Source organism: Manacus vitellinus, unplaced genomic scaffold (assembly GCF_001715985.3).
Source record: "Manacus vitellinus isolate BGI_N305 unplaced genomic scaffold, ASM171598v3 scaffold_55_pilon, whole genome shotgun sequence".
In the NCBI taxonomy this organism is placed as follows: Eukaryota; Metazoa; Chordata; class Aves; order Passeriformes; family Pipridae; genus Manacus; species Manacus vitellinus.
The window spans coordinates 2,267,588-2,336,774 of NW_021940651.1; the positions used below are offsets into that span (position 1 = coordinate 2,267,588).

Below are 69,187 nucleotides of genomic sequence, written 5' to 3' on the forward strand. Positions count from 1 at the left end.
TACTACTGCCATAAAATCTGATAATGGGATGCTAAAGTGCTCATCCAAGAAGTTTGGAGCTGTCAGAAGCTGATCCGCTCACCTTGGAATGGCCAGACTTTGAGGCAAAACGGCCACTAGCTATGAAATGAGGAGTGACTTAAATTTGCTTTAACTGTATTAGATAGTTTACACTTAATTTCTGTTTAATTATTAATTTTTCTTTATAAGCCCCCTATAAGTACAGTTACTTATCAATGCTCTAAAATCAATGCTCTAAAAACGATGTGCAGAAATACGTCAATAATTCAAATACTATATATGAATAGAAATAAACTAATTCAACGGAGTCTCCGCCTCCTTCACAAAACAATAATAAAAAAAGTCTTTCTCCTCTCCTTAGCCCTCTTTTCAGCCCGAGCCCTCCCTGCGGGCACGCCCCTGCCGCTCCATGGGCCAGGGGGGAAGGAAAGCTGCGGGGTGCCTGTGGCCCCGGCACCACAGAACCGGGACGAGGAGGCGGGCCTGGCCCCATCTGCCCGCCACGCTCTCCCACCGGGCGGGCCGGGCCGAGCCGTGCCGGGCGGCCAGGACAGGGCGGGACAGCGCGCTCGCCGCTCTCCCGCTGAGGAATGTCCGCGGCCGCCGGGCGGAGCGCAGGGGGCGGGGCCTGCCGGGGCGCCGCAGCCAATGGGGCGAGGGCCAATACGGGGTCGCCGCAGCCAAATGGGCGCGGGCGGGCGGTGGCAGGGGGCTGGCGCGAGGGAGGGGGCGCTGCCGGCGGCACGATCCTGCGCGTCTGTCCGTCCGTCCGTCCGTCCGTGCGGCGGGCGGGGGTCGCGGGCGGGGCTGCCGCGGGCTTCGAGACCCGGCCATGGCGCCGGCCGGCCGTTCGCGTTGGCCCTGAGGCCCTGCTCTGCCTGGCGGCGGCTCCGCTGCTCAGCCCCGCGGCGGCCGCGTGAGTAGCGACCCCGCAGGGGGAGCGGAGCGGGGGGAGGCGTCCCCGCGGTCCCTTTCCCACAACATGCGCAGGGCGGCGGCGCCCGCGGGATTTGCACGCCGCGGACGGTCCTGTCTTGGCCCAGCCGCGGGCCGCGGTGGCTCGCGGGGCCGCGGGACAGAGGGCACGGCGCCCCGCACCGCCGCTCCCCCCGCACCTGGCCCCGCGCCGCAGGCGGAGGGGGCAACGGCGCCGATCCGGTGCCGGTCCCGCCTGGTGCCTGCCACGGCTCCCCGTGCGAGGAGCACCCGCCTGGTATCCCTTGGTGCGAGGGACCGAGCAGCGGCGGAGAGGGATTTCCCATGGCTAAGGGCGCGAGGGGTAGGAGGCAGGGGCACGGCCGGCTCTCCCCGCCGTGGGGATAGACCTCCTCTTCTGTCCCAGCGGGTTCCATGGCTCGGGGCCGAGGTGTGTGCCTTCGGCTGTCACACAGGCTGTGGGTAAATTCCCGAGACTGTGACTTGAAACGGTCCAAAGGGGTAAAACTTGATACCTGGATTGCCATATGTAGGTGTCGGAACAGGCTGTGTATCCCAGGGCTCGTATTCCTTATGGTATTGCTAACGTTTTCAGTAAGAGGGATAAGATTGATCGAGGTATTGAGTATTTTAAAAAGTAAAGGCAAGACGTTTAATATTGAGAAGGGTAGTGGTAAAATAGTTCCCTGCACTAAAGTTGTGATGGCACGTGTCTTGGCAATGTTCGCTCACAGCCCAGAAAGCCAGCTGCATCAAAACCAGCGTACCCAGCAGGTCGAGGGAGGTGATGCTGCCCCTCTGCTCTCGTAAGACCCCACCTGGAGTGCCCTGCGTCCAGTTCTGGGGTCCCTGGCACAGGAAAGACATTGACCTGTTAGAGCAAGTCCAGAGGAGGACTGCTAAGTTGACCAGAGGGATGGAGCACCTCCAGTGAGGAAAGACTGAAAGAGCTCAGGCTGTTCAGCCTGGAAAAGAGAAGGGAGGAGGTTATAGCAACCTTTCAGTTCCTGAAGGGAGCCTTCAAGAGACATGGAGATGGACTTCTTACAAGAGTGTGTAGTTACAGGACAAAGGGTAATGGCTTTAAACTGAAAGAGGTTAGGGTTGGGTTTAATATTAGGAAAAAATTCTTTACTGTGAGAGTGGTGGGGCACTGACACAGGTTGCCCAGAAAGCAGTGGATGCCCCATCCCTGGCAGTGTTCCAGGCCAGGTTGGATGGTGCTCTGAGCAACCTCATCTCGTGGAAAGTGCCTATGGTGGAGGTATTGGAACAAGATTATCTTTAAGGTCCCTTCCAACCGAAACCATTCTGTGATCCCATGAGTCTTGACAGGACCAAGAAAAGAAGAGTGGAAAAAGAAGGCAGCACAAGCACAGATATTGGAAAATTGCTTTTAATAAATAGATCACATTGTTGTCACAGGAATAGAAAATACAAAACATTTAATACTTTAAAGAAGAAGACTTACAGTCATTGAGGCATTTATGGGTATTTCATTGTTTTTCAATAGTTCTGGATCCTAGTGAGGCATGGTTTTGGGAAGAAAGCAGTAAAAAGCTAGTGGAATGAAATATGACATACTCTGGCCCAGATTTCTGTTGATAAACCTACTCATACTGCAAGGACTTCACGCCCAAGATCCTTCTCAGTGGTTCAGTCAAAGCCTATCTAGTAAGGTATTGTGAAATAAGACTTTATATGTGTGGTATCGTTGTACGGTATTGCTTTTTTGTTGTATCAGTGTGATATGTAGTTCAGATACAGTTGAGCAGAAATCTGTAATTGTTAAATGATCCTGGATGTGAAGATGTGCATGGTAGTAAAAGCTTTGGAGGAAACCTCTGTCTGTTTCCTGATACACTGGTCCAAATACTGGGAAGTGAGGATGACAGTGAATATCAAGGTATCATGCAATTCATTTTATATTGGCCAAGCTTAACCATGAATGAACAAACTATTGGTATGGTAAGGGTAACAAAGCTCACTAGAATATAATGCTCAGAATGCTGCTTTACGCTTTGGTGTTTTGTGACTTCTCAGTGCTTTACTTCTCTTTTTTTTTTCTCTTGATGTGTTCATATCTCTGTTTGCTCTGTGACTTCCATTTAGTCAGGCAAATCCACTCTTAATCATCCATCACTACTGAAACAATTTACAGTTTTGTTCCAAGTTTTTAAGAATCCAGGGTTCAATGAGCAGCTATATGACGAGAAGTTCCTGCTCTGATTTCCTTTTCCACCTGTTCCTGACTGATTCTTGCACTTTTCAGATTCTGTGACATTATTCAATTTACAAAGACATGTAGTCTCTATGGAGATTTTTGGTGGGGGTTTTGTTTACTTTTTAAATTTACCCAGGGTTAATATTTGTTCACTTTTTTTTTTTAATTTACCCTGGGTTAATAAATTGCACTGTCTTATGAAGGAATTTACCAGGTCCCAAGCTAGTGCAAGTTAAGCAACAGAACTGTGATTGAAAGCAGAAGGGGAACGAGATCTCATTTTGGTGGCAGTGAGTGTTCAGTGGTAACTGTGACACTTGTTGAACAGATCTGCATCAGTTTCAGAACAAAAATTTTTTGTGTTCTTTTTCTGCCTCTGGGAAGGAAAATTTCTTGCCGTCATCTGTGGACAAGGCAGATTGTCCTGATAGGACATCAACTGTGTACTTCTGTTCGGAAGTGATGGTTAAGTGTTTCAGGTCTTCTAAATACTTTTTTCCTTCCCCCTGCTTTTCCACAGGTTTGTCGTGTTGTTATCATGCAAAGGACAATTTAATGTGCCGTGATGTCTGTGAACAGGTAAGCTCGTTTTAAATTTGGTTTTAACTCCATCAGAGTTAAAATCGTGCCTTTAGACAATGATGTAGCAACATCAAGGTTATAAGCTAATGATCTGTCTGAATACTATGTGTGAATTGTGAGATGTAATGCTACTGAAATGAGAACTTAAAGGTTTAAAACTGTAGTCCTTTTTCCTTTCATAGTGGAAAATGGGTTCTGCTGAAGGTGAGGAGAAATAGAGATGCCAACCTGTTAGGAAATAAGAGGGGTGAAGGTATTTTACAAAATTTCTGGATCTTTTGTGTTTCCAAGTATTTGGGAATTTAAAATAAAGAACAGGATGCTGGTACTATTCTCTTGTTCTGCCAGTTCTTGTTTGTTAACTAAGCATCTGAGGTACTCATTATGATGTATGGCTTTGTGAATGCAGCCAAAATCTGCTCACCTAGTCTGTTAATAGGGTAACAACAAAGAGCTGTTTGTGCTAAATTCAAGCTTGGAAAGTATTTTTCCACAGCTTATGTTTAGACTTGTACCTTTGGGTAGAACGTTATACAGCTTTCTGCATAGTTACCTAAATTTCTCTACGTAAAAATTTTACATCTGTAAGACTTAAATAACATGTATACACAATTTTTGTATTGAAATTGTGTCCTTACATCATACCTGTGTCCTTTTCTTGTCTTCATTACACACTTTGGGTTGTTCAAGCACTAAACCTGATTATGATTAAATTTATATTTATCTCTGATTGTACTAACAAAGTTTTTACTTTAAATTGCACTTCTCCCTCCCTGATATATCTAGAGAATACAACCAAATCTTCTTTCAGTTTTCAAATTGTTGGGCCAAACATGGAAAAGTGTTGCGGTCTCCTTGCATAAAATATTCTTCCAATCCCTATAATAATTCTTGCAGCCCTTCCAGCAGAAGTTTATCTCTTTGAATACAGGTAAGCAAAACTCTACATGGCATTATACATGAAAGTATAGCACTCAGTCTTAAAAATTGTATTTAAACTTAGATGTAAGTAAGAGAAAGAGATCCATTCCTATATATAAAAAAATTAAATGGTAGATTTAGTATCTGCATTGATATGGTATTTGGAATAATCTGTCCAATTCTTTCTGCTGGTTCATTGGTTTGAAGTTCCTAGCTTATCATGTGAATTCCGGTTAGCTCTTCAGCTTTTTACTGTCAAATTCCATCCCAATTCTGTTATACTGGTTCTAATTTTTGCATAGTTTTCTATGGGTTTTGTAAGATACTCTGATCTTGCCTCATCTGGATGACCCCTCTCTAGTCAGATAATCAGTATTTTCAGAGTCTTTGTGGTGAGAGGTTTGTAACAAGTCTAAAGCAAGACTGGTGCCTCTCAGAGTGTTCTATAAGAGCTGGCTTAGTTAACTCACATTAGACTGGTAGCATAATTTTCTGAGTGATCCTTTGATACAGGCAAACAGCTGGCTGAAGGAGCTGTCTGCTGTTTTTTGCTGATTTTCATGTTCTGTTACTTAACCATTTTGTGCAGCTCGATTCAAATGCTTTGTCTGTGTTGAATCCATTTAGGAATGTATTTGATACTTACCCCCTTGCCTTAAATGTAAAATTTGTAGGATGAAGGTGTACAAACACAAGGGGTGACTAAGGAAACAGAGTTGGTTGAATTGCCTTTTTCCATCTTTCCAAATACCTTTTCTGAAATATTTGCCATGCACTTGTTGCCTTGTCAGTACCACCACACTGTACTATCCTGACCTGATAATTTACTAATAATTTTTAAAAGTGTTTTCCTCCAAGATTTGGTAGTTTAAGACATAAAACACTGCAGTTGCTTGCCAGGATCGGCAGGGAAAGGGAATAAGCTTGTCCCCATATTTCTGTTTAAGTAGTGCTTAGGCAGTGCCTGTGACCAGGGTGCACAGGCAGAAATTTGGGCATTGACACAGCCAATTGTTGTGAAGAGTGTCATTAGCAAGTGCAGAAGTACTGAGGTACTTCTGAGGTGCCTGAGACTGGGTGCACCTGTTGTGCCCAGGAGGATAGTCCCTGGTGCTGTCTGGACAAACACTCATGACATGGTGGAGGGCTTGACCCAGAGGGAGCTCTTGAGGAAAAGGTGACCAACCACATCTTGGGCTGTGGGGAAAAGCTGGTGTCTCTCCTTGAGACGGTGGCACTTCAACTGTGGGAGTCATGCTCTGGTCAGCTTCCTGAATTGTCGTATAAGCTGAGGATGGAAGCATTGCCTCAGTGTAAATGGGGAGCTAGACAAGCTCTGTGGAGAACCTGCAAGGGCAGTAATCTGGACTATGCATTGCATAGAAAGAAGGATGGCCAGAGGCTGTGCTTAGTGGAGAATAAAAGTTTTTGTGGCTCCTGACAGCAGGAAGAAATTTCTCAGCCTGTCTTGGATATGCCCTTACAGAATAGGTTTGGGGCCTTAGAACAGGTGAGGAGGAACAAGCTTCACTGGGGAGCCATCTTGGCCTAATCAACAGGTTGTAAACAATAGCACCAGGCAGAAGACTCCCTTCTGCAGGGGATGGAGGCATTCATCTGCAGATTAGACTTCCTGTCTAAGGTGTCTTGGTTTTTAGGGGCTCAGATCTAGGATGTTGCAGGAATTGCAAGGCTTTTAGGGGCTCAGATCTAGGATGTTGCAGGAATTGCAAGGCTTTTTGGACCCTCAGACTGTTATCCATTGTCTGCTCATCTACATGGACACCAGTGATAAAGTATTGAGGAAGGCCTTGCATGAGTAAAAGGTAACTACAGGCCAGGGACTAGGGTGAAAGGCACAGGAGACCCAGTGATGTCCTCCTTGATCCTGCCAATTAAGGAAAAAGGCTTGATTAAGAGTAAGGATTTCTGCTAACTAGTAATTCAGATATTGTGAGCCCTTTGAAAAAGAAAACTTGGATTACAGGTTTGTTTTTCAACTAACATGATTCAAACATCTAATTATTCTCCATTCTTAGTAAGTATTATTCCACTCTTAGCTTTAGTATCATCTCCTGTTCATGCTTATTTGATTAAGTATGTCAGATATCGCAGCAAGAAATATGTGGTTCTCTCTTTCTTTAACTGACGGGTTTTTTGTAAGTTTATTTCTGGGAAGTTTGATAATGATAAATTTCCTGGCAGCGTTCATCTCTGTACCGCTCCAGAGGTCTCTATCCACATCCTTCTCCAAGCATAAGGACAGTCCATCCCAGTCCTCAGGAAAGCACGTTAATGTTTCAAGAATCTGATGTGACTAAACAGAGAAGGAAGTCATGAACAAGCTTAAGTGAAGAAAGGCTACAGTATAGAGAAGATAGAAGCAGGGAAGGTTATACAAGAAGAATTTAGAAAGTTTGCTGAAGCAAGTAAGGTTATGTTGGGAAAGACAAAGCTCAGCTGGAATTGAGACTTGTAGAGGATGTCAAGGGCAACAAGACTTTAACCACTATGGTAGTAGGTAAAGGCTGAAGAAGGAAAAATGTGTGACTGTTGCTGAAGGCAGCATATGATTTAGTGTCAGCAAACACAGATAGGGCAGAGGTACTGAATGCCTTCTTGCTTTGTCGACAAGATCTCTCAGTCCTCTGTGCATAGGGATGAGGTACAAGGAGATGTACTACAAGTAATAGGTGGTGGATGAATTGGGAATTACTTGACCCATACATGTCCGTGGGACTAGATGGCCTGCCTCTGAGGATGCTGAGAGAGCTGGCTGGTGTCACTGCAAGGTTACTTGTTCTTCATCTTTGAAACATTGTGGAATTTGAGGGAAGTCCTCAGTGACTGGAGAAGGACAGTGTACACATCTTCAAAACCAACCAATCAAACAAACAAAATACCCCAAAGGCTGGTGCCCAATCCAGTAAACTACAGACTATTCATCTTCTCTTAAATGCCTGTGAAGATCATGGACAGAGTCCTCTCAGAACACATCTCTGAGTGTGCAAGGGGTAAATCGTGCCTGACAAACCTGATTGCCTTTGATAATAAGGCTGAATTTCTGGATGAGGGAAAAGGAGTGGATGTCATTTGTGTTGACTTTAGCAAGGCTTTCAACACTGCTTCACTCAATATTTTTATATCCATTTGAGGATCATATGGTTTTGATGAATGGACAAATAGATGAGTAAAAAACTGGTTGTATAATCAGGCTCAGAGATAGAGGTTAATGGGTCCTACTTTGACTGCAGGCTAATAAGTGGAATACAAAAGGTGTCTGTCCTGTTCAACATCTTTATTAACAACCTGGAGGAGGTGGCAGATTTGACTGTTATTGAGTTTTTAGGCGATATGAAGCTGAAAGGAAGCACTGATAATCTTAATGGCGGGACTGTCATCCAGGGGGACTTGGATAGATGAAAGGAATTGGCCAACAGGAACTTTATGAAATCCAGCAAGAACAAATGCAAAATCCTGCACCTGGGAAGAAAGAATCATTTGCAACAAAATGAGTTGGAGATTGATTCTCTAGGGAGCTGATTTGCTGAAAAATGACCCAGGGGTTCTGATACACAGACAGCAAGCTGACCATGAGCCAGCAGTGTCCTCCAACAGTAAAGAAAGCATCCTGGGCTATAATCCCCATTTAGGCAGCACTTCCTGGCCACACTTAGAATGCTGTGTCCAGTTTTGTCCCCCCTCTTACAAGAAAGACATCCATTACCTGGGAAGAGTTAGCAGAGTCACCCAGGGGAACAGGAGCCTAGAGCACATGCCCTCTCTGGAGAAGCTGAGGAAGAAGGAGCACGTCAGAGCAGCCTTCTGATACCTGTAGAAAGATTGCTCAGAAGACAGAAACAGGCTCTTCACTATGGTACACAATGTGAGGACAAGAGAGAGCAGTCATAAATTGAAACCAGAGAGTTCCAGCTGGTTATGAGGAATAACTTTTCCACTGTGAAAACAGAGAGGCTGTGCATTCTTTATCCTCAAACCTGACTGGATAGAACCCTGAGCAACATGGTCTGGCCTCATAATTGACCCTTCTTTGAGCAAGAGGGATCTTCTAAGATCCCTTCTAATCTGAATTATTTTATTGTTCTATGACCTCAGAAGACTCTAAATACTACTGCATTTCTTTTTTTATTCTCATTTTGAATCATGTGCTTTTGCTCTCTTGGCTTTCTTTCGATAAGTTTATCATGTTGCAAATTTAGAATAGAATTGTAATGTATTTCTCCTTCTGAAATGCATCTGTTTCAGGTTTTCATGTAATTTCCAGTTTCATATCCCACATTAATAGATCTCTTTCCATCCCTCTTGTTGTCTAGTTTCTTGTTTTAATTTGTGTTTTTTTTAATTAGACTGCTAAAGGAACAACATCTTCAGTTGCATACCATCCAGTCTAATGAGCTTCTGGCTGTTCAGTTTACTTAGATGGTACTTAAATTGTTCTTGCTCTGCTGTGGGTAGTATTCATTCCCCTGTTAGTTTTGGTAGTCTCTTTAACTAGTCTAGGTTTTGTTTATCTTTGTTCCACAAAAATTACTTGTTTCAGGTTTTTTTTTGGAAGGAGTTTAGTTGCTTGAGGTCACGTAATGTGTAGCAGAAGGTTAATTAAGTAAATAGAGCTGTATAGTATTTTGGTGTGTGGGGCAAAAATCCTCAATTTCATACTGGCCCTTTACATTCAGTAGAAACTTTTTGATCAAAGTGCTTGAGGAGGAAATTCTCATTCACTCTAAATATAAAAATTGCCTCTTTATAAAAAGCACAACATATCTGAAAGACTACAGATCTACAAAAGAAAATCTCAACTTTGTATCATATGGATACTAAGGGTTAGCCAAAGTTCTCAGAGTTGATAGTAGAGAAACTAAAACTGGTGAAATCAGTTGAAAACAGTTTTTGATGTGCAGTTATATTCTCTATGTTTTAAGGTGTGTTTTGTTTCTAACAGATTTTGTCTTCTAAGAGTGATTCCCGTTTGAAGCACTTACTGCAGCGAGCACCTGAGTATTGCCCAGAATCAATGGTAAGGCTTGCTAGAAAAAATCTTATAATGAGATTTGATCCTCAAAGTAGGATTATTTTTTTTGTAAAGCCATCATATATTATGCTACTTGCAATAAGGTGGCTTGTATAAGCTATAAAATGCAATGAAAATCTTATCTGTGTTGTAAAAAATTGTGCTGAGTGATTGTTACTTGGATGTCAATGGTAGCAACTTGAATTAGATCATATGTTACAGCTTGTGTATGGGACAAAGCCATGAGGTCTTGGTTGGGCTAAGGCAAGGAGGCCCACATAGCTGCACTGAATTGTTTATGGCTTTATCTGAGAAACTGGGGTAATGCTTTTGTTGGATAAGTAAGATTATGGTTTCCTAAAAGTTCTTTAGTATTTCACTAAAAAGATGAAGAATGTAATCTGCTCCTTGTCTAAGGGGTGATCTAATTTAGGAATAGGTAAGTACTATCATTCAGACTGTAAATTTTAGAGTCTTATCTCTTGGCAACATAGAATATCTGAATACATTTGCTGTCTGAAAAGTCTACTTTCTTCTTGCAGTTTTTGTTACTTCTGAACAGTATCAATTCTGTTTCCAGCTAGCCTAGAGCATATGCTCAGCTCAAATGGGCACTGTGTACGAGTACTACATCTAGGAATAACATTTTATAATTTACTTTGCAAGACTGTGTATGCTTATAGATCCTTTTCTTCTGTGTGTCAAAGTTCCTTCAGCTTTTTGTTTCTGTAGATCATCAAATCTAAGGTCCTGGAAAGTTATAGACAGCTGATGTTATGAGTAAAATCTGGCATGAAAACATACTGGTGAATAGCATTTGTTTTGGTGCTGGTTTTCTTTATCTTTCATTCCTTGATAAGAAGAGTAGAATCTTGCTTATGTAGTGGAGAAGTGCATTTTATGACAGGATTGGAGAGTATCTGAAAGGGGGAAAAATGATTGGCACGATGATTTTTTTAACTCTCAATTACTGTCTTTGTAAATGGTAAGTTTGCTGTCCAGGGTGGATCTTAAATGAATATCACTGAATTGAACTGATATTTATAAACTTTTGCAAAAGACATCTAGATATAGAATAGTTAAGAGTTCAACTTAATACCATATTTACTGTTCTCAGGTATCATTTGTCTTTGTTGGAGAGATGTTCTGGTGCCATTACTCAGATTAGCAGATAGGTTTAAATTTAATCAGATGGTCTATATTATGGAGCACTGGTTACATTGTGTTGTGTATATTCCTTCAAGTAAGATGATGGAAAGGATATTGCCTGGTATTAAGTAATAAAGTAACTGCCAACACAAGAAGTCATTTTTATCTGAGAATCATTTAGGTTAGAAAAAACCCTGAAGATCATTGAGTCCAGTCATTAACCTGCTCATGGAATAAAGAAAGTCAACTGAATCAATGGGATGGAACTAGTAGCGCTAGAAGCTCTTTACCATGTTCTTTTGATCTCACTTTGGCTCTTGTATAAGTGGGAAACTCTCACAGATACAGAGGAGGACAGTTTTAGATCACTAAATACATATTCATTGCAACTTTAGATGAAGTGATTAATTCCTCTGATGGCAGAATCCTTGTGTGACAATATGGGTTCCTCTGTCAGTGTGATTTAACTGAATTTTTCATTTTGTTTTAAAGAACATGTTCAACACTCTTTCATTTAGGGTCCTATGTGTTGGGTTGACCCTGGCTGGACACCAGTTGCCCACCAAAGCTTCTCTCATTCTTCTGCTCAGTTGGACAGGGAGGAGAAAATATAACGAAAAACTCATGGGTTGAAATAAGGAGAGGGAAGGGTCACTCACCAGGTGCCATCAAGGGCAAAACAGACTCGATGTGGAGAAATTAATTTCATTTGTTGCCAATCAAAATTCAGAATAGGATAATGAGAAATAAAGTGAAATCTAAAACCACCTTGCCCTCACACCTTCCCTTCTTGGGGAGGAGTGTTGATCAGTTGGAAGGCAGGAGAACTCTGCAGAGAGACCTGGACAAACTGAAGAGATGGTCTGATTCCAACAGGATGAGGTTCAACAAGGCCAAGTGCCAGGTCCTACATTTTGGCCACAACAACCCCATGCAGGGCTACAGGCTGGGCACAGAGTGGCTGGAGAGCAGCCAGGCAGAAAGGGACCTGGGAGTTTGGATTGACAGTTAGCTGAACGTGAGCCAACTGTGTGCCCAGGTGGCCAAGAAGGCCAATGGCATCCTGGCCTGGATCAGGAACAGTGTGGCCAACAGGACCAGGGAAGTGATTCTTCCCCTGTACTCAGCGTTGGTGAGGCCACACCTGGAGTGCTGTGTCCAATTCTGGGCCCCTCAGTTCAGGAAGGACATTGAGGTGCTGGAGCAGGTCCAGAGAAGAGCAACAAGGCTGGTGAAGGGACTCAAGCACAGAGAGGGTAATGAGGCATTGGAATGGGCTGCCCAGGGAGGTGGTGGATTCTCCGTCCCTGGAGGTTTTTAAGATGAGACTGGATGTGGCACTTAGTGCCATGGTCTAGCAACCACAGCAATGTTGGATCACAGGTTGGACTTGATGATCTCAGAGGTCTTTTCCAACCCGGTTGATTCTATGATTCTTCCTGGGCTCAACTTCACTCCTGACTTCTCTACATCCTCCCCCTGAGCAGTGCGGAGCAGAGCATGGGGAATGGGGGTTATGGTCACTTCATTGGGTATTGTCTCTATTGATCCTTCCTCCTTGTGCTCTTACCCTGCTCCAGGGTGGGGTCCCACCCACAGGAGGTGGTTCTTCAGGAACTGCTCCAGCCTAAGTCCCTTCCACAGGGTGCAGCCCTTCAAGAACAGACTGTTCCAGTGTGGGACTCCCACAAGGCCACAGGACCTGTCAGAAAACTTGCTCCAATGTGGGCTGTTCTCCACAGGACCACAGGTCCGGCCAGGAGCCTGCTCCAGTGTGGGCTCTCTGCAGACTGCAGTTTCCTTCAGGGCATATCCACCTGCTCCAGCATGGGGCTGCAGGTGGATTTCTGCTCCACCATGGACATCCCTGGTTTGCTGGGTAACAGTCTCCCTCACCGTGGTCTTCACCACAGGCTGCAGGGAGATCTGTGTTCTGATGCCTGGAGCAGCTCCTCCCCCTCCTTCTTCACTGACCTTGTTGTCTGGAGGGCTGTCTCACATATTCTCACTCCTCTCTCCAGCTGCAGTTGCGCAGTAGTTTGTACCCTTTCTTAAATATGCCATCCCAGAGGCGCTGGTAACATCGCTGATGGGCTCAGCCCAGCTGGAGCCAGCTGGAACTGGCTCTGTCTGGCATGGGAGAAGCATGGGACATATGTGACAGGTCGATGTCTGACATGTAATTTCTTTTATACTAGCCCCAGTGTAAAGAGTCCTCTGTAGTCAGCCTGGCTAGTAGTCTTGGTAATAACATTAATGAGAGAGATAAGGACAACAACTCTTTGATAAGCTTTTCACCTTTCTTTTTTCCCTAAAAAAAAAAAAGGAACCATTTACAGAATTCTTCTGCCTAATATCATCAGCCTTTTAGCATGACCTGTGTTTAGAACCAGAAGTGCTTTGCAGTTGGGGTGAACCCAACAGCTCCCTGTTAGCTTCTTATGTTAGTAAACTTTACATATGCAACTCTTTCTTCCATGTATCTGTCTTTCTCTGAAACTAATTTCTCTGGTCTCTGGGATACTTTAAAACCTTTTTTTTGTTCATTTTCTATGTGATTATTTGTTTGTTTGGGGTATTTTTAAGGTGATGGAAAGGAATACTAGGGCAATAAGTTTCTTCAGAGACTTGATCCTAGATAAATATTATTCATTGTCTAAGTTGCTATTTAGTTCTCTAAACACTGGTGGAGAAAGTTGACTAGCTAGTGTTTTCCAGGTAATCACGGTATGTTCTGCATCTGCAAAAATGTTGCTAATGATTCCGCAGTCTGTGGAGAGCAGAAGGAAGTGGTACTCAACTTCTGTCTCATAGCACTTCTTCAAAAGATGTTTAAATGTAAGAATTCTTCCAGTCAATTATTTTAAACCCAGTGAAAAAATGCTGAAAATGGCAGTTTGAGTCTGCTAGAAACCCTCTTATTCTATTTACTTACATTTGTTTAATTGCATTTTTACTTTTCAGAGAGAAGTCTGGGGTTGTATAAATTCTTCTTTGCCAGGTAAGATATACCAGTTTACTATTGAATCATGTTGCTTTTTCACTATATACGTATTTTGATTTTGTGTCCCCCAACTGCACCTATAGGTTTCATGATAATTTAACTTCCATTATGCTTCTATTATAAACTGTATTTGGTGTCTAGTTTCCTTTAGTATACACTGAGTTTCCTGTGCATTTTATTAACACTTCTTTCCTTTTACTAGTTAGAAAATATTTAATATTTTGGCCAAACTGCTGGGCTCAAAGGTTTGTGATCAGTGTCTCAAAGTGCAGCTGGAGGCGAGTATCCTAAGGGTTGATGCTGGGTCTAATCCTGTTTAACATCTTCATTAATGATGGAGGCGGAGTGCACCCTCAATGTATTTGGAGGTGATGCAAAATTGAAAGGAGAAGTTGCTAGACCAGATAATTGTGCTGCCATTCAGAGGGATGTTTATTAGCCAGGGGAACAGACAGACAGGAACCTCTTGAAGTTCCAGAAGAGGAAGTGCTAAGTCCTGCACCTGGTGAAGGCCCCATGCTCCACAGCACACAGAAGGCTGACCCAGCTGGAAAGCAGCTTTGTAGAAACATACCTGGAAGTCCTGGTGGACTGCAAGTGGAATATGATCCAGCAATGTGCCCGTGTAGCACATTGGCCAACAGCACTCAGACTGCATTAGGAAAATGCTGCCAGCAGATCAAGGGAGCTCATCCTTCCCCTCTAGTTAGCATTGGTCAGACCACATCAGGGATTTTGTGTCCAGGTCTGAGCTTCTTAGTACAAGAAAGCTATGAAGACATTAATGCAAGTTCAGCAAGGAGACATTTTAGGGTGATTAAGGTGCTGGACCGTATACGAGGGCAGGCTGAGAGAGCTGAGAGACTGTGTTATGCAACTAGATGATCTTTTATAGTTCGGGAATCTGTGTTGTACAGATGAATTTGATGAATTATCAGAACTATGGACTCCAGTCAATTAATTGTGCACTGAAGGTGTATTTTCATCTAGAAATGCACACACCTTAATTACCTTGATGACAAAATATATTTTTAAGTGGCTGTATTAAGATTGGAGTTGTGTTTCTCAAAAATGCGACCACTTGCCAAGAAAATGCTAACTACAGCTGAAACTTATCAACCTTCTTCATTTGGCATGTATTGTAGTTTGCTTCATTCTTTTATCACAATTTAGTTTAGTTCCAGTATGTCTGAAAAACACAGGATCTGTATTGCACAAAATATGGGTGCCTGATTACTCAGTGGTGATTCACTGGTGACTGTTCAGTGGTGACATTGCCCCTAAAGCTGTACAGCTGTACTAATCATGTGTTTCTCCTGGATACAGCTAGTTATTGCAGCAGAGATTTCTGGAAATCTTGGTTTCATACTGCACATGATATTTGCCTAATGTTTTTTAGATTGCTTATGCCTTACAATGTCAATCCTAGTAATAAATATTCTACCAAACATTATTGTTCTGATTGAAAGGAGTCTCCAGCTAGAAATTTATGCGGAAACAACCAATACGTTCTTTTATGCCTAAACCAGAACCTAGTGAGTAGTTGATTTGGCAATTAACTGTACATATGTAGTTAACCCCATGTGCCTGATTTCCATGTAGACAAGCATTTACTTTTGGAACTAGTGTGAAACAATGCGTCAAATTCCAAATTTTTGAACAGTGATTACAAGCTGCTCATGTGTGCACAACAGCCATCTCTTTGACACTTTAAAAAAGATGCTCAACCTCTGAAAAACTAATCCTGCCCCCCAGCTGTAGAAGTGAAAGATGAGCTGAATTTGCAGTTTCCATGACCTTCACAGCTGTTTTGAACTAGTGTTAATTGGAAAGCTGAGCCAATACTCTGAATAGATGTAAAGAGGATTTCAACAGACCAATAGATTGCTGGCCTACAGTGTCTGCAGAAGGTCTGTACCGTTCAGATGGTACAAGGCCACTTCAAACTGACAGAATACAGGCTACAACCAAAAGCTGTTCTGCACCTTTGCTCCTCTGCTCCCTCCACCTGCTATGCAATGCTGTTACCTTACTTATGCCAAGCATTAAGGTTTTAATTTTTATTTTAATAACTCTGTTATGTATTTTAATTTCCTAGGGAAATATGTTCATTTAGTAAAGATTTTGCTTCTCCTTTATAAATTTGCCATTTGTGCATTTTCTTAATTTGCCCATCAGAATGTCATGAAAGACGGATACTGTTAAGACTTTCTGTGTCACCCATGTTTGTAAAGATGACCAACTGTATTTTAAGGGCAATTTTCTTCATGATAAAAACCAACTTCCATTGATTGCAACTATTGTTTTCCATTGATTGCAACTATTTTTAATTACTTTTTTTCCCCACTGTTTTCTTATCATTTGAATTTAAGATCATTGGTCTTGCTCCTAGCACTTTCAGTTCCCTTTTTTAAAGCTAAACATCCCTTGTGACTTTTCTGAATAGGCATTTCTGCTAGGCTTAAGAGCATTTTTTAAATATAAGTTGTTCATTCTTTTACTTTCTACTTTGTATTTCTACATAAAGAATATAATTTGTGCACGTAATAAAATACTGCTTAGATTTTAAAATATTCATAGCAAAAATGAGTGATTCATTTTAGTTAAATAATTCCACTTCCAGCCCTAAGAAAAAGAGTGTAACAAGTTTGTCACAGCTGCTGGGCAGCTGCATAGGTCAAACCTTCCCTTCAATTATTTCTGTCTTTAAAGTTACATGAGAAATAGATTCAGGAATGCATTTTTGTTTTATTTATGATGTCTTGAAAGTCTTAGAAAATCTGTGTCTATGAATAGATTAAGACAATGAAACAACTTACGGCAGCAATTTGCTTTTCTGTGTAACTTTATCGTAAGAAATGAGGATAATGGCAATAGTGAAATGAATGGATTAAGAGAGACAGGAAGATGTGAAACTTTTATTGGAGAAATTTCTGGATATGAAATCTTGTTCTTCGGGAGATAAATGACAGAAGCAGCATTGTGGGTTAACGCCAGTAGGCAGCTAAATACCACACAGCTGTTTGCTCCTTCCCCCACCAGTGGCACAGTGGAGAGAGCCAGAAGGGCAAAAGTGAGAAAACCCATGGTTTGAGGTAAAGACAGTTTATAATTTTAAAATGGAACAGAACAAAAGCAACAAAAAAGAAAAGGAAAAAAAAAACCAAACCCAAGAAAAGCAAGTGATGCAAAAGAAAACAATTGCTCTCCACCAACTGACTGATGCCCAGACAGTTCCCAAGGAGCGGCAGCCACCCCCAGCTTTTGTGGCTGAGCATGATGCCATGTGGTATGGAATATCTCTTTGGCCAGTTGGGGTCAGCTGTCTCGGCTGGGTCCCCTGTCAACCTCCTGTGTACCACCAGCCTACTTATGGGTCCGTATGAAAACCAGAAAAGGCACTGATGCTGTCTGTGTTAGCAACAACTAAAACATCCCTGTGTTATTGACAGTGTTTTAGTCAGAAATCCAAAACATAACCCCATACAAGCTCTGCTGGAGAAATTTAACTCCATCCTGACCAAAACCACTACAGGAAGCTTGAAGAAAAATTAAGGATCATATTCTGCATTCACAAAGTTGGTTGAAAAATGTGGTATTGCAACCAACAACAGGATGCATCTCTATGAGATAATGTTGCTGATTTTAATTATTTTTCCTGGGATTTTTTTTTCTGCTTATATTTCAGATTAGATAAAATATCCCAATCTAATACTTCCATTGAAAAAAATAGAAATTGAACTATTGAAAATAGTTTGCACATAAAGCATCTTTAAACTCGGTGTATGGAAGGTACTTCATTAATTGCCAGGTTCAGCACTTCAGAAAGCACATACTTGTTCTCTTCTTGCTTAAAGTTGGTTTGGAGTTCCAATAAAAATCAAATCTGTAAATAGGCTTCTTGAATGAGAACAAGGTTATCAAATTTGAAAAGGAACTGACACATAGAGGGAAGGGAAAACAGTGGCATAGTTTCTCTTTCTACTCTAATATGTCTGTCATCTTATTTTCCAAGGAGTTTTGAAGAAGTCTGATGGGTGGGTTGGTTTAGGTTGCTGTGAGCTCGCTATTGCTGTGGAATGTCGGCAAGCATGTAAACAGGTAAGGCTTTCTAACTTATTGATGGAATCCGTAAAGGTTCTGAAGCTCTCTTTGGTAATGCTAAACTTAATTCCTTGAATTTTTTGTCATGGTATGTACATAAAAGTTGTTACTTTAAAATAATGCTGAGTGGAAGGCAATGTATGGCTGTTTCTAGGCTCTCTTTTTTTGCAGGATCATGTTTAGTGATGCCACGTTGTAGTTACTGCCCCAAATAGATTTTTGTGTCTCTTCAAAGAGGTTTTTGTTCATTAGATGGAAGAAAGGGGTTTTTTGGTGTTAGTAGTAACAGTATTTTTGTCAAGTAAAAGTTTTAAGCATAATACATACATTTAGAAATTACCTTTTTATTAAAAATGTGTGAATAATTTTGGGATTATTTTTTCCCCCCAAATATATAAGAACATCTTCAGAATTGAAGAGCATATTCTTATCTATCATCATCCTTGTATCTCAGTTGTGGAGCACATATGTACTTAAAATTCAAAGTTGTGTCTTAATCTTGACCCAGCAGCCTACTGTAAATTGTTGTCATAAAAAAACCCAATGCTACTTTCACCTGAAATCATAGCATTAAAACTATATGATAAGAGATGAGCCATGAGTACCCAGAGCAGTGTGATAAAGAGATGAGGAGTGAGTAAACAAACTGGGTACTTTTGATCTTCTGAATATAAGATACATGTATTTGTTGTCAAATTCATTTTCTATCAAAGTTTTCGAATTTGTCTTAATGTTTAAGTGTTTTCCAGACCTGATTAAAACACTTCTGTTTATTGCAGTGTCCTATGAAATTCTGCTTTTAATTTGATCTTATGATTGTTACATCATTTCTTATTATTCTCCGAATCAGATGCTGTATCATTTGATTGCAGACTCTGCTGTCTCAGAATCTTGGCTGTATTTTGTACTTTAGCAGACTCTGGTTAAAACATTTTCTATTATTTTCATTTATACTCATATACCAATACTTCCCAAATATTAGGGATAATGGGAAATATTTGGATTTTAATTTTGATTCTTGAAACTTGAGGGGGTTTTGAAGGCATTTTGAAGAAGGTGATATAGGTCCAAGGTTGGACTTTACCCAGGTATTTTAAATTATTGAAGTAACATGTTAGTAGTAATAATAGTTTTGAATATCTGCCATATGAAAAAGGAGCATGAAATACTCTATAGAACAAACTGATCTGCAGTTTGAAGGGAGAATTTCTGCAATTCAGTTTGACAGTAGGAACCATAGTACTGTACATACAAGAGAAAGGAGATGGGAAAGGGACATTAGCATGCAAAATAGGGAGATGGTTATGCTCAAGTTCTTTCATTTCCTAAATACTTCCTGTGTTCTACTCTATCTGATAAACCTTTCACAAAAAACAAACTTGCTTTGTATCAACTAACTTGGTGCAGAAATAGGAAGTTTTGGTTTTTAATTAAATGTATTGTCAGTCATGGTTTCTGCTTTTTTTTTTTTTAAAGCTTTAGATGCGTTCTTTAGGTTCTTAAAGGAACATTTAAATCGACCATGGACCCATGCTTGTCACAGTTAGTGTAAAGGTAGAATTGTCTTTATTTTGCAATGTGATTTTATTATTTTCTGCTACAAATGGAGAAATCTATCTGTCTTTCAGGCTTCTGCAAAAAATGATGTTTTAAAGGTCTGCAGGAAGGAATATGAGGTATGTGTTTGTGTCTGAACATATCTGACTAAAAATCAATGGTTTTATAAATCCTATAAAAAGTATACTGTAGAAGAGGGAAAGTCCTGTCTTGTTATAATCATATTTCTGGATATGCTCATTTTCATCCAAATGTAAATCACCTCTCCCTACATTTTTTGTAAAAGTGTAAGTGCCTTCTGTAAAAAGATCTTGGTTTTTATATCTTAATTTCAATGAAAAAGTTGCAACTTTCAAACTGGAGACATGGCTTCCAAGAAAGTTTATTTCATAGGAGTTTTGATCAAAGTCAGCATTCATTGTGATCATTCATTCTGTCAGAAACTTTTCAGCTTCAACAGTGAGAGAGTCAGCTTAAAAGTGACCTAAAGAAATAAATTTAGGAAAGAATAGCCTTTTAAGTATCTTAATGTAAAACATTTCAAATATATAACTCTTTTGTAACATCAGTGAAACTGTTAATGCTTGCAGTTATTTTTACTGTCTGCTCATAGAATTAATTATCAGGGTATCTTCAGAAATCTGCCTTTACCTGTGTTCTTTTTAAGACAGTGTGTAGAATTGCTATTCTACTAGGACTGCTTTTCTTTTGATCTGTTTCTTAATTAAGAATCAGATTCCTCCTGCCCCATTTCCTTCTGCCCTGAATTAGGTAGTCCTGCATCAGTTCTGCTCATAATCAACAATTCAGGATATCAGACAATTTTCTGTTCTCTTGATTTGAGCAGAATTGGAGCAGCTTTCCTGTTTTTTTTCCAGGAAGTGGTAAATTGCTTTTTTATTTTATTTTATTTTTCCTTTGGTCCTTTTATCTAAACAATCTACAGAGTATTTTCCTAGACTCTTCATTGTTGAACTTAGGTATAGGTTGTTCTCTTAAAAATGAATTTTCATTTTAAGTAGTTCTGTCTCCTGTCATGCTGTGATATGCTATACTCTCAACATCTGCAAGCTTCTCCTCTGTTATGCTGGTCTGTTTCCTTCTTTTTTTCTGGTTTTCTGCATTGCTGTAGGAGGTTGGCCAATATGGGTTGAAGGAGAACGTGAGAGGAAAGGTAAGAGAAAAAATGGTGATAGTCATCTTATTTACGTTACCAGTTTTTATCTGGAAGTTTGAAAAGTGGGTTCCTTGCAATTAATCAAGAGTGATCTTGCTGTTGTTGTACAGAAAACCTTAATGCTTTCTATCTCTGCAACAGTAAAAGAGAAAGAGAGGGAGAAAAATTATAGTAGAAGGAATCAGTCTTCAGGCTGGTGGAGAAGGAAAGAACTTTTATAATGAGGACTAGGTGTAGTAGGTACAAATAGTGTGTCAGGGACAGAAATTAAGTATCTGATGTGGTAGTTCATTAGTTGTTACAGAGTTTTCTATGACAATGGGTATGGTATTACTATGTGTCCGAGCTTACAGGACAAAAAGTTGTCAAGAGTCTCCTTGGTTTTATAAAGTTCAAGGATGTTTTGCCCAAGATAGGAGATTCCACAAAATACTTCTGGAGGGAACCTGCAGTTTCCCACACCCTAGACATTCTTTCTCCTTTCTTTAAAAAAAAAAAAGAAAGAAAAAGTTCCTGGTGCTTTGGTGTGTGTGTCCTGCTCCTTCTGTAGTCTGTGAATAGCTTCTGTGTCTGTGACCAGTACCGTACTTCGCATTCTGTGGGGTCGGCTGGGGAAGACACTGAACTGGGGAAGAAGCAGCTACTTCAAACTGAAAGAGGTGACATGAGATCAGAAACAGCTCGTGAATCACATAAATACAATGTCATATATACTGTGTTTGCCTTTGTGTTTAAGAATTCATAGTTTGCTAAAAATGAGGATCCAACTTGAGAATTAGTTTACAGTATAGATCGTTGTGCTTGTTCATCAGCTCTCAAGTCTGTTGCTGAGGTATTTAATATATAAGTACATGACATAAAAGTAAAAACTAGATTAATTAAGGGTGTAAAAGTGTAATTCCTTTTTTAGTAAACACTTTTGTAACTTACCAGCTTTCTTAACTTTCTTATATACTCACATAATGATTTCCCGGAGGATTTTCACAAGCTGCCTAGAGTAGTTGACTGAACTCTGCGTAGTACTTATCTGTCATCTTTTGGGATTAGGGAAGCAACTTCATGAGTTACCCTTCATCTTCCACTGTTAGTGAGTGTGAAGAATGAGGTAAGTCTTCAAGGGTAGGACATAGGGTTCAGAGCAGTGAAGAAAAACAAACTCCAAGCAGGAGGCGCCACCAAGTTTTGAAGTTGCTAAGCAGAGTCTCAGGTTGTATAGTAGCAGAATCACTTTAGCACTGATAGCTTTTCACAAGATTAATTGAAGATGCTTCTGCTGATCATATGTTTCTGGGTTACTTTTACTGTAAATATGTATGTTTCTTTTAATTTGGAGATTTTACGCATTTTAGAAAAGAATCGTGTTGGAATAAGCTATTAATTTTTGATCAGTGCATTGAAGATTGCGTGTCCTGTTAAACAGCTTTTATTTTCAAGTAGCACTGCATACAGAAATGGATAAATTTAACACAACTTGCTGAGTATTTTTAAGTGTTACCAAAAGATATTTTATTTGCCTTCTTTTGAAGAATTTTTTCTGATAGTCCTTTTTCCCATCTTCTGCCTCTCAGGTACTCATTTTGTCATCTTCATTTTTCCTCTAGTTCTATGTATCTCAGCTCTCTTATCTTTCACTACTTCTTCCAGCTTTCTGCTATCCTGTTCATCTTCCTCTGTAAAGAAGGTAGGTAATAGTCAAAGAAAGAAGAAAAAAAAGAAGTGGAGACGGTATGGATTGTATGTAGGATTTTCTGATTTTCGTATTTTAAAAGTTTCATGTAAAGTGGAGGGTCAGTTTTTTTAAAAGACTGCATGGAATACAGGTAGCACTAAAATTTCCATTAGATTGCAGCTCTTGAGTCTGTACACTGCATACTGTGAATTCACCTCTCTGCACACTAAGAACTCCAGTTTTTACGTCATGTGTTCCGAATAAGACATTCAGACTTCTCTGGGTAATTTGGCACTGTGAGAGCTTCACTGCAGTTGAGCACTATTAACGTCGGCCAAGCAGTCAAAATACAACTGGGAATGTCACCAGTTATTGGGCTTCTACTCTTAAAACTAGTTTTGATGCACGGTAGTGAATGCTTTTCATATCTCTGTACTGTTTGAAGGTATTTTTGCTCTCACAGATTTGAGCACTCTTTAGCCTAATCTGACTTTTTTACAGTTTTTTAAACACAGAAACTTCAAATGCAATGTCTGCAGCTTCAAGTGCTGTAATTCAGAGAAGTACTTACTGTGCTACAGTATTGGCTTGTCTTATCGTCTAGGGTCATATGATCCTGCTTTATGCTGACTACTAAGTACTAATTACTAATTACTGCTGCTGAAAAATGCAGTCAGCAGTTTTTAGCCTGTATCTAATTGCTCAGAGACAATAGATAATAAGGAACTGTTTAGGACATTGTTTAGCTGAAGGTTCCTAAACAGTTTTAATGAACTACTAAGGCATTTGGAGTGTGTGTGGCCTCTGGAAGTACTGTTTTAGGAATTCAGGATGGACTCTGACACATTGTAGATAATGTTGTTGTCATCTGCTGGTTCCTTTTGTCTCTCTTCTCTGCTGTTCAAAGAAGGTTGATAGAGCACTCAATGATCTTGCCGAAATTCAAGTTGCACTGATTTTGTTCTACCTTAGTGTGCAAGTGTTCTCACTTCTTCACTGGCTTACATAATTGAAAATCTTGGCCTTGTTAATTACCGCAAGCTTTTAAAGTTCTTAGAATGTTCACTAGCATTTGACACTTCAGCTGACTCCACTAAACCTTAGTATGTCATCAGTTATTTTCTATCAATAAATTTGAAGATTAAATGAAGTCAAGGAGAGATTAGTGTGGTTTTCATTGCATAGAGTGTATTTTATTAAATTTAATAAATTACTAGTGTATTTGTTAACTGTAGATAATACTTACAAATTAAGATGGCCTTAATTGGATAGGATCTAGATTCAAATATTTACCGTGGTTAGGTTGCCCAAGCTGACAGTACTAAACTTATTTTTCTGCCAAAGTTAGTAGCATACAGATACCATGATACTTTTTAGGGAAGAAAATAATCTTTTTTGGGTTTTTAGCAGAATACTCTTTAATTTCTGGTGTGAAAGATCACTTTGCTGTTGTTTTTCATTCAAAACAGAAGAGGCAGCCATTTAGAATAAATGTGCTTGTAATATGAAAGCATGTCTTACAATGCAGAGGACTTCTTCCTTCAGCAAAATGTTCTGTGCTGTTTGTGTTTGGGTGTGTGCATTTTGGTTTTTGAGCCGTTACCTGCAGCTGATGAGCTCCAAAAAGAGCGAAACCAGTTAGGTCCTGCAGTACTGGCTAAAATCTTTCTTCAAGAGGGTTCTGGTGAGGAAGGCTGAACGATGTTCTCTGGTGGATAAACCTCAGTAGCCTTTTTCAATTTTCATAACACCAAAAAGAAATCTTTGAGACTTTTTTCTTTAAGGTGTACATGGTTCTGTTGCCCATGTCTGCCTACCACTTTCCACTTCTTCTGCTTATAGTGTCACTGACTTTAATAACCAGTTTCAGAAACATCTGTCTTTAAAAAAAAGAGAAGTCTGGAAGATGGGATTAATGCACCAGTAAAACAAATCATTATGTTTTTGTTTCAGAAATTTCAATATTGACATCTTTGTTCACTTAGTAATTTAATATTCAATATTTCAGTTTCAAGTTGAAAATGGAGTATGTGCACAATATTGACTTTTTACCCTCATTTTCCTAAATCTTGATGACTTGGTTGTTCTTTTAAAAAGAACATCCTTTTCTCCTCTTTTAGTGTTTGTGTTTGGTTGGTTGATTTAGGTTTGATTTTCCTTGCCTATATCTCTCTTTTGCTTTGTTTTCTCTCTCTTTCTGTTCTGACAGTTCAATAGCAGAAGGATGCTTGAGTGGGAAAAAAAGCTTGTGATTTCTTAAATATGAGAACTACTTTATTAGAGATAGGCATCAACCTTGTGTTCTAAAATGAAATTATGGTTAGTAATTCAAATCAGACTGCCTGTCTAATGCTGTTACCAACTTTATTCACAAACAGATGATTAGACATTAATTCTTGTTTTATATTCCCTCATGTCTCTATAGCTACACTCACATGTGTACCTGTACTTTTTGGGTAACTGAACAGTTATCTAGACCTACACAAAAAGCAAAGTCAGCACCCTCACTGGCACTGTATTCTGTGGTGGCTACAGGCACTTACAGTTTTGTGAAATATGGTGAGTTGCTGTAATAACTCAGTGCAGCTGAAGTTCTTCCTGTGCCTTTCTGCGACTGCAGTTTTTCCACACATGTTCCCTCCCAATGCTAGCCCTACAAATATACTTCTTTCCTCTGGCATCTGGCAGGTCCTTCTAAAAGATGGTATCTAAAAAAAGATTGTTCTATTCTATTCTAGCTTAGTGTTGCCTGTTGAAATTGGTAAATTAAAACACTAGGAGATGAGAAACATGAGTTTTCAACAGGGCTACTGAGAAAGATCAGGTCATGAGAAGATGACGTAAAGGTGATGTAAAGGCATACGTAAGACTGTACAACTGGGAACAGGGACAGAAGAGTTGTAAACAAGGTAGAAAAGAGAAGTAAGACCACCTCCTCCTAGCAGAAATACAAGGACAATTACAGCAATTCAGCAGTCTGTGGAACTACAGTTTTAAAATACTTCTAAAATAAAAAGAATACTTACTATCTGGTTAGGGCATCCTGCCTATATGAAATTGGTGTGTAAAATTGCTGTGAGAAGATAATTTTGTCTCAACTCAAACCCTTCCTTAGAGTAGGAACATTAGTAGACACCTTAATCTCCTCAACATTCTCCTCTCTTCTGTGTCCCTTGAGCTAACAGGGCCACTGACACTGGCCTGAACTGCTTTTTAATCACTTTTTTGTATCATTCAACTTTTAAATATCATGACAGTTTTTATCTGAGTTTATTGCAGCATTACAGCATAAATCTAAGTATTGTTTGTGCTAACAGTGTGATCAACTACTTGGGTGTAACCATGACAGACGGACTTCAGACTTTCCAGCAGCCTCTACAGTCCCAGTGCATTAAGTAGTAAAGTTACGGTGTTGCTTTCTATCTGGCTGGTTTGTATGCCACCTTCTAGTGCTTGATACAGGGTGGGTGTGGAGAAGTCTAATTCCAGCAGCTTCTGAGGACAGTCAGTTTTGGGTCAGAGAGATGTGCATGGCAACTCCTATCTGACAGTTGTTTCTCTTTTCATATATGAAAGGTCCCAAAGAAACCGGGTGGCCACATCAAAACAGTGCCTTTCTGATGACCGGTGCCTGGCATCCATAGAGCAGGATGTGTGGTGCTGTAAAAATTACATGAGCCTTTAGGCAACAGTATGAATCTATTCTTTACAGATGTAGGATGGTGACTCTGTCTACATGTTCTTTTTCCCTTAATTCTCTTGTCCCTCATTTGTGTTAAGCAGATGGATGAATTACACAATTTGCTTTGTGTGTTGTAAAGAGGGAAAATCTAAAGTTAATCGGATGAAAAGTTGCTACTGGGATGAGGAATGTTGCTGCAAATTCATTCTTAGTCTCATAGAAATTATGCAGTATCCATGCTTTTGGGAGAAAAGATCTAAAATTTGGTAGGGGATATTCTTGGAATGAAAACAAAATGTCTGAATTGTTACTTTGTGAAGTTTGGGGTTTGGGTTTTTTTTATGTAAGGCAGATTTTTCAATTTTTGTGTGAAGTGTACTCAATAGACCTGTTCCTTTTTCATGATCACTAAAATTATAAGTAGTTGCTGTTCATGGAAAAATAACTTAAATTTTCAAGTTAGATTTGTGTTTATTCTCTTAGGGTCATTATTTCAGTGCCACATCTACCATGACTTATCCAAGGTTTAAATTAATTTCTGACTGTTAATAGAAGAAATTTTATGCTGATCATTACAGTATTGGGACTGTCCTCTTCAAAATCTTATGTTTAACTGTTATTTCACTATCTAAAAAGATATTATCCAAAAGGTGATGTAATAGAGACTATAGAAAACAGGATGGTAGCAATGTGATTTACATGGCATAAAAAGTAATTGGCAAGTTGGAACTTGGGATTTAAATTACAGCATAAAATAACATCATTAATGACATGATACAAACTGAAACATCAAGGCTTGAAGTTTTTCAAATTTAAGTGAGTCTTCAATCTTTTGGTACAGTAAATAATTCTTTTAGCTCTTCAGATTTTCATCAGAACTATATATGCAGGAAAGTTAATTCATTTGAATGCTAATTCATGCATAGAGAACCAGTCTGTGTTCTGAAGTGTTTACTCTTAAATGAACAACAGAAAAGAGAATGAAGATAGCTGTGAAAATAAAGAACATTTTAAAAAGAATCATGTTTTTCCTGAGGTAGTCAGAAAACTTTCATGAGCAAAATTAAAAAAGGGAAAGCGAGATTGTCAAATTCTCTGGTTCTCTAGTGGAATATGCTTGCTTACTGAGCAGCGCTTCAATGGAATAAGAAGTTCAGACTTTACGATATTTACTGATTCTGGTGTCAGGCTGTAAGATGCCTCTGAAGGTAAGGGAAAGGGAAAGTGTGAATTGTGTACTGAAGCCGCCTTGTAGACATGAGACTGACTGTTTGTGCTGCTGCTGAGAAGAGAGATACATTCCGTATTTGCCCTTCTATACTCAGCATGACTTTGATATTCAGTTTTCTCTGTAACCCTACCTAGTCTGCAGTGGGGAAAATAAGGATGCTCAATGTCCCATCCAGCCTGGTCTTGACCCCTGCCCATCCCTGGCAGATTCTCACAAAAATACCCCAAAGATTATTTGGGATAGCCACTTCTCTGCAATGTGGTAAATACTAGTAACTAACATACATGCATAATCTAATGAACCACAGAACTTAAACTAGGTCTGCATTTTGAGCTCTCTTCCTTGTCTTAGGTAGAGGTAGTAGCATATCTGGTACTTTCCTGTACTGAAGCAAGACTTTAATGCCACATTATGTTTGTGGATTAATCTGACGGTGTTTCTGTTTTCTTCTCTAGATTCTCTCTTCTATGTAAAACACAATTTTGTTTAATGATAGGGATAGGGGAAATGGAGATCAGAAACTTTATGAAGATGGGGATTGCGTTTTGTCACTTAATGTACCTTTATGTATTTGATCACTTTTTATAATCTGGTGTTCTGACAAGTGTAGAGATCAGGTGTGGAGGTAGTTCAAATATCTCTTCTATTTCACAATCATGTAATTTTAAAGTCTTTGATAACTGGCAACTACATTTTGGAATTTCAAGCTCGTGACTTCATCTTTTCATACAGGTACAGAAAGTTTATATGCAGTATCTAATTTTTTTAAGAAATGTACCTTTTCAGTGAGGCAAAGACTGGTTGTTTTGGGCAAGGGTTCAGCAGTCTTGAGGGAGGTGATTTTACCCCTCTGCTCTGCTCTGGTGAAGACCCCACCTGGAGTACTGCATCCAGGTCTGGAGGTCTTAGCACAGGAAGGTTGTGGACCTGTTGGAACAGGTCCAGAGGAGGGCCACAAAGATAAGAGAGGTGGAACACCTCTCCTATGAGGACAGGCTGAGAGAGCTGGGGTTATTTAGCCTGGAGAAGAGAAGGCTTCAGGGAGACCTTATGACAACTTCCAGTGCCTAAAGGGGCCTATAAGAAAGCTGGGGACAAACTTCTTGTCAGGGCTTGTTGTGACAAGGGTTAATGATTATAAATTAAGAGAGGGTAGATTCAGACTAGGCATAAAGAAGACATTTTTTTATGATGAAGGTGATGAGGCACTGGAACAGGTTTCCCAGAGAGGTTGTGGGTGCCCCATCCCTGTAAGTGTTCAAGGCCCCATTGGATGGGTGTTTGAGCAACCTGGTCTAGTGGAAAGCGTCCCTGCCCATGTCAGGGGGTTGGACTAGATGACCTTTAAAGGTCCCTTCCAACCCAAACCATTCTATGATTGCTCTGTGGATTAGAGACCTATGAAACAAACCAGCAGGGTGTGTGCATTTCCCTTCTTCTGTCATTTAATATGTATGTTCCCCCAGCTGTGCCTTTTGGCTGCAATTTGAGGGAGCTGACTGCATGCTTTAGCATTTAAGGTGTATTGTTGTGGAGTTGTTGTGTTGAGATTTTCTATTTGCATGTATGTATCTGTGCAGAGTTCTTTCTTTTTTTCCCATAGAATCTTTAAAATTATTGTCCTTAAAAAAACCCCAAACCAACCAACCAAACATATTGGGACACCCTAATATAGCATTCTGTTTCTAAGTTAGTCCAGGAAAGTCTTCCAATTTCTTTGCTTGCTTGACTATTTATCTTGAGTATTTATTTATTATGAGTACACACAGAACTCAAGTGACCCCTGATCTTTTGATTTCCTGGTTTCACTGTTTGTATAGTGTTTTTGTTTTAATCCAATCCAATTGGAGCAAATAATACAAAAGATTTATTCGCTCATTATCAAAAATGACTGGACACAAATATTTATTCAAAGTTTTCTGGCTTGTAACACTGTTTTTGTTTTGATTTCAGAATGCTCTCTTTAGTTGTATTAACAGAAATGAAAGTAAGTATATAATAGTTTGTTTTGTTTATCTTTTATATCATTCTATCCTTTTTTCTCTAAAATGTAAGAAATTGTGGAGGTGTACATTTACACAAACACATGGATTCAGTTCCATAGAAGGACAAACCACATGCATAAATGGTCTTAGTCAAGTGATTAAGGGAGGAGTTGGGCTCAATGATCCTTGTGGGTCCCTTCCAACTCTGCATATTCTGTGATATCATTTACATCAGTTTTTAATTTCTGTATTTGTATTTGTCTTGTCTGTCATTTTTTCTTTCTGCTTTGTTCATTTGATGAGTGCAAAATTAAATGCAGAGTTGAAATTGTGAAGAACCATGCAAGTGTTTTATTGCCTGATATCTGTCTATATAAAATGAAATCAGTGTCTCAGAATTCAATCTAGTAGAAATAGTTCTCAAGAACTATTATATATATTTAGCAACATACCAAAAATGGGTGAATCATATTACCATCTCTCTGGCTTTTTTGAATGATACTACTTTCATATTTATTTGTTTATTAGTAGTATTTCTCTAATAATTCAATTGTAGGACAAGTCTGGTTACTTTAAATAAGAACAGAATAGCTGAAGATAAGATTCAGCTGGCTCGCTGGTCTCTTGAACTTGAGTTCAAGGCAGCTTTAGTGACTTTTTTCTTCTGCCAAACAAGGAAATGTAATTTGGCTAGTTACAGATATTTCCAGTCATTTTGTAGACAAAGGTATTTTAATAGAGCATAGCATTTTTTTTTTATTATTTTCCCCACAGTACTAGCTTGAGCATCATTGTGTGTTGTACAGTCATGCTCACTTCTTCATTTCTCTGTATAGGAACCCATACATTTTCTATGTTTGTTTGCTTCCCCAGTGGGGTCAGTCTGTTGCAGTTACGCAGGTCATCACACAAACTGCCGGGAATATTGTCAAGCAATTTTTCGGACAGACTCTTCTCCTGGTCCTTCACAAATTAAAGCAGTTGAAAATTACTGTGCATCTATTAGCCCTCAGCTTATACACTGTGTGAACAACTATACACAGTCATATCCAATGAGAAATCCTACAGATAGTAAGTACAAAAAAATCCTTCTTTACTGAAACTTATAAAAGATACTAAAAATGAGGACTGTATGTACGTTTTATATAAAATGTGTTATTGTATAAGACTATTGCATAAATTGTATTAATGCATTTCTGTGTTATAACTGTAATTATATGAATTTCTATACTGATAACTTTTGGGTTTAGGTGCATTGTTGATTTCTATTTATTTTTAAGTTTTACATATTGATTTTGTGTTCTTTTTTTTTCCATAGTTGGTCTGTATGCATTTTAGAGAAACAGTGTTATTTGAGATTCTTTGGAAGGGAAGAAGCCCCCTTCAAGCACTTTTTCTCTGAGGACTGTTATGCCATGCATCTTGAATGTTGTATGCTTGACCATTATTTATTAAATTTTTAACAGGTTTGTATTGCTGTGATAGAGCAGAAGACTATGCGTGTCAAACTGCTTGTAAAAGAATTTTAATGTCAATGAAAACAGAGCTTGAAATTGTTGATGGACTTATAGAAGGCTGTAAAACAATGCCCCTCCCTCAGGATCCACTTTGGCAATGTTTTCTTGAGAGTTCAAGATCTGTTCACCCAGGAGTCACTGTGCACCCTCCACCTTCAACAGGCCTCGATGGAGCCAAGCTCCATTGCTGTTCTAAAGCAAATTCTTCCACATGTAGGTCAGTGTCTCCCTACCCTCATTTCCAATTGTGAAAGTCCTTCAGAATTTGTCTCATTTCAGACCTTTGCCTGAATCTTGCTATGTATGTTAGATAGAAATTTCTAGAATTCTGAGAAAAAATACAGGTTTAGATAGTTATTCTGTCCAATACTTTGTATCTCAAAACATACTTTCTGTAAGAGGGTTCAACTCTTTCTCACATTTAGCACTGGCTTATTACAGCAGACGCAGTAAGTTAACAAAACCTATACTATATTTGTGGTCATAATAACCAATATTGCAACCTCTGGTCAAGAGGTCTTAACCAGAACTCAACAGAGCCAAGAGGACAAACTCTCAGGTGTCTGGTTACTTCATGTTAAAACCTTAGCAGTTTTCCTTACTAGATGCTCTTCTCATTTTTGTCAATGAAAAATAACCTAGGTTATTTAGTAATTAAATAAGGGAACTAGCTATCCCAACATTGAAAAAACCCCAAAGGTTTTCAGCAAAGAGTTGCATGCTTGCAAAAAACTGTTATAGAAGCATTTTTAGTTTAGTGTGATTTTCTGTCCACGTTAAAAACAGATGATGATTGCATTTTAAATGCATCAGTATATCTAAATAAGTTGCAAACTTTGATTTCTGAGCTGTTGCTTCCTTTGATAAAAAAGTTTCCAGTAACAAAACAACAGATCCTGAATTAGCAGGATCAATAATGAGTTTAGTAGTAGAGCCCTGGAGTTGTTATTTCTTAGAACGTTGTAGCATAGGCAGTTGATACAATATCTTCTACTCGCTTGCTTTGACAATGAGTTCTAAAAATGGATCCTTCCTTCAAGTTTTCAACACAAAGGAGATCTAATAGCACAATGAAGTTTCATACCTTCAGCTGGGATGGGAACAGTGGCAGCTTGTAGGATATTGCTGTGAATAAAGTGAGTTGATTGTTGCTGACACCAGGAAACATCTCAAACAAAAGCAACAAACAGTACCCCTGTTTCAAACATCTGTGCAAAAGAAGGAATGTATTTTGTTTGACAGTCATTTCTGTAGGAGAAGAAAGTGTTATTTGAAGCTGAAGGATGGGTTTACAAGTTGCTCATTATGATGTCAACCTAGATTTATTACAAGTAAAATTAGCTGGGCTAGTTCTCACCTCAAAGTTATAAGTTCGGTTTCCAACTATTACAGTTTTATTGGATATTATGGGTTTATATTCTGAAGTCTTTCAGTCTTACTAGCTCAAAGATTGGTTCACATTCTTAGGCAAAATGGAAACTTAGAAAACACAAAGAGGGGTTATTTTCTTTGAACACAATGTTTGGATGCCCTTGCAGACTTTCTGGGCTCTAAAACAGTCTTCTATGGCAAGTATAGACTGTTGTGACCAGCAAAGAAATGATGGGCTCTGCTATATCTGAGTGCCTGCTGTTCTTTAATTTTATTTTCTTCATCTCTATGTTTTTTTCAGAGAGCTCTGCACTAAACTTTATAGCACGAGCTGGGGCAATTCACAGAGCTGGCAAGAATTTGATCGCTTTTGTGAGTATAATGCAGTTGAAGTTTCCATGTTGACCTGTTTAGCAGATGTACGAGAACCTTGTCAGCTGGGCTGTAGAAATCTTACTTACTGCACTAATTTTAATAACAGGTAGGAGAGAGACACTGAATATTTTATAAAGGAATTCCTGTGCTTTGATTTAAAAAATAAATGTTTTTCGGACTTATTTTGAGATTGTATGTAGCTGTCTTTCTGCAAATATGTTTTTAGTTAATTTAAAAATAAATAATTTTTTCTAGAATGAACATTTAGAAATGTATTTAACAACAGATATAACAAAACTTACAAGAATAAAAGCTAACCCATAAAGTTGTAAAATGTCACAATGTATTAGCAGCATATTCCTCTGTCTTTCTGTATAGACAAGTAAGCCATGATTACTGAAATGTTGTGTATTATAAATAAGGTTAAACTGCTTGTTAAATTTACATGTTACTCATTCTCAAAATTCCTTTTATTGGAGACATATTTTTGTAGGTTTATACTCTATAGGACAAAATGCATGACTTAAAAGTGGTGTCTGAATTAGTAATTGCAAGGTTACAAATTAAATAGCTAGACTTGAAAAAAAAAAAGATTTTATTAGCTATTAGAGATCATGGGGGTTTTTTTTAATAATATGCAGTGGCATGAGCATTATATAAGTAGTAGAATCACAAGCCTGAGTAAATATAAATGATAAATCAACTTGCATTAGTGATTCACCAGGAAACATACACATAGATATTTGGGGTATCTGGGATATTTGCTCTTAAGTCGACTTCCTGTAAGAAATATTTAAGATCCAAGAGATAGTGGTGAGAAGGGAGTTTCAGCCTTGAGTCCTAAAGAGCTTGTTTTCCTTAAAGACAGATTTCAGATTGATTTTAATCTTGCTTAATTATGGAAGGGATTAGTTTCTTGTCTATCATAAAAAGCAAGCCACATCAAGGTTTAGAATTCATATGGTGAAAGGTAAAATGTGTGGTATTTTCTCTTTTTTTTTGTGTACATGCCATATCTTATCTTCTTTTTTTTTAAGGCCAACAGAACTTTTTAGGAGCTGCAATACTCAGTCAGACCAGGGAGCCATGAATGACATGAAGCTATGGGAAAAAGGAAGTATTAAGATGCCATTTATAAGTATTCCTGTGCTTGATATTAAAAAATGCCAACCAGAAATGTGGAAGGCAATTGCCTGCTCGCTGCAGATTAAACCTTGCCACAGCAAATCTAGAGGAAGTATTATCTGCAAGTAAGTACTGGGTGGGGAGGGAACAGTTTATAGGTTCTACTAACTATTTTAATGAGAACTGAAAAGCTGCTGTAGAACTTTGTTTGATCTCTGTTGAGAAAACATGGCAAGGCAAACATGGAAGGAATATTAAGTTTCATAGTTGCCACTGCTTAAATCTCCATCACTGTAAGTGCCTGTTAATGAGGGGCGTTCATTGGAAAGTGGATTTATTGTTTGGGTTTTTTTGTTTTTCCATGGTGTCTGAAACCTTTACTCCTTTTTCTGTTTTGAGACCTACTGGTGGTTTTCAGCTGACAGAAAGGTCTGAAAAAAGATTATTTTTTAAAAAAAAAAATTTGAAAGTAGGTGATTGGGTAGAAAAGAGAGCAATTAATAGTACAGGTAGTAAGGCAGAGTTCAACTCATATTAGACATTAGTAAATTAAGGAAATCCTTGGTCTTGGAAGGTACAAACCTATGATAGCATAGAAAATGAAGATCACCCAGCCCAAAGTACTATAAGCAGTAGTTTCTGTCTTTGTGTCACAGATTTGTTCCTTCCCACTGTGTAAAATGTAGCATACATATATCTAAACACTCTGTTGTGAGGCAGAAGGAGAAAGTTGTGGATTCAGGGAAAGAAATAATGTAGAAAGAAGTCTTTTTCACATAAGATCTTTTTTCTTCAAATAGTGTTGATGAAATTCTGTTTCTTTATTTATCTGAAGATCAGATTGTGTGGAAATACTGAAGAAGTGTGGAGATCATAATAAATTCCCTGAAGGTCACTCAGCTGAGAGTATTTGTGAGCTCTTATCTCCAACAGACGACTTGGAGAACTGTATACCATTGGATACTTACCTGAGTAAGTACCAACATGCCTACACAGCAAAATTAGAAACCAAGATACTTTGAATGCTTATCATTACTTTTACTAGTTTTCATTATTTCTTTAAAATAAAATTCCAGGTGTGCTGGAAACCTCTAATTTGTTAATCACTGACTATGGAACTGCCAGTCCTTGTCAGTTTGTATTTGTCATATAGAGAAAATGAGTGGAGAAACAAGATAGAGGAAATATATTTTGCATGTGAAGAATCATCTGGGTCATTATTTCCAGGGCTGAGGACTAAGCTACTGAAATAAGTTAACTATCTTGACGTGCCAAGCTCCTACAACTATAATTTAAAAAAAAAATAAGACTTCACAGAATTGTAAGAAGTATGATTTCACTGGATGTAAGAAATTCCATGCCTTACTGAAGGAAAATAAACCTCATTTAAATCAATAGAGATGCTGTATATTCTGTTTTCAGGCCCAAGTTCTTTAGGTAACATTGTAGAAGATGTTACACATCCATGTAATCCAAATCCATGTGCAGCTAATCAGTTATGTGAAGTAAATAGAAAAGGATGTCAATCTGGAGAGCTGTGTCTTCCATATTTGTGCGTGCCAGGTAAGCGTTTTTGGAATTCTATTTACCTGAATTTTACTGATAAACATATGTTACTGAAATTCTCTTGAAGGTTTTAGAGTGAATTGCTGTGCCATGGTTTAACCACAGTCAGCACCTAAGTACCTTGCAGCTATTTTACTTTCCCCTCCAGCGACCCCCAGCCTGGAGAGGAGAATCAGGAAAAAGGTAAAACCCATGGGTTGAGAAAAGAACAGTTTAATACTTGAAATAAAGTTAATAATAATTGTGATGATGAAAACACTGGTGGTGTCTTAACTTCTGCACCATGTGTAATTGTGAGCTGACTGGGGAGAAAACCTCATGTAAAATGAGTTTCAGCTGCCTAACTTTGGAATGTCAGACTTGGATAGTGTTCATAACAAGGGTCACATTTACAAAAGGAAGTGTGAGACTCTGCGATGTCCAACTTCCACAGCCTTTTCATTGTTCCACCTTAAATCTGGTAGTACTTCCCACAGTTTTTCCCCTTTCTTTAAAGCAAAAGGTATCATTCAGTGACATGAGAGATCACCTGTACTTCTTGAAGCAGAAAGTTTGTATTTGGTGACCACTTGAACACGTGTATTGGGAGAGACTGAACGAGTGAGAGCGACACTGATTGTTAAACTGAATTGCATGAAGCAGCCTCCTTTCTAGAGGAAGTGCTAGAGAACATTGCCATAACTGTCTCACTGTCTCACTGTTCCAGCAGTTCTGTTGCTGATCAGCAGTTTCTCCAGTGGTTTTTAATTACAGGTGAAAGCTGGATTTTGCTTCACTTGTACATCTTCAATACTTGTGCTCTTTTAAAAGTGAGGATAGACTTAAGTTCATTCTTCATGTGAACCCAGGGACATTGGTTTGGTTTGGTTTCTATAACCCTTACAAAATAATTTTACTTTCCTGAAAAACTGAGCATTATTACTGTAGAGGTTGTATTGTTTTCACTTGCTGCAAATGTCATTCAAAGTCATCTGAAAAAAAGCTCACACAGAGGTGTTGAAGAGACAATTTGCTTCTTCTAAAGGTTGGACAGTGACTTTTATGTTTGAATTCAGTCTTTTTATTGGCTGAAAGTTGCAGGGGATTTGTTGCAGTTCATCACTTACAGTATTATTTTAACCTACTATTTATGTTATTATTTTTCTTTGCAATTTTTAAAACCACTTTTCCATTCTTTCTCTTTAAAATCCACTTTTCCTGCTTTTTCTCCGTTTCTTCCCACTTCACATCTACTTGTAAGCCCTTCAGTGTTCACTTAAGAGGTACAAGTAGGGAGGAAAGGCACAATAAAATATGTGAGAGAGGAGAAATGATTGGGCTTTGCTTGCGAGACCCTTTAATTCAGATTCTGTATTGGAGAGAGTGAAGCATATGTGGCATTTATCATATAACCTATGTTTCATACTACTACGGAACTGTGGAAAAAAGTCTAAAATACTTGAGAATTGTTGGAATAACAAGTCTGTTTCTCTGAAGTACCATTTTCACAGGTACTTCAGAGCACTGTCTCAGGCAAGTATCCTCTACTTCTGCTACTTATTGCCTCTGTGAAATGAATTTGTTTAAAGAGCAAGAGCAAGGCTGCTCTAGGAACACCTTATGTTTTTCACAAGTCATAGAATAGTAGCAGTAGTGGCACTTGTCGAAGTATTTACTAAATATGAGCTAAAATTCCTCCTTGTATACAGGCTGCAAACTGGGAGAAGCCTCTGATTTTATTGTCCGCCAAGGTACACTTATCCAGGTGCCATCCTCAGCTGGTGATGTTGGTTGTTACAAGATTTGTACCTGTGGACACAGCGGATTGCTAGAAAACTGCATGGAAATGCGTTGTGTTGATCTACAAAAATCATGCATTGTTGGAGGACAAAGAAAAAGTAAGTATTGGAGAAGTAATGTATATAGCACACACTCCTTGAGTTATGAATTTTGAGCTATATGAGAAGACAGGATCTGAATGCAGAGTTTATCATAAAATATAAAATTTGATGTTTGCTTCCCTATATATAATACTTGGTTAATTCCTGCATATGCTGGAGGGTTCCATTGTTGAAATCAAAACTGAACTGTTTCTGTCTCAACCAATCCAAGTCCTGTGTGAAGAGTGTTCTTAATACACCATTTCCTTTTAGCATGGGGTGGTTTCTTTACTAGCTCCAAATGGTTTGGAGGTTTTGGGTTTGGTTTGGGTTTGTAGGGGTTTTTTTCTTCCACGTGGTTTAAATACATGCATGAGCTCCAAAGGTTTGTGTTCCCACTCCAGTGGCTGACGCACAGACCTCTTATCCTACTTATTGTTTCATCCAGCTTAAGGTTTGTTAGTGCTTATGCACATATTCAGAGTAGGAAGCACACACATTAAATGGGTAAAAATAGGATTGGATTAAAAATACAGGATAGATTGTGGTGATCAAGTGCAGGGTACAGTGAGAGAGGCAAACTGTCCAGCTACCTGTCTACACTCAACCATTCCATTTTTCCCCTTTTTCCTCCGCTTTCTCACATATTTTCCCGCTTGATTCATCTTAATTCCTCCTTTTCCTCATCTTTGGTCCTTCCACTAAACATCCTATAATAAATTTTGCACAGTCTTAAAATTCGCCTCCCTTGGCATCACATGATAAATCTGACATCCATTTAGGGAATGATGCTGGTTTAGGTTTTGTGTGGTATTCTGGGCATGACATTGGTAGGTTTCACATTAAAGACATTGGTTTAAAAATAGTATTTAAAATGCTGTTCTGCTAATGTTTACAAACATGTTAGAAATACATACCTGTCATAGTCTGTCCTCTGCACTTGGATTTCTTTGAAACCTTCATAGCCTGTAGTTAAGTATCACAAGGCAGCCTATGCCTTTCAGAAGAATAAACTTAACTGCTTTTTTTGAAATTAAATTAATATTAAATAAGAATTATAGTTTAATATATTAATTATCATATGCCAAAAAATTGAAGATGTAAGCAAATACCTTATGATGATAAAGGTATATTGAACACTGTGGTTCTTTAAAGGCTTCCTCAGCATGGTGGCTCTAGACCTCCTGCCAGGTAACTGTAAGATGAACAGCTTTTTATTTTAACAATAAAAGCATACTATCTCTTTCTTGACTTAGATTTAAGTTATTAATTTTCAAGATAACTTTACTCTTACTGCTTAGAGATTAAATTGGTACAGCTAACAAGGATGAGTGGGATTCTACCTAGCCTGACAGTCAAAGGAGTTAAAAGAGGTGTGACAAGTGATGCATCTTAAAAGACTGTAATGATTTATTCTCAGATTTATTCTTTACTTGAGAGCTTTAAATGTGTATTTTTGTCATGTAATCTTGGAAAAAGAAAACAAAATAAAAAAGCTTCTACTACAATAGGGGAAATATTAAAAATGTCTTGAACATAAAATGGAGTCTGTGCCGAACTGTGACTTGTATGAAGTTGATGTCTTTGTATCAGTCAGCAAGCAAAAGATTCTCTGCTAGTGAACAGTTACATATTTCAGCACTGGACACTGCTTAGTGTCTGTAAATCAGCCCTTTTAAAATACTGTCAGACTGACACCCAAGCATAATTAAAACAAGTTAAAGATACCTAATCAGTCCAAAATAACGGAATTACTTTTTTTTTACCATGTGATAAGAAAGAGTTATTTTCACATTAAGTAATTAAGCAGAGCTAAATAATCAATTCTACAACTATTTTCATCACACAGAAAAGCACTTTCTATGTTCCATGGAATGGAACAGGGTTTTTTTTTAATCTGGAGGGTTTTTGTTGGTCATCCAAAGAAGATAAAAGTCAGCCAAACATACTTAAAACTTATTTTTTGTTGTAAGATCTGTACTATTTGTTCATGGAAACAACACTGAAAACATCTTAACCTTAATGATATATTTAATGGGCAGTTATAGAAAGTGTCTGATGAAAGTAGATACTTTTAAAATACAGCAGTTAGCAAATACAGTATTTAAATAGTGACTGTAACCTTTTTATGGACCCTTCTGTCCAAAGAAACTTGCAGTTTTTCAGATGATTGGTGAAAATAATCACAAAAAATGTCTGAAGCTATATTTGTATTTTAGCACAATATACAGCTCGCATTTGTTCTGGTAACTGTAACAACAATATGTGTAGCTGGTAGGTATTCAGTAAGTGCTGAAGTCCATTTAAAAAACAAACCAACAAACTACCACAAACCCAAAGCCAGGCAGCTTCCTTTCTTTTGCCATAGTGACTCCTTAAGTGTATGTGGTGATCAAGACTAGGTATTATGTAATAAAAGATAAAAATTACTAGATTCCAAAGTCGTTAGATGATGTATTGAAAACAAAGAATTAAAAGTTTATGGCCACCACATGAACTTTTTTTGGTGACTATATATTTAATTGGGTTTTATTGGTAAAAAGCCAGGGTTTAGTCATAAAATTTGAACTGTGGTTTTTAAAACCACTCTCTATAAAGCAGACAACACTGGAATCCTTTAACTGACACGGAAGTTTTTTGTGCTGTCCATTGACTCCAGGTAATGAAATGACTGCTGCTGATGAAAAAACAGATTGCTGTGTGCACTCTTTGATAGTGAAAGCCAATAATCTTGCACAGTTTTCAAGTGATCCTGAGTCAGTTACTCTGAAGAATCACCTAAGAGATCCAGTGTTTGGCATTACCTTCAAACCTTGGAAACTTTTCTTCCCTACTGACAAATACCTTCATCCTTGAGTAGTACTATGGTTTAAACAGAACTTTTTGTGCTACAGAGGCTTTCTCTCCCATCCCCTCTTGTTCTGCTCTCCTTTACCTAGGAGCATCTCTTCTGAATAGCTCCAATGCTGAAGATTTTCCTTGTGCCCCTGTAATATTTTTCAAAAATTCTTATTCTCAATCTCAGCCCTTTGAAAAGAGATTAGAGGGAACTGCCTTATTTTGTAAGGCACGATTACTGTTATATTTTCCTGAAGAGCTGTGTATTTGTTGACGAGTTTGGTTATGGATAGATCGGCTGTTATCAACATGAATTGATTTTACATAAAACATACATCACAGTGAAGGGCAGCCATATGGACAGTTCAGAAAACCAAACTGGAACTGCTAAACTGAAGAAAAACTCCCTAAATTTGCAGTTGTATTCTTGGATTCAGGTATGAAAAAATTACTGAGTTATAAAATGCATTTCAGTCCATTGAAGACTGGCGCTTTTACCTCTTGACAAATGTACACACAAAGGAGAGAAACGAGCACTACAGAGGAGTTGTGCTTTGTGTGAGATTATGGCTAAAAGTTCAGCAGTCCTATGTAAATTTAATTTAGCAGAAGAATGTGTTTTACAAAAGCTTTACCTTTAAAAAACCATGGAGCTTGCTAGCCAGAATTTATCGTTCTTAAAAAAACACAGAAAAACCTAACTTATATAGGCTTTGAAAGGAGTAAGTGCTTGCTTCCCTGGTTAACTAATTAATCACAACCACATGTGAACAGACTTTTCCTTTAAATGAACAAAGCAAAATTTGAAATCTGAAAAAAAAGGTTAGAAATTTCAGTGGGAAAGTAAATTGAATAAGGGAAATTACAGAAACAATTAATAATGAAAATGTAATATTGATGTTGTACATATGAATATGTAATCTTCTGGTATATTTTCATTAATTGTATGTATTTACTTTAATTTATTTTAAGACCATGGAACATCCTTTAATATAGATTGCAATGTCTGTTCATGTTTTGCTGGAAACTTGATTTGTTCTACTCGTCAGTGCCTAACTGAGCATAGTTCAGAGGACGAACGTCAGAAGTTTACAGGTAACTTCCAAACCATGAAAACTATAAGCTTAATATTTTTTAGAGCAACGATTATCAGCTGAATTCCTTTTACAGTATTAATGTTAAATACCTGATAATTTGTTATTAGTATGTTTTTTTTAACTTTTTTCTCATGTCCAACCCACACTGCAGAAAAATCACATACCTTTAAAAAAAAAAATCAACACTGAAAAATAAAATGTCAAATAATATGTAAAAATAAATGGAGACAGGGTATTGCCACTGGGTCAAGAGATAAGGAGTTTGGGAGAAAAAATGGAGAAAGCTGAGTGGAATCAGCAAGGAGACAGGGCCCAAACTTTGCTTCTGGCTACTTGTAAGTGCCTGTGATCTACAGCATTGCTAAAGGACAGGAGGGACAAAGGGGCTGAAGACTCTTTGCTGGAAGGCAAAGATACCTTAGTGACCCCTTGTGTGTCTTCTGTCATAGCAAACGAGTGTACACCAAGTTCCTGTTCTGTGTGTTGCTTTTCCAGGTTTACCATGTAACTGTGTGGATCAGTTTGTGCCAGTATGTGGTCAAAATGGACGCACCTACCCAAGTGCATGTATAGCTCGTTGTGTTGGGCTCCAGGACAATCAGTTTGAATTTGGATCATGTATTTCCAAGGATCCTTGTAACCCTAACCCTTGTAATAAAAATCAGAGGTAAAAGCAGAATATGTTTTTAAGCTTTTCTAATCTTCTACTTATAAAGTAGATTTATGTTTTCTTTGAATGTGTTGTATATTGTAGGAACATTGTATTTTTGGGATACTCCAATAAAAATAACTTTTGAAGTAGCTACTTGTTTTTATCATAGCAATAACTGCCAGGTTTTGGTTCCACTTATGTAGTGCTATATCAATTAAATTCATTTTGCAGATCTCATTTTTAGCGATAAGAGACTTGATACATACTGTCAAAAGTGGGAGAATCAGATTCTGTTGGAGTGGCAATAAGTGTCATATTACTACTTTGTTTCACACCTTCTTTAGGAGCTTACGAAGAAGACCTGCATCTGAATTCGAGACTTGGAGTCAGTCTCGCTTATTCAGTCAATAAAGCAAAATCTGCATAGACAAATATACTAAAACAAAAATATGCTTTGTACTAGTTTCAGGCAAAAAGAAAATCTGACCTTTCTTACAGAGATCAAAGGCTGTGGCTTATAATATTGGTCTCTGTCTTCAATTTTCTCAGTGTTGTGCAATACTGCTGTCTCCTTTGAATTTGTGCATTCTTCTGTTTTGAAAGAAAGCCGTCATAAAAAGTTGTGTAATACTGTGCTCTCATGAAAGCTGATTGTAGCAATTTTATTTTTTCCTTTTTCTGCACTTAAAATGCCTTGATGCAGAAAACTACTGAGAAAACAGTGTAGTTTTGTAGCTGTAATACCCATTACAGCATTCAAAATTGGAATTTCAAAGCTGCATTGTGGATAAACACTCTTTACTTTTTATATTTGAAATTTGGAGGATACAGAGAGGTTTTGTTTTTCCAGTTTTTCAAAATACCATTATGCTTAGAACTTCAACTTGTCGTATAAGTAAAGGACTGTGCGCAGTACATTTTTCTGGGTCAGTTTGACAATGCAGCATAAACTAGACATGGTCATCTTAAAATGCTCCTGATGCACTGTACTATTTTATTATCTATTTAAGATCTTATATCCACTTGTGAAGTGTTTAAATCTCAGAATTTCTAAGTCTTCCCTAATGTGAAAAGACATACGTGTAATGCATAGGATCAGCAGCACTCAGGGAGAATAAAGACATATTGTACATAATCCAGTGGTAGCAGCACTGCTGTCTCTTATAGAAGGAATTGGTTGTTTAAAAAAGCCATTAGAGCTTTTATCAGTCTGTTCATCAGGCTTTATTGGCTGGCATTTCTCTAGCAGAGGAATGTCTTGCAGGGTCTATGGCAAATCTTTTGCAGATAAGACCATGGAAGGTACATACTTAATAAAAGGGGAAAGAATTTCTGCTGTTTACTGGTCTGTGGAGGCTTCAGATGAATGGCATGCAAAAAAGTGTTAATACAGGGTTTTTCCCTTTGTTTGCAGTCATTCCCAAGATTGGATGTGATACAATACTCTGAACCTACAAAGCTAGCATCTAATTAGATATTTGTAATTGAAACCATTTAATCTTCTTGTAGGTCTTGTTTTTACTTCTTTCTCAGGGATGGGGGAGACAAGACCTTTGCAACAGAATCTTTTTCTCTTGCACTATTTTCTTGTTTTCTCTAGTTTTTCTTAAATATTCATTTACAAAATGAAGCATGGGAGTAGGTAAGAAGTTTATCCAAGCCTTTATTGAGAATCCATTGAAAAACACGCGGTAAAAGATAAATGTTGGTGGGAACACATTGACTAAACGTGGTGTGAAATTGTTCCAGGTTTGTGATGAGACCTGAAATTGGCTATTCAGAATGTTTTATCACTTGTATTTCCTGCAGCTCTGCTTAACCACAGTTAGCTCTAAAGTACTGGAGATATTTCACTGAAAGTATTTTCCCTGAATATTTTGGGACTTAAAAAAAAAAAATAATCCTATGACATGATAAGAAATTACTATTATTTTCGGCAGGTGCATACCGAAGAAACAAGTTTGCTTGACTAGTTTTGAAAAGTTTGAATGTAGCCAACATGAATGTGTGCCAAGGCAGTTAAATTGTGACCAGACACGAGATCCTGTTTGTGACACAGACAATGTGGAATACAGTAACTTGTGTACTCTGTACCAAAAGGGAAAAAGTTTAGCATACCGAGGACCATGCCAGGTAGGAAGTAGCAATAAATATCAAATCTTCTTTGTCCTTTGATGTTGCAGTTTGGGGTTGGTTTTTTGGTTGGGTTTTTTTTGCAATATTGGGTTTTTTGCAGTATTCTGTTTGGTTTTTGTAGCTTAATCATTTAAAAATTTAATTGTAGCTAGTATAAAAATACTCTCACAAACTTAGATTCAGAATTTTGTCAAGTGTTTCTCTGCTTTAGTTAACTGTTGTCTCAAAAACAATCAAAAGCTTTGCTTATGCTTTCTTGGGGTAATGCTCTGATATTTATATTAAGTCTTCTCTTCCTATTTTTTTTGCTACTAAAGCTTGCACTGAGGTATGTTTGCATTAATTAGTGCAGTTCCTAGTGCTAGTTTATACCAATTTGAAGTTGTCTTAAATATATATTAATGCCCAATCATAGAAAGTCTTTGTCTTTTTGTGTGATTTTGCCCCAGCGCTGTTCAGGATTTATTTACAGAATAGGCAGTCTGTAATACTTTTTTAGTTAGTCTGGACTGGATTAGTCTTCATGTTAATTCTTGAGAAAGATTGGGATTAGGTTTAGTTTTTCCATTCCACTGCTCCCTAGAAAGGTGGTAGGCAAGCTATTTCTGTTGCTTTACAAGATAAGTCAGGAACTGCTCTGTTCCAAGTCACTGGCTTTACCATTGTTAGGCTGTTCATCTCCAGGTTTTTCTCAAATCATGAATATTTATTTGAGACCTTCTCTTGGTCTCAACTGATGGGTATGCCTAGAAGTACAAAATATATTTTCAGGGTTTTTCTGTATTACAAGTGCTATTACTCTTTTAACCCACTCTTAGTTTCTGCTTTCTGTCTTAATACCTTCTTTTTTCAGCAACCTATTAAGTACAGGTAATTCTTGTTGCACACCAGATACCTCATGAGATACTCAGAAAATGTTCAGTCTTTGAACAGTAAGAATCAAAGGAATATTGCATGGCTGTTGTTTTTCTCCAGCAGTTATCCATGTCTAGTATGCACATTCACAAAGTTTTTGACACTGGTGCCTCTAAGTTTTCACTCTTGCTTTTATAGGGAAGATGATTGCAAGATAAACTGTTTGGGGTGCTCATATTTACTTGTTCTCTGTTTTGTTGTTAGCTTAGATGTGTAAGATAGGAACTGGGATTGCCTTAGTTTTTTAGAGGTTATACAGTGATCCTGCAACTATGATGACTTAGTTGAAATATGGTGTAACAAAATATCTAACCTAAGCAAGAGATTATGGAATGAGTTGTGCCATTTCACAAGACTTTGGACAAAAGCATTAATCATACCTTGTTTGCAGAGGTTCAGCAATTCTATTTGCTTCTGTTCAACTTCAGAAGCTTAAGTTTATTGCCATTTCACAAAGTGTCTAGTAACAGATTTTATTCTTTTGAAGTAAGTGTATGCATTTATCTTTATATAATAATAATAAATAATACATACATACAAATAAATAAAATGTGTAAATAACTAATATATAAAAATATACAATGTGTTAGAAATACATGCACAATAAATTTTAGGAACACAACTCCACACTAAGATGAATTAATAAATAAATTACCAATGAGTTGTTAAGATATTAATACTACAATAGAAAATGTTAATTGACAAATCAACTTTATTAAAAAATATTTTAAAATATGATGAAATTGTAGTAATTTTAATTAATTTAATAAACAAGTTAATTTATATATGGTAATTTTATTTAAATGTTAGCACAGAACAAAAGTTGTTCTTTTCCAAAACATGATTTATTGTACATTTCCTAGATTCCACCTTACATTTCTCTGTACCTTCTTTACATACTTACCCTTTTCATTTATGACCCATTCATAAACTGGCAGGTTATTTACCCCCAACTTCCTACTTTTTCAATGTTTGACAATATTAGCAGTGAATTCCCTTTAGCTTCGGTTTTCCTCATGTTAAAACTACTCTGAAGCTTCTGTAGCATGACTGAATTGACCTTGGAAACATTCCTGTGTGTTTCAGCCATTTTGCAAGTCGGTGGAGCCTGTGTGTGGGCACAATGGAGAGACCTACAGCAGTGTCTGTGCTGCCTATTCCGACCGCGTGGCCGTGGACTACCACGGACACTGCCAGGCTGTGGGGGTGCTCTCGGACTACGGCTTCCATATGGAGTGTGCCTTTGTGAAGTGTCCCCAGCTTTCTGCCGCTGGCTGCAAACCAGTCATTGCACCAGGTATGTTAATTTGCTGTGGAAGTTGAATGCAGAGAGGAGAGAATCTGTGTATAAACAGGGGGGTATTTAGAACAAAACTTATGCTTTGAAATGTTATATTCCATAACGTCTTTGAGACTTCGAAGAGAAAGGATGAAGTAGAGATCTCTCTCTACTTAAGGCTAGAACAAGCCAGTATCAGGACCCAGATGGTAACCCTGGAGTGGAAAGCTTTGGCTTTAGGAGTCAAGCTCCTTCAGTCTTGAGAAACTTGCAGCTCTGCCCAGGAGATGGGTTTGGGAGAAATGAATGAGGTCTGTGGTATCTCGAGCAGGATGTCTCTAGGAATCTGATGAGCAATTTTTCGGAAGTGGCAGCGCAGATACCACAGTGGGATACCAAGCTGTCATCAACACAGGGTTCCCAGAAGAGCAAAGATGATATTTAATTAGAAGACAGAGAAAAATACCACATGTATTTATAATACTGTGAAAGAGGACGACAGTAGGAATAGTTTTGCAGTTAAGCTGTTTTGAACTGGATTTTTATTGTTTCTACAAATACCTCCTTTATAAAACAACAACTACTCATAGGTAATACACAGAGCAAGGAAAGCTTCGTTTTTAAAAAGAAAGAGCTTTATTCATCTTTCTCCTTCCCTTTGAAAAAGGGTCTTTTTGCTTTGGTATTACTTTTAGTATTGTAAAAGTCACTCTGTGAATGTGAATTATATATAATAAGTTGAGGAGTGAATTTAATACACAGTCATGTCCTAGCTATATCAGCTCTTGAAATACGTAATTTCTGTAGTTGTATATGCATGCATCCACACAAAATCTTAGCTTGTGATACACAAAGTGCCTTCAGTTTTTAGCTTAAAATAATGAATTATCTTGAAACGAATGAAAATTCAACTTGTTTCTTCATGTTGATAGTAGTAAATGTGTGTTGAAAGGTGACTGCTTTTGCATTATAAATGTTTTTAGTATGAAAAAATATTAGAAATGTGCAATTCTGCTATCAAATTGAAACAGGTTGCTTTGGTAGTTCTGCTATTTTCATTCTCAGTTAATATTCAAATTTTGACTCCTGCTTACTTAAAAGTGAAAACACTACTTGCTTTTATTTCTGAGATTCTTCTGTATTCACATAGGAGCCTGCTGTCCACTGTGTGCTGGAATGCTGAGAATCTTATATGACAAAGACAAGCTGGATAATTTTGCAAGGGTAAACAGTTTAATCATGCCTAATGTTAAATGGTACAAAATTCAAGTTACTGTATACTTTCTCCTGGAAGGTTAACACATCATAAACCCCATTATTTTTCAGTAGTTAGTGTGTGATTGGGTGGTTTTTTCCTTTATACTGCTTTATACTTCCCTTCATTTTTTTATCTGAGGCGTATAAATTGAATTACAATGCAAACCAAAACAGAATTAGAATAGGCATAAACATGCAGACTCAGGTTTGCAGTTTATATGTCTTGTAATAGTGTGGACAAATGATATGGGAACAGCATCTATCTCACGGTAGTAATACGGTGTATATTTGTTATCTATGGCCTTTTTGTTAAGTTTATTCTGCTAGCTCACTATTTCCTAATGTAGGTAACTTAATTCTGACATTTTCTTATGTTTAAATGCGATTGTTTACATTCTTTGGTTACCTAGATAGTTGTCACTCATTTTGTTGCTCATCAGCTAAACTGCTGGATTTTAATTAAACATCTCCATAAGTTAGGCTCCAGCATTCTTTACTGCTGCTCTTAGAAAAGCTTCAGCACAAGACTGATCTGATGTTGATTGTCTGTCACTGAACACACCATAGTGGGCCCAGACACTCCCCATGTGGTGTATAAAAGGATTGCACTTTATTGACCCCTGCTTTTATGCTTCAGTGTACACAACATAGCAGAAGAATTGACTTGTGTCATGACATCAGAACAGAATAATATGATGATTATGCCTGGTGAAGCAAAACAATTCCTGTTTGTATCTGCACATGATTTTCATTTTTTTAAATACCAAGAAGAATGAGAATTTTTCCAGAACAGTATAGAATTGCATTAACCCACTTATATGTTTGCAACAGAGATAATTAGCTATTATTGTAAAATCACAGAAAAATTTAGTTTGAACATTGGTTTTATTCTTCTTTTTCCCCCCTCTTTTTTACTTCCCTTTGTCACCACAGTCTTGCTGATTCTTTTCTCTTGGTCACCTCTTGCCACCATACACACTCTTCAAGTTTTCACAGCTCATATATTTAAAATGTATACCTGTATCTTTACATTTAAAGTATGTGATCTCTCAAACATGCAAGTAATCATTCAAGAGTCAAGAGAATCTTAGCACTGACTAAAAATTACGTAAGTTTGGCTGAAGCTCTTTCCTTTGGAAAAAGTAGTCATGCATGCCTCTTTTAGTTCAGACATCTGGTTCATGGGAGAAAAAAATGCTTCAAATACTAAAGAGTTATGTAAATTTGACTATTTTTTTTTCCTTCCCCACCCCTCTGGCTGTTTTTTGTAAAGATATCAAGAAACAAAAGTCATGATCACAGAGCAAAGAAACATTAGAGATCTACTAAAATTCTAATCTACTAGACTTCTAAACTAAGACAGTAAAATACAAGTTTGACACCATCAGTCATTCTTAAAGTATCCCTGAGCTTCTGTTTTAAGACTGTTTGAACAAGGTGTGCTGATTAATCAGCATGTCAGACAGGATTTTAATGGACAAGGAAACCCCTCAAAGATCTGGTAAAAGAAGTGTTGTATGACACCTTAAAAATTTGATTCATATAATCTACTTGGATTTCCCAGATTTCCACTTGTTAAGGTCCTGTACCAGTGATCTCAAAAGAAAGAAAGCTACAGTAGGATAAGAAGGATTGAGTTCTTGCAGCTAAACCTAGAAAGCAAAACACAACAAAATGACCAGTGACAAGGGAAGTGTTGGTGTCTATATACACATCCGTAAAACACATTCATAAGTGATCTGGAAAAAAGCTGAAAAAGCTTTAAGGTGTAGCAGTCCTTTGACTGAGCATCTACAACCAAATTATTGTTTGTCAGATACAGACAACAGAACAGAGAAAAAAATTTTAAGAGAAAAATACATTTACCTGGTAGTTAAGTGCTGAACTTAAAATGTCACAGGTTCCCATAGGTACAGACATATATCTGTCCTCACAAAGCTCTCCATCTCTGGTGACTCTTGGAGCAGGTTCTGAGGCTGTAAAGCAGTGCCAGCTGGCAGGGCTGCTCTGCCTCTTGTTTCCCAGCACGGGAGCACAAGTTGCTGTAACAGATAACCATTTATATTATTTTGAGGTACATGATACATAGACACACTAACCATGAAGGTGGAGAACAACACATACCAAAACAATGGTTAATCTAAGAAGTAAATATTTTTCCCCTTTCTTCCTTTTAACTTTTTCTTTTAATGTTTTCGGGTGGTTTGGTTTTGGAGGTTTTTTTTAGAATCAGAATAATTTTCTAGAATTATATTTTAGAATCATTGAATTGTTTTGCTTTTTGGTAGCATTTAGGGTAGAGTTTAGAACTGAGTATAATGGCTGAAACAAATTTTCTGGCATGACATCAAGTTGTTGAAACTGAGGAGGAGAATTTTCCATAATATCACATCATCCACAAAGTTCTTTATTTTCTTCCAGGTAACAAATAAAAAGCCAATAACAGTACTTGACATTCTTGAAAAAATTCGCCTGCATGTGTCAGTGCCACAGTGTGATGTGTTTGGATATTTAAGCATAGAATCAGAAATTGTGATTCTCATCATTCCTGTGGATCAGAACCCCAAACCATTGCAGGTAGACTACATTATTATTTTGTTTACTCAGCATGGATTTACTTCATTTTTGCACATATACAATGGTGCTTGTTTCTCAGGAAGATACATTGTGTGTATTTTGATTGCCCATGTTACCAGAGCAACCCTGTTAAATCCAACTCAACTACAATTTCTGTCTCCTCCTTTAGCAGAAATAGCCTAAAATGTTACCAGGACTTACCAGCATGGACAGCTCTCACTCCAACTGTAGCAAGTGCTGTCAGATTCCTGGGGTGAGGACTCTGAAATCAGAGATGCCACCCAAAAGCAGGGAGGAGCTGCTCATTTCAATGGCGGTACCCATTGCTGAGCTAGACATTCCTCAACTTTCAAAGCTTGGGACTTCCAGATACTAAGTTTGTCAAGTTTAAACTTCACCAGAGGTGGCTTCCAAAGCTGTTAAAGAGCCTTAGTACTAAATTCATTCCTGGGGTGCAGTAGAAAGTAGTGGAAAAAAATGAATTTATGTTAGAAAATTCATTATCATCATGTCAGTGGGGGAATGGAAACCTGGGGTTTCTCAGGTTTTCATATTACTTCCATTCTTCTCTTCCCTTCCCATAAAAGAAATCAGTTTTCCCTGATTTGGAAGAAAAAGCCTAATAAGGAGAAAATCCAGATTGTTCCACTGTTGCAGACTTCAAGGCAGTATCTTGGTCTCTCAGGAAGGAAGTCCTCAGTTTTAGAGGGTACTTACCTTAGTTATAATTTACTGTGAGTTTTTTGGCATCAACATTCAAAACACATCACCCACGATAACTTGTATTTGGCTTCGTTCCCTTCCTTTGCTGCTGCTCAGGGCTTCCACAGAAGTTTTCATCACACCAAGGACTATGATAAGAGCTCCACTATGTTTTCTAATAAATACTCCCCAAAATAATGTAAATCTTATGTGCTGATGGGAATAACTCAGATTTTCTTTCCTGAATTTTGCTATCTAGCAACATTTTCACACTGGCATTTTACATGGTAAGAGAAATAGCAACTTTTTTTTCCCCCACAGATTGAAGCCTGCAATAAAGAAGCAGAAAAGATAGAGTCACTGATAAATTCAGACAGTCCAACATTAGCATCACACGTGCCGCTGTCAGCTCTAATTGCATCTCAAGTACAAGTTTCGTTTAGCATTTCTTCTCCATCTGTTCAAGTGGTGCCTGTTCTGCACTCCCTGTTCCTAAGCCTTTTATTTACCTTGTCAGCATTAATATATTATATGTAACTGCTTGGAAAATATGCATGAGTATTGTGGCGTTTATATTGTGAAGGACATTCAGAATTGTTGATCACTGAACCAGAAAACAAAAATCGTAGAAGGTCTGATGAACTTGTGTTTTTCAATGAAGAACTAGAAGTATTTGAATAATGTGAAAAGATGATTCTCTTATTCATTACTAGTCAGATGACTGTTTCAGCACAGTTAGATTGTTTTCCATTGATCTTGGAAACAAATATAGTCTGGAACGTTCTGACATTATGGATTTATGGTTTTTGTAAGAAGGAATCTCATAGGGCTTTTTCAACAATGAACAAAACAGTGTTTTGAGTTTACTAAAGAATGTTAATTTTGTATTATTCAGATGCATACCAGTGACAATGAAAAGCATGCACCTATTTTAAACATCATTTTTGGAAGAAACAGATTGCTGCTACTTAATTACCTTACCAAAAATTTAAGAGTTTATTCTCATGTAAATATGCTTTCATATTTTATTATGAAGGAAACTAACTAGCCCTGGGCCTATTTCAGTAGATGTCTTTACTTGGACTAGTGAAGACTTGCAAGACATTGGGCTCACTGCTTGTAAAATGACAATCAAGCTCTATGCTAGTACCTGACTTCAGTGAAGAGATATGTTCTTTTTATAGTTTTGTACATTTCAGAATCTCATATTGGATGCAAAATTATAAAGAATCTCAGTATCTATATTTAAGTGCCATTTAAAATATTGCAGTATTTGCATGTTATCTAATTAAATTTATACTTTAAATGTTTATACAAACACTATGTTTTATTACGTATTGTATTTTATGCACCTGACCTTAGTCTACATGAAGTATTTTATATCAGTATTATGATAACCAACTTTTGAAGTATATACAGAAAAACTTATTTTTGCCAAAATGCTGAACTTTGAAAGAAAGCACTGAAAACTTTTTGAACATGTATGTTGTAGCATGTTTGTAGCAATTATTTCTGCTAAATCTTTTAAATGCAAAAGTATTAAAGCTTTTTATTTTAATAAACACTTTGTCCTGTGTCCTTGTGTAGAATGCAAGTCATTCTGTAGAATTCAGCAACGCAGCGTATATTTTCCCTTCTCTCTCAGCTCAGCACTTAAAACTAACTGCAGTGACGTACATTTGTGACTCACACAGATAATGTTTCCAAACAGATTTCAAGGGGGTTTCAAGGGTGCAGGTTTTTTACCAATTCTGTGCTATGTGCATGTGAGTTTATGCTGTGAGTTCCAGACACAACTACTGAAGAAGAATGCAGATCTTTCTATGGGACCCTCTTGGGTACAGTCATCCTCAGTTTTGATTTGAAAGACTTCTCTCACCTACAAATGGAAATATGCACAAATGGAAAGGACAGAAATACTGCCTCATTTGTACCTAAACTTCAAATCTCAACCTTCTGCACAGCAAAACAAGTTACTAGATGTCCATACTTGCAAAGCAACAGAGGGAGTTTCTTTGGAAACTCCATCACTTTCTTTTTTAAGTATATCTCTTGTTTGTTTTCTCTTAATGAGTGAAGAGCACTTTTATTTCAAGTGCAGTTGTACTACATATATAGTTTCTGAGTCCTTTTGGTAGATGATTACAAATGATCATAATCTTTGAAAGTGTTTTTGCCAAATAACTTGAGGAAGACTCATGCATATAATCATCCAAGTCTTGAAACAAAAAACCTGTTAAACATGTTGATAATCAATCTGTTTCTGAAATTTTTTCTGTGGATTCTTTAGACTTGGACACAGTAATATAATGAATGTTTTTGAAAAGCTTTTTGAACTGAAATGGCTCAGATGATCTCCACAGAAACTGCAAACAATTCAGATGGTTTATTGAATTCCTTACTTTTTCCAAATCATTAGCAAGTATCTCTTCAACATGTAGCCTGTTAGCTTGCTTAGCATTTACTAAAGCAAATCTAATGGCTACTAAAATGAAAGGAATTATAAATGTTTTAAGAAAATATATACACATGTATATATATATGCACCACACTGAAAAACTTAGTTGAGTTTAAAAACATACCCTTTGTGGAAAAGAACATAGAGCGAATTTATTTTTATACACGGGTGAAAATTTTCTTCAATAAAAAATAATACCAAAAAAGTTGCCTCACTCAATTTGTATGAAGAATCCAGAACAAAGCAGACTTTAAGCCCAGAGATTCTTTAATTCATATATGAGTGTCCAGTACTTGCTAAAAAACAGTGAAGATTTTGAGGAGTTGTATTAAATATGTACAGAATCAATGAGATTTCATAGAATCCTAAATTCTTAAACAGAAGCCAAGCATCCAAAGTGTACAGGGCTTAGGTTCTTTTTGCTGGATGAACAAAAGTATTTTCAAGGTTTTCTCAAGACCTTGGACTACCTCAAAGGAATGAAGAAACTATTTACTTATAAGTTTCAAATTCAGTTGAACTGGAATAAAATATGGAAGAAACCAAGCAATGTCTTACTTGCAAGTTAGAAATGAGAACCTAATAGGGACAAATTTGATACAGGTTTCAGAGGAGTTTTCCATAAAAGTGCTAATGATTTTCTGTCACCATCTGTGTGGAAATCTGGATTCACTTAAGAAGGAATGGGGACAGCACAAGGGCACTTCAAAGCAGCACAAGCCTGTTTGTTTCTTTTATAACAGGACCCAGATTAAATGTTTGCCAAACATTATTTGCTTCTCTGCTGAAAACCAGAGTTAATGGCAATAACTGGCTCCAGAGAGATGCTTCAGTTCTCTTTCAGTTTGCTTAGTTTGGCTCTTCTCAGCAGGGTGGCAAGGAAGTGGAGGTGCCAGGGGTGCCTGTCTGTACACCCTGAAGAAAGGATCAGCCACAGGGGCAAATACCAGAGCAAGCAAAAGCAAGACATTTCTAGCTGAGTTTTGAGTCCAGCAGGACCTTTCAGAGAAGGTGAGAGGCAGTTCTGTGAGAGGGCATGAAATCGGCACTTAGAACTGCAGTGTCACTGCATAGCCTCGCTCTTCTCTCATGCTCTAATTTTATGCTACTTTAGCCAGTGTCATAACTTGGAGATTTGCACATATGTTTCTCAATTCAAAGCTAAAGTGCTATTTATACATCTGTTTCTGACACTTTTTCAGCTCCTCCTTTTACACATAACAAACAATACTTCAAAACTTTTCCTCGCCATCTCTATTCCTGGGAGGCCCTGGAAGCATTTATGTGGGTAAATAAAAGTATGTGAGTGCTTTGCAAGATTGTGGCCTAGGTGTTTCATATCTGAAGTCTAGACTGTAAGGTGACCCTCCAGTCAAATGAATCCCAAAAAGCAAAAAGGAGCATTGAGGGGGAAAAAAGATCTGCCAGGGTTATGCTAGACCTGATAGCAACTTCCTGCAAGTTCTTTCAACTGGTGCTTTTATGCAGTGAGACCAGTAGCTCCATCTGCTCCATGTGGAGTACAAATGAAGGTGACAACTGTAGGTAACTCCTTCACCTCCTAGCAGTGGCTGCATCTGCCGCTGCTAAGACATTCTGCCTTCCATGTACATGTTTGTGCACTGCTTGTTTTGTGCTCTCTCCCCCTCCTCTCTGGGCTGTAAACTTTTGCAGAGCCCATTGCAAAAGAGACTCTTAGCTCATAAACAAATAAAAACTCCCTGAGAAGAATGTTTCCAAGCCCTAGCAGGTTTGTTTGTCTCAAGTTACCACACTACAGTCAAAAGGATACACTTTTGGCATTAAGTAGTACATCAGCTTCTGCTAATTAATACCATGAAGCTGAAGCTTTTACTTATATTTGAAGCTATAACCTTCTACAAATTCAATGCTACCAACATTAGGCATTTGCATAACATTATTATTTGCATTATATAAGACCAACTGTGTATGACCAATATGGTATTTAAAGCAAATTTTGAAAATTTGAAAATTGAGGAAACATCCATTGTCCAAAACCTTTCATAATTTTAACGGGCTTTATACACACAATGCTAAATGGAAAAAAGTGTGCACATTTCATCTCAGTATAAGACATTTTTTACAGTGAGAACAATCAGTCACTGGAACAACATCCCCAGGGATCTGGTGGGGTGTGCACAACTGGAGGTCTTCCAGATGTGACTAGACATGGTGCTAAATGAAGCACTAGAAAGTTGGACCAGGTGAGATGTCTTCCAACCAGTGCTGTTCTATGGTTCTGTGATTAAACCAATGCTTTTAGTTGCAATACATGGAAATTTTTGGCTTATTAATTAATTTTCAGATCTTATGAACACTGATGGAATTAATTTATTGTTGTTTTCAAAGTGACATATAAAATAACCTGTATTTCCCACTTTAGACAGCCTTTTTCACAATATATCAGAGCCTTTAGAGTATATTTAAATAATTTACACTGATGTAAGTTTTATTTAGATGATGAACAATAAAATAGACTTCTGCAAGCATAACATAGAAACAGCTCTGAGGATCAATACGTTCTTTGTCTTCTGGGCAATCAACAAGGGCAAATGCAGATTCTGCACTTGGGGTGGGGCAACCCCAGATGTGTGTACAGACTGGGGAATGAGATGCTGGAAAGCAGTGCCACAAAAAGGGACCTGGAGGTCCTGGTTGACGGCCAGTTGAATATGAGTCAGCAGTGCCCTGGCAGTCAGGAGGGCCAACCTTGTCCTGGGGGGCATCAGGCAAAGCATCACCAGCTGGTCAAGGGAGGGGATTGTCCCACTCTGCCACCTAGCGCAGCCTCACCTTGAATATTGTGTGCAGTTTTGGGCACCACAATATAGGAAGGACACTAAGCTATCAGAGAGTGTCCAAAGGAGGGCAACAAAGAAGGTGAAGGGCCTTGAGGGGAAGCCAGATGAGGAGTGACTGAGATCACTTGGTCTGTTCAGCCTGGAGGAGACTGAGGGGAGACCTCATTGCAGTCACAACTTCCTTGTGAGGGGAAAAGGAGGGGCAGGCACTGATCTCTTCTCTGTGATGACCAGTGACAGGATCTGAGGGAATGGCCTGAAATTGTGTCAGGGGAGGTTTGGGTTGGGTAATAGAAAAAGGTTCTTCACCCAAAGGGTGGCTGGGCACTGGAACAGGCTCCCCCAGGGAAGTGGTCACAGCACCAAGCCTGACAGAGTTCAAAAGGCATTTAGACAATACTCTCAGGCACATGGTGTGACTCTTGGGGATGGTCCTTTGCAGGGATAAGGGTTGGATTCAATGATCCTTGTGGGTTCCTTCCAACTTGGCATATTCTGTGATTCCTTGATACTTGGACTCCCCAGAGGTTTCATGGCAGAGGAAAAAAATCAAACCTTTACATTAGTCCATTATTCTCAAACTACTGGCTACTGTTATTTAGAAATTGGTCCATGTATTTTAAGTATATTGAGTTTTAACACATCACTACTACAAAATCCTATGCACTGACACCCCCCTTCCCCTTCTGTATTCCTCAACATGAACAAAGTTACAGTCAAAAACATACTCATGCTAGTTATTTTGAAGAAGACTTACCCAAAGGGCAACAGTGAAATGTCTAAGTAAAAGCTCTTGTAAAAGGATGCTTTTTTTGCCTTGCAGTTCCTAGGACATAAAGAAGAACATAAAATAAAGGACAGCCTTCCCTGAGGATGCAAGCACTCACAAAATAATGCAGTTAACCTTATCATCACTTACATAAAGAAAGGTTAAGGAAAGGTTGTTAAATTTTTCATTAGATTATCGTATATATCATATATATAAGAGCACAATTCTGAGTATTTTACATAGGGGAATGTATATATATATATGTATGTATGTATATATATATATAAAACATCTATGAACTTATAAATTACTTTCAAATGTTGTATTAACAGATACCTGTTAATTAGATCTTAGTCCTTTCTTAAAACAGAATAAATCCCTTCTTTCCTGTAAATTATTCTCTGATTTGCCTTTCTCAAAGCTGGCTTCTGCTTCATTTGGCCAGGTCCAGTAAGAAGAGTAACCTGAGCCAAAGGGTGTTGGTGGTTCTGTGACTGTGACAGTACTTAGTAATCCCATAGATTCTTATTGTAAAGAGCCACCCTTGTGTTTTTGCAAATGCTTTCTGTTTTATTTGGCAAGGTTTCTCAGTTTGCTTCTTTGTGCTCGGATCTCAGCATCAGCTGCAATATATGGAAAGGTTTTCAATCTGTTTTATCCAGTTCTGATTCTCCTTCTAAGCCAGTATTCTTCTACAGCACTCCTGGATAATCCTAGGGGGTTAAATGATTTAATCAGCAGGTTATGATATACAGCAGGAGTGTTTTTGCAAAGCCACCTTACCAGTGCTAGTGTGGCAGGTTTCAGACTAAAGCCTGCTCTTCACTTTGATGTTCTACAATTCTGCACTGTTTGCTGACAGTGGAACAAGTGGATGGGTTACTCTATTATTATATTATGTGTTTATAAACTTATTTTTAACCAAAGTTTTAAATGCAGCAGCAGCAGTAACATGCAGTTAAGTATAAATAAAGATATATTCACATGTATGCATAAATACACATATATACACACAGATATATGTACATATACATGTGTATAAATACATTGATCTCACAGTGCCCTGTACCAGGCTCCATACCACCCTCTTCAAGAAGAGTACATCTGGCCATTGTAGAGAATTTAGCATTTTATTCTAGTAAAGAATCCAAATTTGAGGGATTAATATTTTTAAGTTTGAATTTCAAGTACAAATGTCAATCCAAGATGGAGGATCAAGTTGACTTATTTTGTAATTTAAGCATGGTGTTGTCTGGCTATAAGTATGCAAAAAGGTTAAAAAGATAACTCTGGATGGTTTCATTCTCAAGTGCACCCACCAGCAGCAGTTCATTTTCCTCTTTGTTAGCAACACTGGTTGTTCCTCCTCAGGGCAATAAGAGCAGCTTCCGAGTACCCCTGCAATTGCTGGCATGAGTCAGGAGCAGCCATCAGCCTCAGCTGCCGGCCACTACATGAAATTCAGTTCCTCTGGCATAAGAAAGTAAGTTTAAATATTTGCAGCCATTAATTCTGTGAACCTGAGCTGTTGCCAGCAAGGCTGTAGCTGTAGTGTCATTAGCACTGGCTGAGGGCACCACCCGCTCATCCGAGTGCTGGCTCCATCCAGATCAGAAGCAGGGACATGTCTTGGCCAGAAAACAAGACACAGAGAGCAGCCCGTCTGGTTTTAATGCTGGAAAACAAATGCTGTCATACACACATTCTCTGTGCATGTGTTAAATCTGTCAGGTTGTGCATTTTGCTTCTTTAACAGGTTTGAAGTGGCAATGTAAACTCTGAATCAGCATCTCATGGCTTTCTTTAGTGCTGCTCATACCCATAATGCTGCATTTACTATGTCACTGTACCACAGCCTTAAGACCTCACTCAAGACCCAGATGAGTCACAGAAGATGTGAGAAATGCAAATACACATTTCCAAAATAGAAAAAATTAAAGCTGTCATATTTTTATCTCAGTTTAGCTACATCAGGTTAGAACAGTCACGAAGACAAAGTCACTGAAGTTTTAACTTTTCCAAACAATGTGCAGAAAACGCATGTCTGATCTCCAAATGCTTCTAGTATAGTCTAAGGCAATGTGGGCCCCTAATTTCAGTGCTGTGCTAGACAAGTGTTATAAATAGCAACACACTCTTTAGTTCTCAGCATGGAAATTGTCACTGTTTGGTCCAGTAACTTTGCTGTTGAACGGAATATTGTACTAAAAAAATACATCAGTTGCAGCCTTCTCTGTGCAATGGAAAACCAGTAAGTTTAGATTCCCTGTTTTCATAAATCTCACTTGATTGAAATTTGATTTTCCTAAAGGCATGGGATACCACCCCAAAACCACAAGTTAGCATTTACAAAGCTTTTATATTTTAATTTTCTAGGGGAGTTTGTCAGGTTATTTTACCTCTCAAAAGTAGAATGTTATTTGGAATTGCTGATTATTTCTTCAGCTTTTGGCCTTGTTGCTGTGTAATTTGTTACAGCATCGTGAAAACTATGGGCACAGTTGGAAAAGTTTGGGGAGTTGCTCACAGGGTTAGTTACAGTCATTTTAAGAATATGAAAATAGATGATATCTCTTTTTCAATATTCTTAAGCTTTTGACAATTCATATCATCAGGTAGCTTCCCACCATCATTTTGTTTATTTTTGGTTTTTCCATTAGTTGCAGTAGCTGTGACTTGAACATTTACTTGCCAGTAGAAACAAACCTTTCTTACACAGCACTTAAATTTACAAAATTTTGGGCTTTGTGGTTTTTACAGCAATTTAGAGAAACCTGTTCTTTAATAACAGAAGTAAGTTTGTGATCTCCTCTTCAGTGAAACACACTTCTCTAATGAAAATACAGCTGTGTGTGCTCCATGACAAGTTTACTAACCTGATGTTACACTATAAATAATGGATGTCCCTGTGTATCTGGCATGTATGAGTGCTACCTTTTTAACTGGATCCACACTAGTGTGTACAGAAATGTTTTAGTACCACAGCAGCTCTTTTTTCTGTGTCCCATTAAATGAATTTAAGAATTGCAGAATATCTAACTAGGAGCAAAACACCTATCTTACCTCACAACAGAAATGTATTAACACTGTTTGTGTATCTGTAGTTGTGTGGCACAGCATATTCCACATTTGAATCACAAGTCATGAATTAAGTTCTCCAAGTTTGAGGGTTCTTTTCTTCTTCTTCTTTTTCTTTTTTTTTTTCTTGGCTAGTCTCAGTGAAACAACTGCTGTGGTTTCACAACTTTCTGTTTGAATTCTTATGCCAGATGTAGACTTTCCCTACACTGTAAAAAAAAGGAATTCAGCTACCCAAACTCTCTTCCAGTGTTTACCTCAACCCAGCTAGAAATTCATAATGTATTTTAGACATGGTATGCCCATAACAGATACTATGTCTTCTGCGTAGTACAAGGTTTGCTCTCACTATTTTACAACTAATGACCAGCATGGTATTATCAGGGTATACGGACTTGGGACTCTGCCTCAGCACCCCAATCACAATCTCGCTCATGTTTAGCTCTTCAGTTAAAGCCAGCTGGTCTCTAATACATCACGAAATGCATCCATTCTGAAATATTGCCTTCCTGGTTTTAGAAGGCTGCAACAGGAGACAGGAAAAACTGTACAGGCAGAAAGAGTCAGAGGAATTAGATCATATAACAAAATTACTATCATCATCATCATCATTATCATCATCATCTGTTAGAAAAGGCAAGCAGAAAAGAGAGATGGAAACTATTTCCATCCATAAGTGATGTAACAGGGATGCACCATCACCAACAACCTCAAGCACACATTTTCTAGCCCTGCTCTGGGAGATGGCACAGTGAGGTAGTGCTAGTGACAACAGCAGAAGTTTGTAGCTTTAGTAGCAGAGCAGGCAAGTTATGGCATGTGATGAGGAGCTGAGCTACCTGTCTCCTGGGCCCATTACTTGTGTTGTCAAAGCATCTAACACAGTCCAGATTGTAACAACACCGAATTATGTTACTCCATTATTTTATATTTACTTTTCTCTATTAACAGTTGCCATTTTGCAAATCTGAGTTAAATTTCTATGTTTAATCACCAAATGCTTTCTAGCAGCACAGCTGAGCCTGAAGCTGATTTACTGCCTCCTGTTTAGCTATTCAGATCATAGTGGTCTGTGGCTGAACCAGCCATCTCTGGTTGCTATATTGCCCACGGAGAGAAATAAACATTTTCAGGATGAGTCATATGTGTTTTAAATATATTTTGTAGGGTAAGAAAAACTGTTCCCTAGGAAAGCCTTTCTGGTCAGAGAAGAGCTGCTCTTGCTGACCTTAAGAACAGCACACAGAGTATCTCCTCAACAGCAATATACAGAGCCAGGTTGCTTTTTATTTTTCTGAGAAGGATTTTGTGTCAGGTTTAAGCATACTCAAAAATATGCAAGGGCCTGATTACAATCCAGTAGTACGCATCCGTCATGTGCATGTGCAGAAGTTTCTGTTGGCAAGTGTTTAAAAAACTTCAGAGGCAAACATGGGTGTGGGCAAGGAGCAGAGCCTCAGAAATTCTCTGAACTTTTCACATCACTGTTGCTTCATCAAGGATATGTGTAGTACAGAAACACAAAATGTTAACCATTACTCTGGCCCTTCTTGCTCTGATGGTGTCACTCGTTGTCCACGATACCTTGTGTTCAATTTCTGTTACATAGCTAGAAGAAGCACGCTCACACTTGCAATCAACAAGTAAATAAAATAGCAAATAGCAAATATTAATACGTTAATAAGCACACTGAGTCAACATCACTGGACCAAACTCTGGAAATGAACCAGTTGTTCAGTACTTGTTCTCAATGCCAAATTTCCCAAATAGTTCATCTGAGCTTTCTTCGTACAGCAGTACGTCAGCCATGAACTGATTCAGGTGAAGATAAAGGCATTGGAAGCGTGGATGTAGCAACTGTGTTGTCCTATGATACTCTGATTTTTAACAGAAGAGGAGATATTTCATACCAGACCATAGCAGGAACATTTATTCTTAATGACCGGAAGAGAGATCTGTAACAGGGACAGGTCCTCCTCCTTCGTGGAGGCTCTGGTCAGGGTACATTTAAACACTGCAGCCACTTGTAAGACCATGAGTTAGGCAGGGATGAATGAACAAGCATGCTGGGTCCTGTACTTTGGTCACAACAACCCCATGCAGCACTACAGGCTGCGGACAGAGTGGCTGGAGAGCAGCCAGGCAGAAAGGGACCTGGGAGTTTGGATTGACAGGAAGCTGAACATGAGCCAGCAGTGTGCCCAGGTGGCCAAGAAGGCCAATGGCATCCTGGCCTGGATCAGGAACAGTGTGGCCAGCAGGACCAGGGAAGTGATTCTTCCCCTGTACTCAGCATTGGTGAGGCCACCCCTGGAGTGCTGTGTCCAGTTCTGGGCCCCTCAGTTCAGGAAGGACATTGAGGTGCTGGAGCAGGTCCAGAGAAGAGCAACAAGGCTGGTGAAGGGACTCAAGCACAAGTCCTATGAGGAGAGGCTGAGAAAGCTGGGGTTGTTCAGCCTGGAGGAGGCTCAGGGGAGACCTCATCAACTCTCCACAACTCCCTGAAAGGAGGTTGTAGCCAGGTGGGGGTTGGTCTCTTCTCCCAGGCAGCTATCAGTAAGACAAGAGGGCATGGTCTTAAGCTGTGCCAGGAGAGGTTTAGGTTGGATATTAGGAAGAAATTCTTTACAGAGAGAGTAATCAGGAATTGGAATGGGCTGCCCAGGGAAGTGGTGGATTTGCTGTCCCTGGAAGTTTTTAAGATGAGACTGGATGTGACACTTAGTGCCATGGTCTAGCAACCACGATGGTAGTGGATCAAGGGTTGGACTTGATGATCTCAGAGGTCTTTTCCAACCCGGTTGATTCTATGATTCTATGAATCTGTCAGGTGTCAGTGGGATGATGGACTGGATCTCCTCTCCTCTGAGGAAAGCCTGAGAGACTGTTCAGCCTGGAGAAGAGAAGGCTCAGGAGGATGACATCAATGTGTATGGATGCCTGAAGGGAGGGAAAGGAGAAGCAGGAGCCAGCCTTGTCTCAGCAAATCTTGCTGATAGGACAAGAGGCAATGAGCACAAATGAGACACCTCAAACTCCATCTGAACATCACTTTTACTCTGAGGTTGGTCAAATCACTGTTTGACACAGGTTGCCCAGAGAGGCCAAATATACCTTCCACCCTTGAAGATAGTCAACACATGATGGGACACAGTCCTGGGCTCTAGGTGGCTCTGCTTCAGCAAGAGGTTGGATTAGCAGTCAATACCTCCATCGCAGTCAATTACCTCAATAATGTTGTAATTCTGTAATAAAGCTTTGAGTAGATGAAAAGTACCGCTATACATGCTGACCATTTTGCTAGTCTCCCTGCTTATTTTGCACTTTTAAAACATGGCCATTTGCAGTATTTGAAGCTCTAATCCATGACATATTTTGTCTTTGCAAGTTAACTCCAGATCAACAATTCCATTGCAGCAACACATATCACAGAATCACAGAACACCACGTTGGAAGGGACCTCGAGCATCATCTGGTCCAACCTTACTTGGCAAAAGCATGGTCTAAACAAGATGACCCAGTACCCAGTCCAGCTTAATCTTAAGTGTCCAATGTTGGGGCATCCACCACTTCCCTGGGGAGATTATTCCCTTGGCTGCTTGTTCTCATGGTAAAAAAATTTCCTCTTGTGTCTAATCATAATATCAAGTATCTTCAAAATGTTTTGCTCTGTGCATCCAACCCACCTGCAGCCATTCCACAGCACTGCGCTGCATCACCACACAGGTATCTGAGGCCCTTGAAAAAAAGTGGCACTGAGTCAGCAAGAAGGTTGAATTTGTCCAGTCCTTACCTATTAGAAGTAGCTAAACATCCAACAGCCCTCCTGGCTTGAACAACCCTCTTGGTTTGTATTATTTGGGGAATTCAACCCACAATCTAGTGACAATAGTTCTGCATTTGAAAAGAATCAGGTGAGTTGAAAACACATTCTATACATATTATTTATTTCTCAAATGTACACCTTTCCTCATGTTATGGCCTTTCCTGTGTTGTGAAATGAAAGGTCTTGCCCAAAATACACAGGTTAGTGACAGACTCATAGCCATAACCCAGACGACTTTACTTTGTATGTTTAACACTAAGATCACTTGTCTAGAGTTTAGGACCACTTGTGTTAAAGCTTCAGACCTATTTTTTGAACTTTGTATTTATTCATTACTTCAAAATGCTACTCTTTTAATACAGAAATCCTCTACTCTCCAAAACACATATCAATTTCACGGGTTCAAAATCACTGCTGTGATGTCTTCATCATAGATTGTATTATTTTGATGATTTTTTTACAAGGCAGATCCAGTATGCACTAAGCGTTTTAGAAATGCTTCTGTGGACAGGAACTGAAAGAAGTTCATAAGTTGTATGAGGTGTTGGGTTCAGATCTGTATTTGCTGACAGCAGTGTACTAAAGTTTCTGAGAAGGAATTTAACTTTCCAGAAATTCAATACAGAAATAGCTAGGTACAGTGTGGGAAGCATTTATTTTGATAGACTCAGGGGGACATCATGTTCTTGTGGTTTTAAAACAAACCTTCAAACGTAAGATTAAAAATCTAAATGCTGCGGCCAGAGTTGCGTTCCCCACAGAAATCCCGTAGGTGGCATCACAGCACAAGGGAAATTACATTTCAGCTGCTTTTGATTTAGAAGGAATGCAGCCCATCTTGGGATTTTTATTTTTTGGTTGTTTTTATTTAAAGATAGCATTTTCTACAGTTTCAACTCAACTTTTTGTGTCACTTCATTCTCAATATCAAATCTGCACAGGTCTGATAAGTCTCTCTGGCTTTATGCAAATTTATTTCTTCCTGCAGATACCCATCAAAAGGGGCTGCCCCAAGAATGTAATTCTCCAGTACCTAAAGTGGCATGTCGCTTTTGAGAAGGATACCTGACATCAAGGACATGTATGGATGCATTAAATTGTTGGGATGGAAATTAGTCAAATCCATAGTGGTAATTTTTGTCACCAGTAACCTAAAAAGTTCATTAACTGGGTACTTCAAGAGGCAAATCAGACACAGGCACATACACACACACTCTCTCGAGGTTTCAGCCTTTGAGAGCAAAGAAGTGAGTATTTTCTAAGATTTTTTAAGACAACTCTGGTTGTTGAAAGAACTCATGTGCAGATGTGAAATTATCATGAGTAACAGTAAATTCAGCATTATTGCCTTAATTCAGAAGAGGGGAAAAAAGCAAACGAAGAAACCAAGTTGTAGCTGGAGATGTCACCAGAGAAGACCAGACAGGAGAAGAGCATCTTAAACCTCCCACAGTGTTTGGCAGTGCCGTGAGCCGCTGGATAGTGTGACCATTTCTCAGAAAGAGCAGGATTACTGCCATTAACATCTCAACAATAACCAGCAGATGTCAGCACCATTTTTTGTCTGATATCAGGGGCCTCCACAAGGGGAAGACTGGGAAGACTTGCAAGGAGCCAAGGTGCACGGACTGCATCCAGCCTCAGCTCACCACAGGACCATTCTGCCCCTGCTGATCGCCCTCAGGGCACAGTGCCCCTCACTCCAGTTACAGCAACGATATTTGTTTGAAGTGCAACCACCTGGGCACAACATATATAATCTCCTATTGAAAAGAAAAAGGATGTAAATTGGGCTGAGCCTTGACTGGATGCCTAACCCCGACCCTCTGCTTGTCCCTTGCAGCCCCTCCATGTGGATTCTGGAACTCCCTGCACTGGCTGCAGCATGAGCAGATTATGCTTGCTCTGAACCCCCCCAGCTACATACACAGAGTCTCAGATTAAAACTGAGTTTGTACTGCTCCCACTTATTCTCCAGGCATGTTCCTCCAGGGGAGCTATCTCCTCAGAGATACCCTAACTTCTGGAGGCCTCAGACTGCACGTCCAGCATTACAGAATTCAGCTCAGACTGCTCAAGGACATGGGGTAGGTCAGGGAAAGCTGACTTATCATACAAGCAGAATAAAAAAAATATTTTTATTTAGTGGTATGGAAGGAAGGAAGGGAAAAAATAGAAAAGGAAAAAAACTCCCTTGCAGGATTTACCACCTTGCTCAGGACTTGTCACCAACACAGTATTTCCACCACAACTTACCTCTCCTATCTCGGCTCAGTCTGCTTATAGGATTTGTGAATTCTTTTGTCTAAAACTGCCTGTGTAAATTTTTGCCCTCCTAATTCCTTTAAAAATCCACCTCCCTTCACCCACAGAGAGGGAACATGGCTGACCATGTTCCATGGCTAAACATCTTCTAACAGTAAAGTCACTGTAATCAGAAGTTTTTATAGCTGCAGATTTCCTGAAGAGAAGTCTGTATTTCTCAGCATGATGCAAATACTCCAGCAAAACCACAAGTAGACCTAACAATGTTCAATCACAAAGTAGTACAAAGCAAAAGTTATGCAAGTAACAGAGATCTGGCAGACCTCTTCTCTTCCACCTACTCCAAAACCAGACAGAAAGGGGATAATAAAGTGTGGAACCTATGCCAAGACTTTCAGGTAGTTCTATGAGCAGTTGACCTCATTGCCCCAGAGGGACAGGTGGCTTAGGGCAACAGAACCAGTAGGAAGCATCTGCTCTCAGAAAATGTCTTTTTTTTTTTTTTTTTAATACATCTTTTTGCTAAACTCTGTTCCCCCAGGAACCTTGAACTATTAAGAGGATTTTATTGCTGCTGCTGTTGTTCTAGGTCACCCCTCCCCCACAGAGTAAAGCATTCAGAATTTTTGAGCATTTTTAAAAATATTTTATTAGATTATTTTAAAAATATTTTATTTTATAAATATTTCACATTTTATTTCTTAGAAGAATATTTTTTATTAGAAAGCCTCTGCTCCAAGCTTTCTAATATAGCTAGTAAAGAACAGAAATGGTATAAGAAGAATCCAGTGGCAGAAGTCTCACTTGTGGAAGGACCTTTGCTCTGCCCAAGACTACATGGGCCCCTGGCAGCCCCAACCCCTTTGGTGCAGCAGCACCAGCCAGCCTGGTCTCGTGCTCAGAGGGGCTCTGGAGAGGGTCCCCCATGGCACTGCCTGTTCCCACAGCCCCCCAGCATCCAGGGACCACAGCTCCTCTTTGCATTCCTTACTTTCTGCAGGGACCTGCTCAGACCTGCTGCCAGTCAAGGTTTGGCTTAAGTAATGCCCTTGCAACCCTAATTCTCTGACCAGATCAGGAGAGGAGACTGAGAGCTCTGAAAAACTTGTAACTCAGTCCTTGGTCTCTAGAATAGTGTATGATGTCAGTCCTGTGGCAGATGGATGACACTGTGTCTATTTGATATGCAAATTACTTAATGAATTGTTAAGGGCACTTGTCCTTCATGACCTGGAAACGATTTCACAACACAGGAAAACACGTCCTTACATGCCAAAGGCAGTATGTCACAGAGACTCCAACAGCATCCTTTCTGCATCATCTTTTCTAAGAGGTGATGCTGCTGACAGCACAGCCAATAAACCCAGACCACAGGAGACTGTCCTCCATATCTCAGTGGAGGCTGGAAACTGCCAGGGTAAATTCTCACCCCTTTGACTGTTTTTCTGCAAAACCAACTAAAAATCTACAGTGCTTTTTTGTAATCTCTCTTCTGTTACATTTATTAAAAGTAATTGACTGTGCTCGAGTTGGTGTCTTGGCATTTTTCCACCTATCCACAACTGTGGATTCTTCTTCAGCTGTTCATACAGCAGCTGTCAGTTAGATGTCGGCCAGATGAGAATCAGTGAGGAGCAGAGACAATGGCAGTCCCACTAGGAAGACTGCCCCCCTCCCAAAACCTTGCCCTTTCATTCTCATGGATCTATGCATGACACCATCATGCTGAGTGCAGCAGCGTTACCTAAAGCCACAGAGACATTCCTCAGCCTCACCCATGCAGCACATGGACAGCAACTCTGCTTTAGACTTCTTGCTTTGTCCATAACTTAGTAACAGATTATAAAACAAACTGACACTGACTCTGACAATACAATTAAGCAGATCTTTCTCCAGAAATGTCCATGTCTGATGGTTTTCCATCACATACGTGCACTGCCAGCTGTCCCATACTCCACTTGCTTAGTGCACCTTGATGCATAAAACACCTACCAGTCTCAGTCTTCAAGGATGGCAAGAACTGCCAGCACTCCTGTTTAATGGAAAGGCAGCCAAAATAAAATAAGAATACCTGCAAAGATACTTGAGGTCTCTTCTCCTTATTACAACACACTACTAGGTAAAACACTGTGTTAATAAACAGTAGTTTATGTGGAATTGGAGGATGGGCACATGACCCACTTTTGCGTGTTCCTGATACCTTCTAACACACACAGGGCAGCACTGTAGGCACACACACACCACAGACGCCCCCTCTAACTCAGTATGTTAAACTGGACAAATGCAAAGTAAAAAGAACTACATAAAACATGTTTTGGGATCTGCTACCCAAGTAAAAAAGAGAAATGGTCACAGCTGCAGTCTGCTTGTCAGATCTGAACAGACAAAATGAGATACCTAGGGACTAAGGCAAGGTGTTAAGACTTTAAATGCAGCACCACAAAATTCTGCTTCATAGAATCATAGAATCAGCTGGGTTGGAAAGGACCTCTGAGATCATCAAGTCCAGTCCTTGATCCAACACCTGAGTACTGAAAACTCTATTATTTCATGGTCACTGTGCCCCAGATGGCCTCCGACCACCACATCTCCCACCAGCCCCTCTCTGGTTTGTGAACAGCAGGTCTAGCAGGGCCCCATCCCTGGTAGGCTCATTTACCAGCTGGAGCAGGAAATTATCCTCTATACACTCTAGGAATCTCCTAGACTGCCTCTTCTCTGCTGTGTGGAGTTCCCAGCAGACATCCAGCAGGTTAAAGTCACCCATGAGAACAAGGGCTGGTGATTTTGAGACGTCTGCCAGCTGCTTGTAGAGTAATTCATCACCCTCATCATCCTGATTGGGTGGTCTGTAGCAGACTTCCACCAAGATATCAGCCTTGTTGGCCTTCCTCTTGATTCTGATCCACAGGCACTCAACTGTATTGTTACTGACTTCAAGTTCTAGAGTCAAGAGACTCTCTAACACAGAGAGCCACCCCTCCACCTTTCCTACCTTGCCTGTCCCTTCTGAAGAGCTTGTAGCGAGCCTGTAGCCACCCATGGCAACACTCCAGTCATGTGAATCATTGCATCATGTTTCCGTGATGGTGACTACATCATAGTTCATGAATACCCTCAATTTATCCTTTTCACATACATTTTGCAGAGGTATGAGCGAAAATTCTCCTGACCTTTAAAAAATGCCATGAATAATTTTCATTAAGCTTTTTTTTGGTCTCTTTTTTTTTTCTCTTGCTATTAGATTGCAACTTTTTCCTCCATGTATCTGTACTTAGCAAGTATCAAGTACTTTGCTACTTATCAAGTATCTTTCCTACAAAAGCATATCCAGGGTCAAATCTGACAAATCAAGCTGCAGTAGACAATACTTTTATAGATACTTTTGTATCTTTTATACCCAACACCTATCTAAATAAGCCCCTGAGC

At 38.7% G+C, this 69,187-nt stretch overlaps 1 protein-coding gene across 1 annotated transcript; it reads left to right on the forward strand.

Moving 5' to 3' along the window:
• The first annotated feature begins 1,371 nt into the window (after positions 1–1,371).
• RECK (reversion inducing cysteine rich protein with kazal motifs) lies at positions 1,372–52,102 on the forward strand. The gene is made up of 21 exons (XM_018081617.1): positions 1,372–1,486; positions 3,702–3,760; positions 9,648–9,722; positions 13,830–13,866; positions 17,885–17,970; positions 19,602–19,649; positions 29,243–29,276; positions 30,148–30,345; positions 30,741–31,008; positions 32,464–32,643; positions 33,575–33,787; positions 34,498–34,634; positions 35,085–35,225; positions 36,917–37,105; positions 40,898–41,020; positions 41,518–41,689; positions 43,615–43,807; positions 45,812–46,022; positions 47,155–47,228; positions 49,683–49,838; positions 50,862–52,102. The coding sequence occupies exons 1-21, from the start codon at positions 1,372–1,374 to the stop codon at positions 51,075–51,077; spliced, it is 2,925 nt and encodes a 974-aa protein (XP_017937106.1). The 3' UTR covers positions 51,078–52,102.
• Positions 52,103–69,187: the final 17,085 nt, after the last annotated feature.

Bases quoted from the DNA above. Each gene is read 5' to 3' on its own strand.
- RECK (XM_018081617.1), top strand. From the start codon at position 1,372: ATGGCTCGGGGCCGAGGTGTGTGCCTTCGGCTGTCACACAGGCTGTGG. The intron at 35,226-36,916 runs GTAAGCGTTTTT...CCTTGTATACAG, and splicing joins TCCATATTTGTGCGTGCCAG to GCTGCAAACTGGGAGAAGCC. The intron at 41,690-43,614 runs GTAAAAGCAGAA...TATTTTCGGCAG, and splicing joins CCTTGTAATAAAAATCAGAG to GTGCATACCGAAGAAACAAG.